This window comes from Peromyscus eremicus, chromosome 8b (genome assembly GCF_949786415.1).
Source record: "Peromyscus eremicus chromosome 8b, PerEre_H2_v1, whole genome shotgun sequence".
In the NCBI taxonomy this organism is placed as follows: Eukaryota; Metazoa; Chordata; class Mammalia; order Rodentia; family Cricetidae; genus Peromyscus; species Peromyscus eremicus.
In genome coordinates this window covers 32,728,146-32,796,579 of record NC_081424.1, presented here as the reverse complement: position 1 = coordinate 32,796,579, position 68,434 = coordinate 32,728,146, and the positions used below count along the sequence as shown (strand labels likewise).

The following is a 68,434-nucleotide window of genomic DNA, read 5'->3' as shown; positions in this document are numbered from 1 at the left end:
ACAAACAGACCAAGCTACACAACTGTCACACAATGCAGAGGGCCTCGTTCAGTCCCATGCAGGCTCCCTAACTCTTGGTCCATGAGCTCCCAAGAGCTCAGGTCAGCTCTCTGTGGGTTCCCTGTCATGACCCCCACCCCGGTTCGTACAATCCCTCCTCCCTTTCTTCAGCAAGACTCTCAGAGCTCAGCCCAGTGCTTGGCTGTGGATCTCTGTACCTGCTTCCATCAGTTACTGGATAGAGTATCTCTGATGACAATTAGGGTAATCACCAATCTGATTACAGGAGAAGGCCAGTTCTTCAGGTACCCTCTCCACTGCTAGAAGTCTTGGCTGGGGTCATCCTTGTGGACTACTGGGAAGTAAAGTTTAAGTAATTCCCTTAATATAAAGTTATTAAACGTTAATGTGTCAAACCAGATGTATGGTGCAGGCCTTTAATCTTAGCACTTGAGGACAGAGGCAGGTGAGTACCTGTGAGTTCCAGGTCAGCCAGGACTAAATAGTGAGACCATGTCTAAAAGAAAAATGTGAGTATGTTAAGTATATTAGATTTCTTTTCCCAGAAAAAAAAGTTTCACAGAAGAAACTAGTTGGTCAAGATGGGAAATGTAAATGGAGAAAATAATAAATGAGGCATGTGTTTATACTAAGAAAAAATAGTTAAGTGCTTTTAGCTTAGTGCCGAAATTTTAGTGCTGTTCCCCGCACAGTACAAACCAGTTCAGACTTGATTTCTCTCCAGACCTTTGATGATGGTGGCTCTCTGTCCTAATAGTCCACCCTAATAAATGCCTTTCAGTCAGCAGGAAGCCTTTAGCAACTGAAACTCCCCCTTTTAAATCCTAGTTAGATAGGCATTCTATATAATTAATGGGCACACTTGTGATGAAGATTTTTGTTTTAAATATAGATTCTCCTACTTCATACTTTTTAAAGTTAGACTCTCCATTTTAGATATTGGCAAAGGTGGCAGAAAATTATATTGAGGTTAGTGTCTCTTACCCAGCACATTCTAGCATTTACATAAATATATGCAAAACCGGGCAGTGGTGGCCCACACCTTTAATTCCAGCATTTGTGAGGCAGAGGCAGGCAGATCTCTGTGAGTTTGAGTGAACTCCAGGTCAGCCAGGACTGTTTTACAAAGAAACCCTGTCTTGAAAAACAAAACATAACAAATATATTTATTTTTATAATTACTTTTTAAATACTTATATAATATTTATAATTAATTAGTTAATTAATCTTGTTTTTTTTTTAATGCAAGGTTTCTCTGTGTAATAGGCCTGGTTGTCCTGGAACTTGCTTTGTAGACCAGGCTGGCCTAGAACTCACAGAGATCCGCCTCTGTCTCTCCTCCTGGGCACTGGGATTAAAGGCATGCACATCTACACCCTCTTGAATGGAGCTTTTGCTAAGCATACAAAAGGAGCCTGCACATCAACAGTGCCACAAGAATAAACCTCTTACTATTGATGAAGAAAGATGGTTGAAATACAATGACGATACATCACATTCTCCCAAAGTATCAATAAAGCAAACGTTTTATTTAAAAAAAAAAAAATAGCTGGGCGGTGGTGGCACACGCCTTTAATCCCAGCACTTGGGAGGCAGAGCCAGGCGGATCTCTGTGAGTTCGAGGCCAGCCTGGGCTACCAAGCGAGTTCCAGGAAAGGCACAAAGCTACACAGGGAAACCCTGTCTCGAAAAAAACCAAAAAAAAAAAAAAAAATTCCCAGCACTTGAGAGGCAAGGCAGGCAGATTTCTGTGAGTTCATGGCCAGCCTGATCTACAAACTGAGTTCCAAGACATCTCGGGCTATTATATAGAGAAATCTTATATTTAAAAAAAAACCACCAAGACTGATTAATTAATTTAAAATAATTTTTAAAAGTAAGTGAGGCTGGGTCTATAATATAACACAGCAGTAGAGTATGTGCCTGGTCTGGTTCAGACCTTAGTAACATATTCACATCATACTATAATAAGAATAAGAATGACAAATGATATGAAATTTTGTCTAGCATTTCATAAATACCACCTAATATGATAGCTTCTTTATTTCATCCTTTGTCATAGAGACCTATGCTGTATAGTTTTGAGTGCTAAGGTCCCACAACTTAGAATCACATGAGAAGAAAGCCTCAATTGAGAAATTGCTTAGATGAAGTTGGCCTCAGGGAGATTGTATTGATTGTTAATTGATGTGGGAAGACCAGGCCCACTGTGGGTGGTACAGTTCCCTGAGCAGGGTTTCTGAACTGTGCATTCCATGCTTTCTGTTCTTTTCTATGAACTACTATGCTTGAGTTCCTCCTTGACTCCCTTCAGCGATGCAATGAAACCTGGAATTGTAAGCCAAGTAAGGGCCTTCTCTCCCCTCAGTTGCTTTGGTCACGGTATGTATCACAGGAACAGAAATGAAATTTGAACAAGACCCTGAGTGATAGTGTCAGTATTAGTATTATTAAGTAAGGTGAGAGCATCATGGTGCAGGCCTAAAATTGTAGAATGCCAAAGGTTGTGACATGAGAATCAAGAGTTTCAGCCACACAAAATTTGAGGCCAGTTTGGGCTGTCTAATGAGACCCTGTCTCAAAAACTAAAAATAATGATACAATGATGATGATGAACTTTTTAAAAATGAAACCAAGACAGAGAAAGTTTCTCTGTTCCCTAGGTCAGGGACAGACTGACAGGAAGCTGGCTTTTCATGACAGTGGACTCCAAGACATTTGCACTGAATGCCTTAGCTATTTAAATGATACCTAAATGTGAGGGGGGATCATTGATAGTTCAAGGATTCCTCTTCAGATCACAATTTGACAGTAATAGAGCTGCTCCTGTCTCACTGTGCTAAAAATTTACATAGATGGGAAAATATTGCAAGTTGTTGTAGACTATTATTTTAAGATATGTTACATTTGTTTGTGCTATGGAACATTTGTTTAATGATGCAAAGATGAGTTGCATTCTTTTAGGTTGCATTTGTTTAACTCTGTGAAGCTGTGTTATTTTGTCTGTCTAAAACACCTGATGGTCTAATAAAGAGCTAAATGGCCAATAGTGAGGCAAGAGAGGGAAATAGACAGGGCTGGCAGGCAGAGAGAATAAATAGAAGGAGAAATCTGGGAGGAAAGAAGAAAGAACAAGAGAACAAGGAGAGGAGAATGCTAGGGGCCAGCCACCCAGCCACACAGCCACACAGCCACACAGCCATCCAGCCACAAAGTAAGAGTGAAAGTAAGATACAGAAGTAAAAAAAGGAAAAAGCCCAGGGATAAAAGGTAACAGGATAATTTAAAGTTAAGAAAAGCTGGCAAGAAACAAGCCAAGCTAAGGCCAGACATTTGTAAAAAATAATAACCCCCCTGTGTGACTTATTTGAGAACTGGGTAGCGAGCCCCCCAAAAGAGTACAGAGCAAAACAACAGCAATTAGACAGGAAAAGAACAGCAGGAATCTAGATTTCAGAATCATCTAAATATAGCTGTGGTTTGCTAGAGCACACATAACAAAAGAAACCATATACTTAATGTTTGAAAGCACGCAAATATCTTACCTCATAACTCTAGGTCGATTCAAAGACTGTGAGAGTCAGCTGCATGTCTCCTTCCTGGCTCCTGGACATTGTTAGTCTGGTTCCTTGACTATCTTAGCAAAGACCCAACCCTACTCATGTCACATTCTTCCTGTGTGTGTGTTTGTCTATCTTTGTGTCTGAAGCTTTTCTTTTTGTAAGAATACTAGTCAGATTAGGAGGTCCACCTTGCTCCGGGTGACCTCATCTTAATTAATTATAAATCCTATTAAAAAATCAGGGTTTATCTGAGGTGCTAAGGGTTAAAACTTTCAATGTGAATTTTTAGGGAACACAGCTCAACTTTTACTAGTGTCAAAGAAGGGATGTAAAGTAGATTAAGCAGGAGGAAAGATCTTTGATTTGGACTGGAAAAAAATATTAGAAAATAAAGAGGTCTTGGAAGATGGCCCTATGAATAAAAGTGTTTGCTGTGCAAGTGTGAGAAACTGAATTCAAATCTTCAGGACTCTGGTAAAAGCCAGACACATAGCATAGATGTATGTAATCCTAACCTCTTATGGGGAGGTAGGGAATAAATGGTAGAATTGGAGGGCGCCCCCCCAGAAGAACAAGGGCCACCTAGCCTGGCATATGCAGTGGGAAAACAAGAACATGGCCCTGTCTCAAACAAGACCAAAGATTGAGGACCAACTGCCGACTTACACATCCCCTGACATCTGTGCCATAGTACATGCATGAACATGCACACACATAGATCACTTAATTTTTGAAGTAAAAAATAAGTTAAAAAAAAAAAAAAGCAAGATGTAGTGGTGCACATCTTTAATCCCAGAACTTGAGAAACTGAGACAGGTGGATCACTGATTGACAGGACAGGCAGGACCACATAGAGAGACCCTGCCTCAAAAACACCAAAAAAAAAAAAAAAAAAAGAGTAAAATTATGATGATTTGGACAAGAAAATAGAGCATGATAGAGAAGCTGGCTAACGTACCTCAACTATGTTATATCATGGGCCCAGCTCAGATGAGTTAAAATTCCAGCTCACTTTGTAGCTAGCCTCTGGCTGGTTATTCATAGGCCAGCAAAAATTCTGCTAATGTAAGAACTAACTGAGATTGTGGCATTCGCCTTGTACAGAACTTTATATGAAAATGTATGGGAAGGAAGTGGTTTGGGCGGTAGAATGCTGGTATAGATAGCATGCATGAGGTCCTGCTCTCTATTGCTTAGCACTGAGTAAAACTGGGACTGGTGGCCCACTGTAGCAATCTCAGCATTCAGAATGTAGAGGCAGGGCCTTCAGGAGTTCAAGGTCATCCTCAACTACATAGCAAGTTTGAGGCCAGCTTGGACTACATGAGACCGTGTGTCAAAAACAACAAAATGATTTTAATGATCTAAAATGTTTGATAAGTTTACTTATTATTGAATCAGTGGAAAGCTGGTTGTGCCCCCACTAGCCTTAGACTGAAACTGGGCTTCATTCTGAGCCAGGTGTGTTAATACAGCCCTGTTCCTCAGGACCTGGGAAGTAAAGGCAAGAGGACCAACAGTGCAAGGCCAACCCTCAGCTACATAGGAAGTTTGAATCCAGCATAGGCTCCATAAGACCCTGTCTCAAACAAACAGAATTCTGGCCCCCAGTTATTTCAACAGAGTGAAGTAAGACATTTATTGTTTTCATTTTTGTTTTTGTTTTTCAAGACACGGTTTCTCTGTGTAGTTTTGATGCCTGTCCTGGATCTCACTCTGTAGACCAGGCTGGCCTTGAACTCACAGAGATCTGCTTGGCTCTACCTCCCAAGTGCTGGGATCAAAGTTGTGTGTCTGCTGCCAGGCATGAAGTAAGGAATTGAATGACACACCCTTAGGGATTCTTTTGTTTGTGTCAGTTTTAACTTAGTAAGTGCTGCACACAAAAAGAAAGAGAGAGAGAGAGAGAGAGAGAGAGAGAGAGAGAGAGAGAGAGAGAAGAAGGGTGGGACAGAGTGAGGGAGGGAAGAAAGGAAGGGCAAAAAATACTATATTGGTTATAATTCTTTTCACATATGAGACTAGTCTATGACCAACAGGAGAAAAAGTAAATAAATACATAAGTAAATAAACAAATAGATGAATAAGTGATGTATTAGAAAGCTACTGGATGTCTCAGAAATTCTTGATGACCAGTCAGATCTGAGGGTCACTAGCATACAATCATCCTGGGAATTTTAGGAAGTCTTCAAAAAAAAATCTTAAAATAATTATCTAGGTGGGAACTTATCACCCTATCCCTCATAAATGCTTAGATTATTAAAACACAGTAAATTGTTATTAGTAGGAAGTTCTGTGGACCTACCTGTCCTGCAGATGACAAATGTAACCCTGAAAATATTCAAACAAAACAATTGCCTGATTATACTGAGGAACATGACCAGAAGCTGATAGAATTTGGGGGAAAAAAATGAAGATGCAAGCAAAAAATAAAATAAAATAAAACAAAAATAAGAATGAGTATGCAGACTGGGAAAGAAGATTGGTTCTGACTACTTTTATCTGTATGCATAAAGGTAGAGGTTTAATGTATGGTCTATGTAGTTAATGAGCCAGGAGCCAAAAAATGAGGTAGTGGTATTTGAATGAATATTGTATAAAAGGATACCAACTTGGATGAGAATTTAAGTTTACAGATTAGAGAAGTACAAATTCCCTCAGAATGATAGAAACACACACCCTGTTCTTATGTCCCCTAGGCACATAAGTAAGCTATTGAAACCCAAAGATAAAGAGAATATTTTAAGAACAGGTAAACCAAGGTGGGAAGGGTGTATTACATACTAGAGACCAATAATACAAACACACAATTCCATTAATTTCTTTGAAAAAATGAAAGGGACCAAATGACAATAGATTCACATTTTGCAAGGGCCAAGAGACAGCTTTCTATGTATGTCTTATGTATTATACTCAACAAAGACCCTTCAGAAATGAAGTCATCCAGAAAGAAATGAAAAAAAAAAAAAAAGAATTCACCACCAGATGACTCATACTTGAAATGCTATAGGAAAAAAAATTCATGTTGAAGGGAAGTGACATGGGATAGAAAGTTCCAGAATGACAAGCATTGGAAATGGTAAACAGGAGGGTACATGTAAAAAGTTCTTTTTCCTCACAGTTAAGAAAATGGGGGCAGGAGAGGGGCTGGAGAAATAGCTCATTCATTAAAAGCACTGGCTATTCTTCCAGAAGACCTGGGTTCAATTCCCAGGACCCACATTTCAGCTCACAACTGCCTATAACTCCAGTTCCAGAGGACCCAACACCCTCACATAGATATATATGCAGGCAAAACACCAGTGAACATAAAAAAGATTTTATCTTTTTGTTTTAAAAAAGAAAATGTGATCTTTTAAGACAAATACTGTAGTATCACATAACAGACTTTATGTCTTGGTAGGTATGATACACAGGACAACTGGAGCCCAAAGGATGGAGGAAGAGAGGTGGGTCCTGGGTAAAATGACTCATAAAATTTCAAGGTTCATAATGAGAGCCATCTGTAAAATGACAGAGTTGTTCAAAAGTGATGTAATATTACCACTAAGTAGACCAAAAACGTTAAACCTGGGTATTGTGATGCCCAGGCAATTCCCTACTCCTACCAAACAATGCTTTGGGAGACTGTGGGGATATTTTGTTGTACTCTAATAAAACTTGCCTGAAGGTCAGAGGACAGAGCCAGCCACAGAGTTAGCCACAGAGGTCAGGCTGTAGTGGCACACACCTTCAATCCTAGCACTCGGGAGGCAGAGATCCGTCTGGATCCCTGTGAGTTCAAAGCCACCCTGGACTACACGAGATTAATCCCATTTAAAAGAGAAACAGCCAGGCAGTGGTGGCACACACCTTTAATCCCAGAACTAGAAAGGTTGAGACAGGAAGTGATATGACTGGGCAGAGAGAGGAATACAAGGGGGAGGAGACAGGAATTAGGCCTTCCAGCTGAGGACTCAGGTACATTCAGACAGAGGATTTGTGTAGTTGGCAAGGTGAGAAGTGGTTGCACCTTGTTTGTTTGTCTCTCTGATCTTTCAGCATATGCGTCAATATCTGGCTCTGGGTTTTTATTTTAAGACCATTTAGGATTTGTGCAACAGGAGACAGCTTACACAGTGAAGGCCTGTCACACAAGAATGAGGACCTGAGTTCAGTTGCACATAGAAGAGACCAGTTGGGATGGAACACACTTGTAATCCCAGTGCTGGGAGGCAGAGACAACACACAAGATATGGTGAAATGATGAACTTAAGCTCTGTCATGTCAGTGCTAACTTTAAATATAAATAGATTACCTGATCTCATTAAAAGTCAAGATAATCAGGATAATTCATTTTCTTTAATTCCCCCCCCCCCCCCCCCCCGAGATAGGGTTTCTCTGTGTAGCTTTGGAGCCTATCTTGGAACTCGCTCTGTAGACCAGGCTGGCCTAGAAGTCACAGAGATCCTCCAGGCTCTGCCTCCTGAGTGCTGGGATTAAAGGTGTGCACCACCACTGCCCAGCTAGAAATGTTTTATTACATTTATTTATTGTGTGTGTTTATGTATGTGGGCACAGGCTCTTTGGGTTTTGAGTACAGGTCAGAGGATAGCCTAAGGGAGTGAATTGTCTCCTTGCACTGTGTGGTTCCTGGGGATTGAACTCCTGTCAATCAGGCTTAACATCAAGCACCTTCATCCACTGTGCCGTCTTGCCAGCCCCTGTTCACTTTAAACATAAAGAGGTACCCTAAAAGTGAAAGGACAGAAAAGGACTACCATATACCTAACAATTTCAGGAAGCTTTCATGACTGCTATTACTAGATAAATATAGCTCAGGAATAGTACTAATGATATGGTGCATAGGCAAAAGTAACTAACTTTGTAGGGAAGCCAGAAGAATCACTCGTGTGTGTGTGTGTGTGTGTGTGTGTGTGTGTGTGTGTGTGTGTGTGTGTGGTGTGTATGTATACACCAGAACTAGAAACTCTGATAGAATTAGATGGTATAATAAACAAGTATACAAAGGAGAAAGCATCCTGACCAAATTAGATTTATCCCAAGCATGCAACATCATATTAACATTAGATAATTGACCACTGTCATTTATGATTTTAATGAAATGAAAACACTTTCTAAAAAATTCAGAAATACCATCTAATAAAATTCAGTTTTCCACACATGGAACTAGAAGGATGCACTAATTCTGCCTCGCTGAACCCCAGGTTAGACCTCTGCCCTACAGGAAGTGAGGTTTATTTGTTTTGTATTTTGTTTCGGTTTTTAAAATTTTTTTTCTTTTTTCTTTTTCTTCTTTTTCCACCTTTTAAAATTTATTTTTCTATTATCAGCTTGATACAGTATAAATTCTTATCCTATTGTGAAATGTTTCATTGAGGTTTGCCCAGTAATTGAGTAAAACCAAAACTTATTATAAGCCACAGTCATCCTAGGGTCCACCCTGCTATATAGCCTCCCTGGTTCTGTGGGTTGCAGTCTGATTGTTCTTTGCTTTATATCTAGAATCCACTTATGAGTGAGTACACACCATGTTTTCCTGCTGGGTTTGGGTTACCTCACTCAGGATGATTTTTTTCTAGTTCCATCCATTTGCCTGCAAATTCATGTTGTCATTGTTTTTCTCTGCTCAGTACTCCTCCATTGTATATATGAACCACATTTTATTTATCCATTCTTCGGTTGACGGGCATCTAGGTTGTTTCCAGGTTCTGGCTATTACAAATAGTGCTGCTATGAACATAGCTGAGCATGTATCTGCTGTGGGATGTATGGCAAATGTGTTGCTAATTAATCAATAAAACACTGATTGGCCGTTGGCTAGGCAGGAAGTATAGGCGGGGCAAGGAGGAGAATAAAGCTGGGAAGTGGAAGGCTGAGTCAGAGAGACACTGCCAGCCGCCACGATGAGAAACAGCTTGTGAAGATGCCGGTAAGCCATGAGCCATGTGGCAAGGCATAGATTAATGGAAATGGATTAATTTAAGCTATAGGAACAGTTAGCAAGAAGCCTGCCACGGCCATACAGTTTGAAAGCAACATAAGTCTCTGTGTTTACTTGGTCGGGTCTGAGAGGCTGTGGGACTGGCAGGTGAGAGAGATTAGTCCTGACTGTGGACCAGGCAGGAAAACTCCAGCTACAAATGGCGTCCAACGTGGTGGCAAGAGTTTCCACCTAAAACCTGAAAAAAGATTCTAAAACGGAGCTAAAAACAGTTCCTAATTGTCTCTCTCAAATGAGCGGCAGCTGCCAGTTTGAGCTACTTGTGGGTTCCTATCGTGTGCGCTCGACCTGCCGTATAGCGGGAATGAGGCCTCTGCAAGTGGCACATTAAGCTGCATGGTGGATTTAGACTTTGACAGTACAAAACAAAAAAAGAGGTTTCTGGACTACATGCTGCTTGGATAAAAGCATAGACCCACGATAGCTCCCAGAGCTGGTGGTAAATGTAACCATGTTGGGAAGCTGAGGTGGGCAGAGCCAGCAGCCACAGCTGCTGCAGTTTAAGGCAATAGATTCACAATAAGACAGATTCAGGTGTAATAGTTTACAATGTTTGTAAAAGATACGTAGGCTTGAAAGAGACAAAAAAGGTGATATATAGAGTTATAGAAACAAATACATAGTTTTAAAAAAAATAAAGTCATTAAAGAGACAGTAAAATTAATATAAAAAATAAGCCACGTGAAGATGAATATTACACAAAGAATCTGGATTGTGTTGTCTTTGGGATTCTTAACTGCAGAGAGATATTTGATTATAAAGGAAGCTGAGTTAAACCAATATGCATATTTTAAAGATATCTTGACTTCAAAATTTGGATGTAAGGATATGTTACTTTGGAAAAGAGTCTCTGCTTTTGTTCCCACAGAAAGCCAGAGGCTATGGATTTGTTCAAGATTAAGATACATCAGGTTTGACCAGCCAAGACCCCCTGAAGGTCTCCAATGACACCATGGCCCAGATGATCCAACATCCAGAATGGTTTGAAGGCATCTGGCTCAGACGATACAGCCTCATGGACTATTCCATAATTCTAAAATTTTCTTTGTTTCCCCATAAGATACAGCGCCCCCTTCCAGCAGGAAGTAGTAAGAGAAGCTACGCCCAAATTCCCAAATTATATGTAATTTTACTTTGTTAAGGTTAAAACCTTCCTTTTTGAAAAAAAAAAGGGGGAAGTGCTGTGGGATGTATGGCAAATGTGTTGCTAATTAATCAATAAAACACTGATTGGCCGTTGGCTAGGCAGGAAGTATAGGCGGGGCAAGGAGGAGAATAAAGCTGGGAAGTGGAAGGCTGAGTCAGAGAGACACTGCCAGCCGCCACGATGAGAAACAGCTTGTGAAGATGCCGGTAAGCCACGAGCCATGTGGCAAGGCATAGATTAATGGAAATGGATTAATTTAAGCTATAGGAACAGTTAGCAAGAAGCCTGCCACGGCCATACAGTTTGAAAGCAACATAAGTCTCTGTGTTTACTTGGTCGGGTCTGAGAGGCTGTGGGACTGGCAGGTGAGAGAGATTAGTCCTGACTGTGGACCAGGCAGGAAAACTCCAGCTACATGTATCTTTGTGGTATGGTTGAGTATTCCTTGGGTATATGCCCAAGAGTGGTATGGCTGGGTCTTGAGGTAGATTGATTCCCAATTTTCTGAGAAACCGCAGTACTGATTACCACAGTGTCTTTTTCTTTTTTAAAGATTTATTTATTTATTTATTTTGTTTATTGTGTTCTGCCTGCATGTGTCCCTGCATGCCAGAAGAGAGCACCATATCTCATTACAGATGGATGTGAGCCACCATGTGGTTGCTGGGAAGTGAACTTGGGACCTCTGGAAGAACAGCCAGTGCTCTTAACCTGTGAGCCATCTCTCTAGCCCTAGTTGTTTTTTTTTTGTTTGTTTGTTTGTTTTTTTGTTTTTTTGTTTTTTGCTTTTTTTTTGAGACAAGGTTTCTCTGTATAACTTTTCGCCCTTCCTGGAACTTACTCTGTAGTCCAGGCTGGAACTCAACTCACAGAGATCCACCTGCCTCTGCCTCTCTGAGTGCTGATATTAAAGGCATGCGCTACCACTGGCCAGACCTAGTTTTCTTTTTATTGAAAAGTTTGTAGCAATTTGTTATAGCCACCAGAGAAAATTTAATAAAATAGAGATGGATCATAACTTAATTATTTTAGCTTTAGGATGGTATGAAAAGGTTGACAAGATGGCTCTGGAGACAAAGGCACTTGGAAGCCAAGGCTGATGACATACATCGTAAAAGGAAGGACCTCTAAAAGTTGTCCCCTGACCCTAACATGCACACCACGGTACATGCATGCATGCCCTCCCAATCAATATTTCCTCTTTCAAAGATGGTATGGCAGCAGTATTCACTCAACAGAAGTTGAACTTGGAATTTGAATTTTTTTTTTTCTGACCAGCAATTTACCTTCTTGAGGTTCTAGGCAACAGCATAGAGCTGAAATTTCTGGTAACAACCCCAGGGGAGACTGTGGCCACTACAGTGTGCAGTGCTGGTAAGCTGTGGTGTTCAGCATGCTTCGTACTGATGTTCAGGGGCCAAGGCTGGATATTCCCAGATTCTTGGTCTCTTATTCAAGAATGAATCAAAAGCCCACACAGATTACAAGCAGTGAGGAAATTTTCTTTAAAGCAAAGTTGATAGAACAAGAGAAGCAGGTTACATGAGCCAAGATACCCAAGGGTCCTGATTATTGTTTGGGGTTTCTTTTTATGGAATTAAAGAAGAGATTCTGGGCTGGTACAGATTACAGTGAGGGTGGAGTCCCTATTTTGAGATAGATTAGTCATAAAATAAATTTTCTACTTCATATAACCCTCCCCGTAATGAATCTAATTTTATTTATGTTTATTTTATATGTATAAGTGTTGCCAGTGTTTATGTCTGTGCACCATGTCCATGCAGTGCCTGCAAGGACCAGAAGAGGGGTCAGATCCCCTGGAACTGGAGTTACAGACAGCTGTGAGCCACCATGTGGGTGCTAGGAATGGAGCCCAGGTCCTCTAGAAGAATAGCCAGTGCTCTTAACTGCTAAGCCATCTCTCCAGCCCAGTGCATATATTTCAATCAGGTACACCCAATTATGCAAAGGCATGAAGTGGCAAGTAGGAGATTTCCACCTGAAAGTTCTCTTGAGAGCACAAGTTTGCCTCATGTACGTATCCAAAACTAGTGCACCCTGGATCAGTCCCCTATATAAACTGAATACAGAAGAGTAGAATATGTCTAACTCCGATGGTTGGGAAAGCAAGAAGAGACTTATCCCATTGTTGAGAGAGGAGGACATGTGCAGCTTAATGCACAGGGAGGTCCCAGATTCCCAAACAATGCCAGGTGCATTACTCAAAGAGAAGTATGTGTAAAATCCAAGTCAACTCAGGTTGCTAAGCTAGGTATGCTTTTATTTAACTCTTAAATAAAAGATCAAGAACTTGGAATCACTTGGTCCAGACACTAAGAACCAGTAATAGGTAGACACAAAACAGGAATACAACTCTGAAAATTTTTACTACATGTATTTGTTCATTTGAGGGGGACACAAGTGCCACCGTATTCATGTGCACGTTGGGGGATTTGGTTCTCTCCTACCATGTGGATCCTTGGGGTTGAACTTGGGTCTTAGTGCTAGACAGTAAATACACTTACCTTCTCAGCCGTCTTGCAGGCCCAGGGATATAATTTAAGAAGTACACACACACACACACACACACACACACACACACACACACACAATGTATGTAAGAATGGCTGCTGATGTGAGAGGGAGAGAGAGAGAGAGAGAGAGAGAGAGAGAGAGAGAGAGAGAGAGAGAGAGAGAGAGAGAAAACAAAAGAAAGAAAGAAAAATAAATAACAGGACCAGTTTGGGTGACTCAACTTCTGCAATTAATATCCGTACAGAAAGTGAGCTTTTAAAAAGAAAGAAGAAAGATCATAAAAGAAATAATTGGAGGAAAATCTTCTGTGGGTTAGGTCGGAATGAGAACACACTTCAATGGCGTTGGCGGGACTAGAGAAATGGCTCTGTGGTTAAGAGCACGTATTGTCCTTCCAAAGGACTCAAGTTCAATTCCTAGAACCTATGTGGAGGTGGCTCATGACCATCTTTTTTTTTTTTTTTTTTTCCCCCCGCCGCCATCCAGCCCATCTTTAACTCCATCTCCAGAGGACCCAACAGCCTCCTTTAGAACATACACACAGACCCACACAATAACCCTCTCTCGCTAGGTCAAAGTACAGTCCTTTCCCAACGACCTTATTGTAGAACTGGTAGCACTGTAGTAACACGTTAATCATGTCTATCATATCTGCTGGTAGGTAGGCGTGCTGTGTAAGAGGTTCATTCATATTAAAATCCCATCGACTGCAGGAGTGTGACTCTTCGCCTTGGCCCAGATTTCCAAACTTATGCTCTTCCCAAATAATAAACAAGGAAAAGACAAAGAGGAAGCTAGATTTGTGCTGGGATACTTTGAGTGGAGAGAAAGGGAACACATGCTTGCACCTCTTATCTCTAAGACGCACAAGCAGGCAACTAGTTCATACAAGCCTTATGACCCGAGTTGTGGAGATGGGAAAAAAAGGGACCTTGTCATCGAAAGAAAGACACAGCAAGGGAGCAAACAGTTCTTAAAAGCGGACGCCTGCATCCAAGGAAAGTTCCCACAGCCAGGCTTCCTGGCTCTCCTTCTTGCAAGCCTTTTTCTGCAGGTGTTACAGTTTTGTTCATTTGTTTCTTTAGTGTCTGTCCTTCAGCGATCACACACACTGCCATTTCCACCCTTTAGGCACGAGCCCAGTTTTCTCTAAAGAGCATAAGATCTGATTTTTCTCCTTTATATTCGGAACCCAGCAGCTCAGTCAGCGATAGGCATGGGCGGAGACCCCAGCCCCGCCTCTGCCCGCCCTCGCGCCCTCGGGTCCCCGGCTCCCGGGATCTGGAAGGGTTCATACAGCCGGCGTGGATCTCCTCCTCTGGACCGGGAATGTGGAGTCCAGACCCCGTAGAGCGTCCGCTGTCTGCGCATCCAGTCCCCGGCGGTTGAACCCCGAGTCGCCGGCGAACCGAAGCAGCGGCTCATGGACACAGCGGAGTCCCCGGCTCCTGCGGGCACAGGAGGTGACTGATCCGTGGAGTCGCGCGCTGCCGCTCCCTTCGGGCCTGTCTCTTTAACTAGGATCCAGTAGGCTTACTTTTGCTTTTTTTGTTTATTTATTTTCCTGAGCCCCTCAACCAGGGTGGTGCCTGACCTGACTATGGGGTCCAGGCCAGTGTTTCTTTTCTCAGGTTTGAGGACTGGGTATAGGTACTTCCCAAAGCTGTGCTTTTTAAGTAGGGGGTTTCAGAATCCCTTCAAATTAACACCACATCATCAGTCCTAAACTGTTTTCTTTGGTCTCCGGGTATTTGCTGGTGTTCTCCTTACTTTTAACCTTTTCTCATTTTCCTTCTTCAACTCGGGCATATTTTAAAGGATTCTTAAGACTTCCTCATCTTGCACAGGATTTTTCCTCCTGGCTTACAGTAGCTACCTCTGGAAAATCAGCAGATCAAATGCATTTTCTTCTCTTTTGTTCCCCCTCAGAATCATTCAATTTAAAAATGGATAGGAAGATGCTAGAGAGATGGCTCAGTGGTTAAGAGCACTGACTTGTCTTCCAGAGGACCCAGGTTCAATCCCTAGCACCCACATGGCAGCTCACAACTGTCTGTCGCTCCAAGATCTGACACTCTCACACAGGCAAAATATCAATGTACATAAAATAAGAATCGGACATTTGAAACTGAGTCAATTGATTGGTTCTTTGACAGTTTAAATATGGAAACAAATACTTAATGAGCAATTGATTCAAAAGACTAGTAATTAGTATTGACGATGACTTGATTATGAATTGATTTACATATGTGAGTCTTGTGTTTCAAGAATGTTAAGTTCACCAATTGAATGACTGGTAATAAGCCAGCCTGACTCTGGTAAAGACCTAGCATTACCCGTTTAAACATTTAAGCCCCTGACTGAATCTATGTGGCATGTGAAACCAGGAGCTTGAGAAAATGAGATGTCTTTCTTTAGAGCCTGATTGATGCCCTTGACAAAGCACCCTGGAGCTCACCGTTGTAGGGATTTCTGAAAGAGTGGGCACGTTGGTCCATCTCATTGTAAATCAAGGTAGATCAGAAGGCTTAGTATTTTCTGTACTGAAATTCTGATAGAAGAGTCTATGCATGAAAACAATGTTTCAAATTTGCAGTGATATTCCAGGATTGTTTAGTGTTGGGTCACAGTGGCTATAAACAGCTATATTTAGAAAAGCCTTTTTGCTCATCAAGTGTTTTTAGAGTCTTCTAACTCCACAGTAAAATGTCACTTGTGTGTTTTACCCAGAATCTCACTTACACCCCTGTAATGGCAATATGTTTGCCTTTAAGATGATGGCTCTGGAGGAAGTCCAGGAGAGACATCGAGGAGACTTTCAAGAGAACAGCTTTGTGTACTGGTGTCGGCAGCTTCCTTAAACTTGGGTTGCATGATGGCCTATTCCATCCTTGGACCGTTTTTCCCCAAGGAGGTAAAACATTTTGTATCTGCATAGACTAATCTTTAGTAAGCCCTTCAGTTATATAATTTTAGAGGATATAAAATGTAAGATTATGGGAGCAGTTGAGGGCAGGGGCTGGGCAGTCAAGAGTGTGTCCTGCTCTTCCAGATGATCTGAGTTAAGTTCCCAGCCCCCACATCAAGAAGTGCATAACTATCCAACTCTAGCTCCAGAGGACTCGGGTGCCTCTGGCCTCTGTGGACATCGGTTTTCACATGTAAATGTCTCCATACAGACACATATGCATATACACATAATTAAAAATTTCAAAATTGGTAAAATATAAAAACGTGCCTAAAGTATAGACAATATTTGTATGTTTTGTATAATGGTGTGTATACTGTGTATGTGTGTGTGCTTGTGTGTGTGTATGTGTATTAGCCCATGTGTGCACAGAGGTCAGAGGTCAATATCGGGCATCTTCATCAAGACATTATCTCTCACTGTCCTTGGCATGTACCAGTTTAGCTAGACTGACTAGCCAGCAAGACCCTGGGATCCTCCTGCCTCCACCTCGCAGGGCTAGTATTATAGATGTGTGCCCACAAGCTCAGCTTTGTATGTGGGTTCTGGGGATCCAGCTCAGGTCTTCTTGGTCAGACAATAGGCACATTACCTAGACTCATTTCCCCAGCCCTCCTCGCCCACCAAGAGAATATTTCTTAGTGTTTAATATCAGAAAAAAAAGAACATCCTCTTACTGGGTAATTCTCCCCAAATATACTTCCTAAGTATTATTTATTTTACCATGTAGTTGGATTAATCTTTACTTGGCGTCTATAGCTGAAAAAGGAGATTCACTAAATGACCAAGATGTGACCAAAAGGCTAGAACTCTGTCTTCTGGTGTTGGAAATATATATATGAATTAAATTGTTTATAGCCAAGTGTGGTGGCTCATGCCTTTAACCCGAGTACTCAGAAAGCACAGGCAAGCAGCAGATTCTAGGAGTTTTGAGGCCAGCCTGGTCTAAAAGTGAGTTCCAGGCAGACATGGTCATATAGTGAGACTCTGTCTCCAAAGGTGGGGTAGTCCAGCATATTCATTCTGAATTTATTATGCACTCCAGCAGTAATATTTACACGAAGGAAGGATTCTGATTAACGTTGCCAGGCTCCCTCTAAGCTTTGCCATTTACATGGTGTTAGGAACTGTAGCTGGTGGTGCAGATGTTCATCTGGAGTACAGAGTCCATGAATATAATATGGATTGAAGGGAACTAGATTGGGAAAGTTCAGACAATAAGTTCAAATGTTCATTTTGTGCATCTTGCCAAAGTTTTAGGTTCACAGCGCACTGACAACTTCTCAGTTCTCAAACTGCCTCGACAACATGTAGTCCTTCAGAGGGTATGCAACCAGAAAGGCTTTTCTGCTAAAAGCACGATGTGGCTCCGTACCTAAACAACACTCACTGGTCTCCAACACATATTGCCACCTATTCATCCACTTGGTGCCTACAACAATCCCATAAGAGGAGAGAATAGCGAGGGTCCCATCGTGTTACTTTAAGATAGCAGTCTCAGACATGAAGGCCTTTCCTAGTTAGTCCAATTTCACCGGAGGGTCAAGTTCCTCCTCTGGGTTCATCAAGTTGAACATTTGCCCAGGCAAAGAAAAGTCAGGAAGTGCCCCTGTCTTGCTTGTTCATTACGAACCAAAAATATGAGAAAAGGATGGAGAGGAGGAGGAGAATTGATACAGGCTTTGGGTATCCTTTAAAGTAAAGATGGGCAAGAGTGATGATACTGAGGAGGGAAGAATGCTTCACTATCGTTGGGCAGAATCAAGCCAAGGAGAAAGGTGCGGTCCTGAGACTTTTTCAGGTTCAGGAAGGTGTGGTGTGAGAAATGGAAGCTTCTACAGTAAATGACAGAGAAGTGATGATACTGAAGGGGGAAGAATGCTTCACTATCCTTGGGCAGAATCAAGCCAAGGAGAAAGGTGCGGTCCTGAGACTTTTTCAGGTTAAGGGAGGTGTGGTGTGAGAAATGGTAGCTTCTATGGTAATAGAGAGATCGTTGCAGATGTGGTCAGGGGAAGAGCAGAGTGAATGGCATATTCTTACAGAATAGGAGAATGGCATTTTCTTATAAAACAGGACACAGCTCACTGGGGCTTATATTTAGGGCACAGTGAGACCTTGATAGAAGGCTGAGGCTCTGAGGAGCAAGTTGCGGCTGGTATTCAAGAACTCTGGCATGTATACCCAGGACCTGGTCGCTGGGAGAGCATCAGTGTTTGGTCAGATTTGGGTTTTGGGAGAACACGGTGATGGGAGCCTCTAGAGCAGTGGTTCTCAACCTCCCTAATGCTATAACCCTTTAATATAGTTCCTCATGTTATGGTGACTCCCAACCATAAAATTGTTTTCATTGCTACTTTGTAACTGTTATCATGAATCAGAATGTAAATATCTGATGTGCAAGATATCTGGTGTGCCACTCCTGCCAAAGCGGTCGTGACCCACAGGTTGAGAACTGCTGCTCTAAGGTTATAGAAGGTATCTTAATTAGGGTTTCTATTGCTGTGATGAAACACCTTGACCAAAAAGCAAGTTGGGGAGGAAAAGGTTTATTTGGCTTATACTTCCATATCACTGTTTATCACTGAAGGAAGTCAGGAGAGGAACTTAAACAGGACAGAAACCTGGAGGCAGGAGTGGATGCAGGGGCCATGGAGGGGTACTGCGTACTGGCTTGCTCCTTATGGCTTACTTGGCCTGCTTTCTTGTAGAACTTGCTGGGGTGGCCTCACCTACCATGGACTGGGCCCTGCCCCATCAATCACTAATGAAGAAAATGCCCCACAGGTCTTTCTGCCTATAACCTTATCTTATTGAGGAATTTTCAATTGAGGCTCCCTCTTCTCCAGTTGACTCTAGCTTGTGTTGAGTTGGTGTAAAAATAGCCTGGGGCCTATGCTGGGACACTTTGCTTAGCCTTGGTGTAGGGAGGAGGGGACTAGACCTGCCTTGGCTGAGTCTACCAGGCTGGACTGACTCCCCAGGGGAGACCTTGCCTTGGAGGAGGTGGGAATGGGGGGTGGGTTGTGGGGGAGAAGGCTGGGGGGTGGGAGGAGGAAGGACAGTGGAATCCGAGGCTGATATGTAAAATTAAATTAATTATAAAATAAAAATATTAAAAAAAAAAGAAAGAAAAAAGCAGATCCAGATCAGGCAGTTGTAGGTTCTATGTATAGGTTTCTGACAACGCTCAGCCCCGGACGCCGAGTGAATGACATTTCCTATCCGAGTCCACCACACCAATGAAAGGGTGATAAACGGCACGGGGGGTTACTGGCAGAAAAGTCACGAGCCCCCGCCATGACTACCTAGTTACAAAGACCTTTATTTGGGAGAAGAGGGGACCAGGCCTGGGGAGGAGAGAGAGAGAAAGATGGTGGGGGAGGGGGATGGAGAGAGAGCAGAGTGGAGAGAGCAGAGAGAGAGAGGAGGGGGTCTGCGTCTGGCTTTTTAAGTGAGTATGTAGTTGCCAACACACACTGATGATGGAAGATGCAAGAATACACCCCCCACCCCTCAACTCCTGAGCTGTGGGTGTACGGCCATGCAGCTGGAGAAAGGGCAGAAACCCAACACAATGCCTATGCTTAAATCTATTTAAAATATAATAAACTCCATCTGTACCTCCTAAGAGGCTTCAATGTTGGTCCATATTGACTTGTCTTGAAATTCTTTCTCTGTAGTGAAGTAAAGAGTATTGGCCACAGGCTGGGGACACAGCTCAGTTGGTAGAGTGTTTGTCTAGCACACAGAAAGCCCTGTCTTTGATCCCTGGAATCACATATACAAGTGTGATTGTACATGCCTGTAATCTCACAACTCAGGAGATAGAGGCAGGAGGATCAGGAGGAATTCAAAGCTAGCTTCAGCTATATAACAAGTCTTAGGCCACCTGGGGCTACCTTAAACCTGCCTCAAAGAGTCTTAAAAAAATAATAAAATAAAAAGAATTTCAGGTTCAGCTGAGTAGCTGTCTCTGGAAAGAACTTCTCAGGATGCTAGAGGGGGCAGCATAGAGCTCTGTCTCTGGCCACCACCTCACTGGGGCTCACAGGGCAGCCATACTTGCACAGTTTGAAAAGGGGTTTTAGAGTCTGGAGAGATGTCTCAGTGGTTCAGAACACTCACTGCTCTTGCGAAGGACATGAGTTCAGTTCCCAACAGTGGTTCACAACTACCTGAAACTCCAGTCCCAGGGGATCCGTGCCTCCACAAACTCCTGCACGAATGTGGGTGCACATACTTACACTCAGGTACACACACAAAAGTAGATTCAGAATAAGTGCTGTATCATCTGTAGCAAAGTTCAGAGGTCCCTGGTGGGACAGGCTATAAATGTTAATAATTCCAGCATGTGGAGAGTAAAATACCCTCGGGTGTCAGAACAGTGTGGATGGTGGGGAGCATCCTTTGTCTGTGTTGCTCATTAGAAGGAAGAAAAGCTCTTCCCAGATTGAGCATGGCAGGAGCCATGGAGAAGACCGGTTGGGCCTTCATATGATCTACTTGCCAGATCATGGCATTTCCTCTCCTTGAGGTTTTTTTTTTTTTGTTTGTTTGTTTTTGTTTTTGTATATTTTCTTCTAGAACTGACAATTGGCCCGTGATTTGTTTTGTTTCTGTTTTTGGTAGAGGGCAATTCTGTAACTAGAAGTGCTGCTAAAAAGGAAGTCTGTCTACATCAACTGTTTCCTGAGCCCCGTGACAGAGACAGAGTCCAGATTTCCTCTTCTGAAGTATTTTGTATTTTGTTTCTTTATTTTCTGTAATACTGACTTTTATCCAGTTAAAGGGAATTCTTTATAGGTATACTAAGTGAATTATTTCACATCAGTGTCTAGATTTTAGCATCTACTTTCCAGTCTTTCCTTACCCTATTTATTTTTAAATAAAAATTTTAAATATCAGAAATGGGAAGGTTTGAGCAGGGAGGCAGGGTAAGGGCAGGGCAATCAAAATTAGGTACGTATAAAAATGTTACAAGAAATCTGCTACTTGGTAAGTTCGTTTTAGAAAAAGAATGTTTATTATATGGAAGTTGTAGCGCCTCCCCAAATCTTGGAAATTACTATACATACATGGAAGTCACAAGGTGATGCTCCAACCTCCTCTTGTCTTCCCACCAATGCTGTTTAGTTGTTCTAATTTTGTTCCCATTTCTTCTAAGGCAGAAAAAAAGGGGGCCAGCAACACCATGATTGGGATGATCTTCGGATGCTATACTTTATTTGAGTTGGTGGCATCTTTAGTGTTTGGAAAATATGTAAGTATTAGAGCTCACATACATGTTTTAATTTTCAAAAATCATGTGGTGCATTACTATAACTTACTAATCTAGAATGTCTATGGATATGGAAATGATACCATTCCATTTTTATAAGTTAGGCCACAGCTCCACCATTGTGGTTGATTAGTTAGTCCCTTCCATGCTTATAAACTGTTTGTATTACAGTTCTTTTAAATGATTATTTTAATATGATGTTAACTACACATGCTTTCCTGCAATTTTGTATGCTCTGCTATAGTGGATTTGTTTATGTAAATGTAGACATGTTGAAGCAATCCATTTATCTGTCTTCTTTGACTTTATTATAGCTTGTACAAATTGGAGCCAAATTTATGTTTATAGCAGGAATGTTTATCTCAGGAGGAGTTACAATTCTCTTTGGGTAAGTAACTTTCAAATATGTTTGGAAACATGGACAGATTTCATAGTCTATTGGCTAAAATGTTAATGGCTTTGAAGTATTTCTTAAAATTTTATTGTTATTAAATGTGTATGATGGTGGTGCTGTACATGTGAATAGAGGATAACACTGTGACATCGTTTCTTTTGCTTCACCTTTACATGGATTCCAGGTACTGAACTCAGGTTGCCAAGTGTATGCTGTGAGTACCTTATCCACTGAGACATGTCACTAACCCATTAATGGCTCTTCTTTATTTGTTTTTGTTTTTAGAGAGAGTGTTTCCTCTGTGTAGATTTGGCTGTCTGTAGACCAGGCCAACTGGCCTTGAACTCACAGAAATCCACCTGCCTCTGCCTCCTGAGTGCTGGGATTAATGGCATGTACCACCACCGTCTGCAATTGATGGCGCTTTAACCAATCAGTACCAGTCACTCCTATATTGTCAGATGAATGGCATGTGACTAATGGTGGAGGGAGATGGTGAACAGCAAAGAGAAACATCATTGGTCTTAAGAAGAGTTCTCCAAGACTACCTACTAAACAGCCTGCTTTACCAGACATGGTGCTCCCCATCTGTAATCACAGCATTTGGGAGGCAATGCAGGAGGACCTCAAGTTCCAGGCCAGCCAATGCTGTCTCAAAACTGCAATAGAGACCCAGACAGTGGTGTCACATGCCTTTAATCCCAGCACTCAGGAGGCAGAGGCAGAAATCTGTGAGTTTGAGGCCAGCCTTTAATCCCAGCACTCAGGAGGCAGAGGCAGAAATCTGTGAGTTTGAGGCCAGCCTGGTCTACAGAGTGAGTTCCAGGACAGCCAGGACTGTTACACAGAGAAATCCTGTCTCAAAAACAAAAAGAAGAAAAGGAAGAAGAGGAAAAGGAGAAGGAGGAGGAGGAGGAGGAGGAGGAGGAAGAAGAAGAAGAAGAAGAAGAAGAAGAAGAAGAAGAAGAAGAAGAAGAAGAAGAAAAGGCGATAGAGAAAACAGAACCATGGCTCCTGAGTGCATCCACTGGCACTCCTGTGGATGCTCATGATGGGAACATGATAGTCTTCTGAGTCATAGAAACTCTTTGCTTAAACAGGAAAGACAATCTATTTCTTACAGGATCAACTCAAAGACACCTGGCTACAGGTGCTGAAATAGCATTATCAGAAATCATTCTTAGCTTCCTAATTTTCTCTCCTCTTCTGGTGCAATGTTCCTACACAAGCTCCTAGAACCTTCCTTTTCTTTTGCTGTTTTTGAGACAGGGTATAACTACGGTGCTGTGGGATGGTCTGTATGTCAATTGTGTTGCTGATTGGTCAGTAAATAAATCACTGATTGGCCATTGGCTAGGCAGGAAGTATAGGCGGGACAAGGAAAAGAATTCTGGGAAGTGGAAGGCTGAGAGGGAGACACTGCCAGCCGCCACCATGACAAGCCTCATGGGAAGATCCTGGTAAGCCACGAGCCATGTGGCAAGGTATAGATTAATGGAAATGGATTACTTTAAGATATAAGAACAGTTAGCAAGAAGCCTGCCACGGCCATACAGTTTGTAAGCAATATAAGCCTCTGTGTTTATTTGGTTGGGTCTGAGTGGCTGTGGGACTGGCGGGTGAGAGAGATTTGTCCTGACTGTGGGCCAGGCAGGAAAACTCTAGCTACACTACGGAGCCATGAGTGGCCTGGAACTTGCTATGTATACCTGGCTAGCACTGAACTCATAGAAATCTACCTGCCTCTGCCTCTGAATGCTGAGATTAAATGCATGGCCTTGCTCTTTCATCTCAGTATTCTCACTATTTCCTAATAACAGTGTAACAACTGTTTACATAGCATTTACATTGTACCAGGTATCAAAAGTATCCAGAAAGTAACTTAAGGGCTGTAAGCATAGCTCTGCACCAGAGAGAGTACTTGCCCACTACCATGGGTGAAGCCTTGGGTTCAACACAACACCATAATAAAGAAGCAAATAATTAAAAGTAAAGATGCATTTGGTAAGATGAGCATCAGTTATAGCAGACAACATGTTTTATGTCAGGGACTTGAGCATCTTCTGATTTTGATACCTAAGGTAGATCCTGCCATCACAGTGTTCTCTGGATTCAGGGGACCACTTTATTCCAAAGAGGCCTCCTTAGTATTATCATCTCAGAAATAAGTTATAACAACAGAAAGGGATAGCTAAGCTGTCATTATGTGTAGATGTAACCAACCGTCTTATTAAGTAAGAAACACAGAGCCGATTCAGAGAAGAAAGCCAAGAGGTCAGAGCTAAGAGCCTCACCCTTCCTGCTTCAGCAATCCTCTTCAGCCAAGCGAGCTCTCTGAAAAGGAGCTACTTCCTGTGTGTTTGTCTTTATAAAGACTTTTGGTTCTGCCTTCTTATTGGTTGTAAACCCAAACACATGACTGCTTCGTCACTGCCTGTATGTACAGCCCTCTAGGTCCTCTATGGTATTGAGATTAAAGGCGTGTGTCTCTAATGTTGGCTGTATCCTTGAACACACAGAGATCTACCTAGCTCTGTCTACCAAGTGCTGGGATTAAAGGCGTGCGCCACCACCGCCACGCTCTTGCTATGGCTCTAATAGCTCTGACCCCCGGGCAACTTTATTTATTAATATACAATTAAAATCACATTTCAGTACAAGTAAAATAGCACCATAATTATGACTTGAATTATAACAAAAATTAAAAACAGCAATTCCCTATAGAAAGTGTCACAACCCAACTCTTTAAAAGATTTCTAGAGAGACTTTATCTAATCACTTTGGATAGTATGGCTATTTTCAAGAAATAGAGTGAATTAAAAAATTAAAACCAGTTTGACACTTGACAACTGCATTTGTTTTCAGTGTCTTGGACCAACTTCCAGACGGACCCATATTTATTGTCATGTGTTTTCTGGTGAGAATAGTAGATGCCATAGGCTTTGGTGCAGCGATAACAGCATCGTCTTCTATCCTGGCAAAGGCCTTCCCAAATAATGTGGCTACTGTGTCGGTATGTAATTTGAACTTTTTCTTATTTTCCTTCTGATGTGGCCAAAGCATTTGATCTGTTCTTACATGCTTTCCCCAACTCTCTTGTGTATTGTTCCTCCTTTTATTGTGATTTCGATTTCCTGCAGTAAAGTGAGAAATAAAAGCACATCATTGCTGGGTGTGCTGACACACACCTGTAACCCACTACTTGGGAGGTGAAGGCTGGAGCATCAAAGTTTGAGGCCAGCGTGGGTGACACAGTGAGTCACTGTCTGAAAAACAAAAACAAAGAAATGACGACCGCCTGAAATGTTTAATTGTTCTTTATCAATAAAAACTCGGGAGTCAGATGTGGGGTAAGAACCTGAACGATCAGAGAAGCAGCGGCAAAGTGACCAGTGACCTCCTATCTCTTTTGTTCCTCCATCCATAAGGCCAAGACCCTCTCTAAATCCCGCCCTACTACTTCCCATCTCTCTCTCTTTCTTTCTTTTTTTTTTTTTGAGACAGGGTTTCTCTGTGTAGCTTTGCACCTTTCCTGGAACTCACTTGGTAGCCCAGGCTGGCCTCGAACTCACAGAGATCCGCCTGCCTCTGCCTTCCGAGTGCTGGGATTATAGGCATGTGCCACCACCGCCCGGCCCCATCTCTCTTTCTATCCTCAGTCCTCCAAAACCTCTATGGTTAGTTTGAGTCAGCTAGTAGCTAGCTCTACCCTCTGATTCAAAGCAAACTTTGTTGTCAGAATGTAATCAAAATATCACACAACAACTCTCTGTGACAACTCTACCACAGGAGGAGAGGGTTTAAAAAGAAGGTGAGGCTGGGCGGTGGTGGCGCACGCCTTTAATCCCAGCACTTGGGAGGCAGAGCCAGGCGGATCGCTGTGAATTCGAAATCAGCCTGGTCTACAGAGTGAGTTCCAGAACAGGCACCAAAACTACACAGAGAAACCCTGTATGGAAAAACCAAAAAAAAAAAAAAAAAAAAAAAAGAACATGAGGCCTGGAACGGTGGCTCATGGCTTTAATCCCAGTACTCAGGAGGTAGAGGCAGGTGGATCTCTGTGAGTCTGAGGTCAGACTGGTCCACACAATAATGCCAGGCTAGCCAGTGCTACACAGTGAGATCCTGTATCCAAAGAAAAAAACAAAAAGGCAGTGACCTTGAGTGTCTCTTAGGTGCTCTTCCTGGTCTCTGCATGGTCACCTTGATGAGTCAACATGATCCCAATCATTTTTTTTAAATCACCCTTAAAATAATTTTTAAAGATTTGTTTTCTTTTTTTATGTTGATTAGTGTTTTGCCTGCATCTACATGTTATTTATTAAGTGGTGCTGTTTACCTTGCAAGAAAAGCCATGAGGTACAACAAAACCCACTATAAGAGTTCATTAAGGGAAGGGAACAGAAGGGGTATGCCTAGGCCTAGGAATGACCATGGAGGAAGAGAGAGGAGGAGTAGGTGGAACCCAATTTTACAGGATCCCCCTGCACATGCGCATATGTACTTATGTAGCTGTGCCATCCATGTGCATAGATTACATGACCGTGCTGCACACATATTATGTGATCATGAAGAGCACAGATTACGTAGGACATGAGGCCCTAGGATGACTAAGCATCTTGCCTGGGCTACTGGACAGCACATGTGCAGTCATGTAACTGGGGAAGCGGCTAGGAATTCTAACATTCCAGACTCTTTGTTTTTATAAAAAATGGTGGGTGAATGGGAGTGGGGACGCTGTGTCTCCCAAAACTTCTTCCAGCTGACTCAGTGGGCATTGTTTAACTTTTGGGGGTAGGGAAGGGAGCTTTTGGGGTAGCTGGACATCCTGAGGTAACGAATTGTCCTCCATCCATCGCCTTCCGCTGCTTTGGGCTTGGTGACTATTTGGGTCTGACAAGGTGCTGGCGAGGCAGAAGAGGAAGTTTAGAAAAAATTTTACCTGGGGGGGGGGTCCCCAAGGGGTCCCAGGGTGAGGGAGGGGGGGTCCTGGGACCAGTAAAGTTTGAATTATACTTATCTGAAGTGGTTCTGACCTGTCCAGGTAGATTCAAGCTGGCTCTGGAGCTAAGAAGAGTTTTTAAACATATTAAGAAGCAGCCACAGGGAGTTTAAAATCTTGAGCCGGTTGCCGTATTATAATGTTTAATACTCTGCTATCAGAATTTTATTGGTTAGTGTTAGAGAGAGAGAGAGAGAGAGAGAGAGAGAGAGAGAGAGAGAGAGAGAGAGAGAGACATAGAGACATAGAGACAGAGAGAGAGACAGAGAGAGAGAGACAGAGAGAAACCTGGAACATGCTTTTAATTTTCATCTGAGATAAGCCTTATCTGATACAAACCTCAAGGCACCTGTATTTTTTTTTATTAGTTTAACATCCAGAAGACACAGGTGATCAGTTGCTGAGGGCATTTAACAGTAATAGATTGTTATATTAAAGTCTATTTTTTGCAGAGTCCAGACCCTTTTGAGTCTGGGGGTGTAAATACCTCTGGACTGTTACTGTCCCGTACCACCTGGGTATACATGATGGTCCTTGGCCTCCATCTCTATGATGGTCCTGTAACAATGATCTGAGTTGTTAATTGGAAGTTTGAATATGTTATTAGAGACACAGAGAGAAACTGATGAAGCAGAATATGGTCAGTAGAGACAGGAGAGGGAATCAGGAAGGAAAAACTTGTGGGGTGAAACCTCATTCTTCTGGAATTGGTGATGAGGCAGTGGATCCTGGTGTTCTCTGGAACTTGAGAGAACAGGGCCCTGTCTGTGTTACTGTATATTAGGTTTACAGTGCCAGGCATTTTGAGACAAGATGTCACTCTGGCTGGCCTAGAACTCATAGAGATATACCTGCCTCTTCTTCCCAAGTGCTGAAATTAAAGATGTGTGCTGTTATGCCTGATACTCATAATTCTTCAACTATAATACATTGAATTTTCTTTTGTTTTTTTACTTTTAGGGAGGCCTTGAGGTTTTTTCTGGACTGGGGCTGATAGTAGGTCCCCCTTTAGGTGGCTTTTTGTATCAGTCCTTTGGCTATGAGGTGCCTTTTATTCTTCTGGGGTGCATAGTTCTACTGATGATACCACTGAACCTATGTGTTTTGCCCAGTTATGGTAAGTTCAAACTTAATACTCATTCTAGAATTTTAACTTTACTTTTATATATGTCTTTATAAATGATACATTTACCATGTATATTTTGTAACACCTCTTTGTAGTACCCTCAAAAGCTGGTTCTTTTTCCTAAAATGTGGGTAATTAGTTTATGATGATTTTTGCTTACAAAGGTCTAGGAATATAGCTCAATTAGTAGAGTGCTTTTGTAGCATTCATGAAGCCCTAGGTTTGACCTCCAACTTCACATAAGCAGATTATGATGGTGCATGCCTTTAAAGAATCCTCAGCTACATAGTGAGTTTGAGGCTAGCCTGGCATGCATAAGGCCCTTTCTTAAATACATAAAATAAAAAAGCACACCACAAAAATTTCTAGGTTTAGGAGAAACAAATACTTTATTTTGGCTCACGAGCCATTATCATTGGGCTGAACTAAATTTTCACTAGAAATTCTGTGGGCAACACAGTTTGTCTGCAAGGCTGTAAGAACAAGGGAAGATTCCCACAAGTTCTAGATCACCTTCTTTCTTTCTTTCTTTCTTTCTTTCTTTCTTTCTTTCTTTCTTTCTTTCTTTCTTTCTTTCTTTCTCTCTCTGTCTCTCTGTTTCTCTCTCCCTCCCTCCCTCCCTCCCTTCCTTCTTCCTTCCTTCCTTTTTTTTTTCTTTTTAATAAGGTCTCTCTACATAGCTGTGTGTAGATGGACTTTCTTTTGGGTCTCCAGCTCACAAAACACAAAACACAAAACCAAAACCAAAAACAAAAAACCGACATGGAGATGTATTAATTATGAAAGCTCAGCTGATAGCTTAGGCTTGTTTCTAACTAGCTCTTATAACTTAAACTAACCCATTTCTATTCACTTTTTGTCTTATGGCTTTATTACCCCACCTCCATATTGCCCATCCTGTTTGCTCTGAGTCTCTGCCCTTCTTTTTCCCAGTGTCTTCTGTGCCTGGAAATCCTGCCTAGCTGTTCAGCTTTTTATTAAACCAACCACAGAGTGGTGGGGCAAGCGTTGTTCATGCTGTGAGCTTCGTTGTATGACACTGCAGGGAGTCCCTAAGTGCATGTCTTCTGCCAGTGCGGACAGAGGTCAGAAAAGGGGCATCATATCCCCCCAAACTGGAGTTAGAGATGGATGTGAGCTGCCATGTGACTGCTGGGAACTGAACTTGTGTCTTCTGAAAGAGCAGCCAGTATTCTTAACCACTGAGCCTTATACTGTTGACAGATAACGCTTTTTGTATGCACAGGAAATGTAATAGCCTAAAACTAAAATCTTTTATAATTAAAAATTATTTTAATTTTTATTATTATTTGTTGTTGCTTTTTCAATTTTTTTGGTTTTCAAGACAGGTTTTTTGTTTGTTTGTGTGTGTGTGTGTGTGTATCCCTGGATATCCTGAACTCTCTCTTTGTAGACCAAGCTTGCCTCAAACTCAGAGATCTGACTGCCTCTACCTTTATAGTGCTGGAGTTAAAGGCGTGCAGTACCACCACCCTGTTATTGTTCCCATTTTAAATTATGTGGATGGGTGTTAGTATGTGTGTGTAAGTACAGATGCCCACAGAGACCAGAGGCATGGGATCTCCTGGAGCCAGAGCTACAGGTGATTGTGAGACACCATATGTGAGTACTAGAAACTGAAGAGAACTATTCTTTGTTATCGAGTCATCTCTCCAGCCCATCTTTGTAATTTTCAATTCAAATTCAATACAATTCAAAATTCACACCTGGTTGACTCCCGGCTGGCAATATCTCTTTGTGCCACAAGGTGGCACTTGTTTCCTCTCTAAGTTGAGATATTGTTGTCCTTTTATTAAATGGTTGCTGCTTTTTAAGCCACAGCTGTCTGAATTAGCAACTGCAATTCCTCAGCTCCCAGCAGTGGTTAGGCCACAAGGGCTGTAGCCAGAGGGAAATCTGTTCTTCTGGCTCGGCTCCAACTCTCTCAAAGCTATGAAGGGAACTTAACTAAACCTCTCTCCCTCTAAAGAACTCAAGATTCAAAGGTTAAGGTGGAATTCTGCATTTCAGCAGTTGAATAGCAAGTAGTTCACCTCCTCTCCTTGCTCTCATCCTCCAAAAAGCCCTTAACTCCCCCCACCCCTCCTTATAAACCCTTTCTCACCTGGCTCCTCCCTACCACTTCCTGTCAGCTAGTTAATGACACAGCCTCCTGACAGCAGGTGAATTTTATTTAATCAAACACATCTTTGCATTATTAAACAAACATTCCAGAGCATAAACAAAGGTAAGACACCTTGAAGTAATATTCTACAACAACATACTGCAGTTTGGGAGTTGAATTTAGGGTTGTGCTTTTGAGTAACAGACTGATAGTCTTGACTTAATCTCTGTATTCTGAAAACTTCCTGAGAATATTACTGAAAATAGCAGAAGCTTGTACACTTTTTGAATTTTGGGACTTTGCATATGCATGGGTGTTGTGAATAATGATGAATGCCTGCTGTGGGCAAAATGAGGGTCTGTGAGGGCTGATCCCGACCCTCATTGAAGTTCTGTGTTCACATCCAGTGTTGTCTCTGTACAGGATCACAGTAACCAATTCTAACTAAGCTCCTGAAACGCAGGTGACAGGACTCGGCGCCAAGTGCCTGAGCTGTTCTCTTTGTGGAATCCCCAGTGATTTCTCAGACTCCTAAGCATCTTTTAAGAGCCACACAGTCACTACATACTTTTCTACAATGACCTTTTCTTAAATAATATGCCTGAGGTGCCGGAGAAATGACTGCATGGTTTAGAGCAGTTCCTGGTCTTCCTAGGACCCGAGATCAATGTTGAAAACTTCCTAAAGAAGGAATAAAGCAGTCACTATGACCAGAGGCTTGCAGGTAGCCATGCCATGAGAGTACTAATCTTAAATGATAAAAGTAGTTCACACAAGATTCAGTCTCTCAATGTAGTGTTTATTTTGCCCTCAGAAAAATAACCAGGTCTTGTTTTACAAAACAAAGGTGAGTCCCTCCTTAAGAACACACACAGAGCCTTGGTGAAGCTGGGATGGCTCTTTTTCTGCAGCTCTCCATTCCACTGTCCCATCCGGATGGCCTTACTTCCAGATTGTAACTGAAAACCTCACCACACACCCTGACTCCAGTTGCTTCCCTTTGTATTTGAAAACTTAAGGATTTTTAATTGGGTTTTGCTGCTGGGTTTTTTGTTTTTTGTTGTTTGTTTTTTGTTTTTTGTTTTTTTCGAGACAGGGTTTCTCTGTGTAGCTTTGCGCCTTTCCTGGGACTCACTTGGTAGCCCAGGCTGGCCTCGAACTCACAGAGATCCACCTGGCTCTGCCTCCCGAGTGCTGGGATTAAAGGCGTGCGCCACCACCGCCCGGCCCTGCTGCTGGTTTTTTGAGACGAGTCTTATGTAGCCCAGGCTGACTTCACACTCACTGTGTAGTGAAGGATGACCTTGAACTCCTGCTCCTCCTACTTCTACCTCCCAAGTGCTGAGATGCCAGGCATACACTTCCATGCCAGGGTAAAAGTCAGTGTTTTACATAAAATCAGTTGTGGCTCCTAAAGTTGAAGAACTTACAAGCTAATGTGGACATTTAATTCCAGGCAATTCAGAGGTGCAGTTATTTCTATGGCCAGATGGTCTTATCAGATAGCTTTGCCTCTCCAAGTAGGTTAAAGACAAAGGTAAGAGACGTTAATTGGTATGATGTATTTCTGTTCTTTGTCTTTAACCCACAGAGTCGGAGCCAGGTGAACACTCCTTCTGGAGACTTGTCTCATTACCCAAGGTCGGTCTCATATCCTTCGTCATCATCTCCTTCAGCTCCGGCTTCGGTTTCCTTGATCCCATCCTCTCTCTCTTCGTCTTGAAGAAGGTAAGCAGCCTGCTGGAGCACGGCTTTGTACTGGCGGCCATGATTACATATACTTGGGCTCTTGCTTTAGGGAAGACCTTCAGCTGTGAGAAGAAGGTAGCCAGGCAGCTGTGTTCTCTGGTGACCGTGTCCTCCCTCACTGCTGCTCCTTTCAACTAGGGGTGTGACTCTGTGATCTGGGGGTCTGACCCACTAGGAAGAAAGAGAGAACCGTCCTCTAGTGTCTCCTTTTACCCAAGACCTTGCTTATGCCATTCCAGGTCTATGAGGCCATCTCCCATGTTGCTTAACTATGACACATTTTCTCTTCTTCTGTGAGTTGTAATGAGGCATTAGGAGTACTCATTAGGTCTGTTGATGTGAGATATCCTTCTCTCCCCAGTCCCCTCTGGGTCCACTTACCTTTTAGCTATTTGTTATAATAAGAGGACTATGTTCTATACTACAGAATAGGAGAAAGGAACCAAGAGTCTCCATTGCTGAAACATAAATGTTGAGTTCATATTAGCTAATTTGCTTTTCCCTGTGACACACCATCCTCCTGCATGCCTCACCCCCACCAAGACCAAACCTGGGGCTAAGATCCAAGAGCATCACTTAAGCTCTGTGTATGAATCGTTGTATACATAAAATTTGTGCAACACTATGTATGAAAATGCAGTTTGTAGAAATCAAATTATATATTTAATATCAAATGCTACCATATCAAACTTCTAGGATGTCTAATAAGTGGTTGGAAATTTTTTTCCCTCTTAGAAAAAAAAATTTACCCATTCCTGGTACAAAGTAAGACAAAGTTAAGAGGAATGCAATGAAAGCTAATCTTGATGGTTAACTTGATTGGATGGGAAAGTGCCTAGGAAATTAGTAAAGTGTATCTCTGGGTAAGACTTGAGGTTATTTCCAGACAGAACTGACTAAGCATGGAATGTCCTGACTGTGGGCAGTACCATCCCAGAGGCTGGGGCTGGGATGAAAAAAGGGAAGAATGGAGAAAGCCAGTTAACACAGGCATCCTCTCTCTGCTTCCTGGCTGCTTTCATGTGAGCTCTCTGCTCTCCACACCTTCCCCACCAGGATGCTCTGAAGCCAGGAGCCAGAATAAATAACCACCCCCTCCCTTTACGTTGTTCTCTCGGTTGTCTTAGTCACAGCTACAGACAGCCAAACAATACAAATGTGGGTGTAGCTGATAGACTTCTGTTAATAGAGCTGGGGAAGAGAAGGAGGGAAAGGGGCGTGTTTATTTTAAAGAGAGACTTCACATGCTGCTCTAACATGGGATCTCTTTTCCAGTTCAATTTGCCAGCTGGATACGTGGGACTAGTCTTCCTGGGTCTAGATCTGTCCTACACCATTTCGTCACCGCTGCTTGGTCTCCTCTGTGATAGGATGCCTGTATGTATCCTGACTTATATTTGAGTTGCTTTTGCATGTTTAGATCTGTAGCCACTTCTCCAGAATTTTTAAGGTCCCTTGCTTAAAGCAAACACCTTCAGTTGGCCTGGTAGAGAGAGTCCAGTGTCTCCCAGCCTCAGCCATTCCTATCAGCAGACTCAAGTTTAGTATTTCATATAAAGAAGAGTCTGATGCTAAATCTGCTGGAAACTGCTGGACCACTGGATTATTATTTTTATTTTTTAAGACAGACCTCACTATACAGCCCAAGCTGATGTGGACTCATTCCCCTTGCTCAATCTTCCCAGAGTCAGGATCACGGTCTGTTGTTGATATGACAAGCCTGGTTAGTATTATACCGTCTAAAAGTTTCCTTAATGACCCAGACAAAAAATAAAACAGAAACCATGATCTTAATAACAAGGGCAGAGTCTTGGGCTCTTAAGAGTTATTGGACTTGATCAGATTATAAACTGATGGAGGGAAATTGACTTAGAAAGTGGGTATGAAAGAATAGCCCTGCAAGTGTGCATCAACCATTCCGTACCCATCTTGAAATGAATCTCCTCTGTTCTCTTTCAGTTGGGCCTAACCCGTTCAGTCTGCATGACTGATCAGCAGAAATATCACCATTAACTAGACCTCACATTTCCATGGCGGCTTCTGCAGCTTTAGTGCTTAGATTTTTCATTTTTCTCTCATTAGCTTTGCTTATATGTTTATAAGATGTATATATTATGGAGGGTTACTTAGTAACCCAAGTGACAAAGAGCTAACGTTTCCTGTTTTTTAAAGATTTATCTTCATTTTTGTTTGTGTCTGTGTATGTGTATACCACATGTATATGGGTGACCTCAGAGACCAGAGGAGGGCAGTGGATCTCCTGGACCTGGACTTCTAGCGTTTGTGAGCCACCTGACACAGGTGCTGGGAACCAAACTTGGGTTCTTAGAAGAGGACTAGTATGGCCTTAGTATTAGTTAATATTTAAAACAGTGATTTTGACTTAGGAAAATATTGAGAGAACTCTTAACCACCGAGCCATCTCTCCAGACCCCAAATAGCTAACATCTTAAACAATGTTTGGAGCTAAGTGTTAAGACATAATTTTAAGCCAGGTATGGTGGCAAATGTTAGTTACCCTAGCACCTGCAAGGCTATAGGACTAAGAGATCATTAGTTCAGTACCAGCCAGGGCTATATAGCAAGACCTTGCTCCTTGCTTTAAAAAGAAAGACATAGGCTGAGTTAAGCAGTTTAGAAGGGATAATTTTTATTAGATACCATCTTAGACTGGTTAGACTGCCATAACAAAATATCAAAGACCTGGAGCACACATAAACAAGGGATACTTAGTTCTCACAGTTTTGCAAGATCCAGGCTCTTGCTTGGTGTTGAGGGCCACTTCTGACTCACAGCAACCCCACGTGGAAGAGTGGGAAATGCTCTCAGAGACTTCTCCTGGGAGGGTGTGGATCCCAGTCATGAGGGTTCCTCCTTCACTACCACATCACCTCTCCAAAGCTGACCTCCACGCACCATCGGATCAGGCACTAGAATAGCATATGAACCTGGGACTTGGTGGGGAGGGATAGTCCGTTCATTCACTCTGCCATAGGTACTTTTAAATAATGTGTTTTGCCTGGGTATTATGACAGATTAGCAAGTTGCTTGGGGTGACTCCTTTTTAAATTCTTACATGTTTGGAATAGTTCATGATGTACAAAGATTCTGTAACGTACCCCCTTCCCGGGGAAACTCTCTGCTCATCCCACCATCTTGCAAAATATCCTCCTTGCCTTTACATTTTTCATCTGCCCATTTTCTCTTAAACGTAAAGTTTCATTTGCTTCAGTGTGTTTGGGTTTTTGGATGTCATTACTCTAATGATTTTTTTAATTATTGTTTGATTACAGAAGGTCCTTTTGTTTAAGCTTTGAACGCTTTCTCTTTACCAGAATCTCAGGAAATGGTTTCTGATTTTTGGAAACTTAATCACAGCTGGGTGCTACATGCTCTTAGGACCTGTCCCCATTTTGCACATTAAAAGGTAACTTGTCTTGTTCCATATTTTTTGGAGAAATAGTAATTATTTAATTCTTTTAAATGACTTAGTACTTCAATCATTGCTATTTAAACATTGACTTTGACTTAGGATTGTATTGAACTGTTTGTGTGACTGACAATGCTTTATTTACTAGAAGCTCACAGTAGTTTACAAATCTTAACACATTAAATCTTTATCAAATGAGAAAAACATTGATTCTTATCTATAAGGTTCTTTTTTGTTTTATTTTATAAATATTTTTATTTTATAATTAATTTAATTTCACATATAAGCCACAGATTCTCCTATCCTCCCTCCTCCCACCTCCTAGCCTTCCCCCACTCCCTATCAACCCCCATTCCCACCCCCTCCAAGGCACAGTCTCCCCTGGGGATTTAGCCCACCTGGTATATTCAGATGAGGCAGGTCCAGTCCCCTCCTCCCTACACCAAGTCTGAGCAAAGTGTCTCAGCATAGGACCTCAGTTCCAAAAAGCCAGCTCATGCACCAAGGACAGGTCCTGGCTCCACTGCCTGGGGGCCTCCTAAATAGTTCAAGCTGATCAACTGTCTCACTTATCCAGAGGGCCTGGTCCAGTTCCATGAGGGCTCCTCAGCTATTGGTTCACAGTTCATGTGTTTCCACTGGTTTGACTATTTGTCCCTGTGCTTTTTCCATCACGGTCTCGATATCTCTTGCTCATATAATCCCTCCTCTCTCTTGCTGGTTGGACTCCTGGAGTTTTTTGTTTTGTTCTGTTACCTGAGGCTGGCTTTGAACTCATGATCCTCCTGACTCCACCTCTCAAGTGCTAAGATTGCACCACATTACCAGGTCTTCTCCTGTGTTTCAACTGCACAGTTATTTGGAATTATTTTCAAAATAACATTTATTACTAACAACCTTTGCTTGATACTTAAGAGAATACAATTGTGTTTTTCTGAGTCTTCCTTCTCATACACTGAGAGGGTAACCAAGTCTTTTATTGTTTCTGGGTCATCTATAGCATGTTGGCTCATTAAAGCTTATTTGCTATAATTTATTTACTGAAACAAAGTGAGCTTCTTGACTGCTTCACATGTTTCTGGGATAAAATAGCATCATGGGCCGAGGGCGATTCGGAGTCTTTTGGTTCTGGGTTTGGATTTTGGCTCTGTCACTAGCAGTGGAACTTAGATGAATCACTTAACTTGCAAGAGCCTAAGCTTTCTTGTCTATAAAAAGAAGCTAGGGCCAGCCACATGGTCAGCACACTATGATACTTGCTGCCAAGCCTGGAAACTTGAGTTAAAACTCCAGGATTTAACTCCTCGAGCTACATGGTGGAAGGAGAGAACTGATTTATTCGTGCTGTTCACTCATCTCCCCCCACCCATACGACAGTGGCAAACCTCCCCTCCAAAATAAATAAATGTGATTTTAAAAGGAACTAAAGCTAATATATATATATTATATTATATTAGCTAATATATATTATATAAAGCATATATATATATATATATATATATATATATATATATATATATATATATATGACAAGCCAGGCCCTTAATCCCAGCACTCCAGAGACAGAGGCAGATGGAGCTCTGTGAGCTCGAGGCCACGCTGGTACAAAACAAAACAAAACAAAACAAAATAAAACAAACAACAAAAAAGAATTACACGCATAATGTCTGACAGGTATTTAATTGGAGTCCAACATAGAATATCTGTTGGTTTCTAGTCTCTTCTTTTGCCCCCTCCCCTCTTTGTCATTGTTTAATTGAATTTCAAGATGAAATGATTACATGAACAACAGCATTGATGTTGAGAGGGTTTTGTTACGGTGGGAGGGCCGGCTGGTTGCAGGTGTGTAATATGTATGAGTAAACACGTGCGTGTGAAACGTGGGGGCAAAAGTGGTTCCAGATGACACAGGAGATGCTTTTGCTGCAGAGGTGGAAGGTGCTAACACGAACTCTCGCCGAATGGAATGGGACAAGATGGAAATGGGAGCGGAACAAGTGAACTATCTGTGAAGATAACTTCTCTGCCACCCTGCCCTTGGTTTTAAGTTTGTGTCTCTTAAAATACTAACTAATGCTTTCATTTCCTCCCAATTCTTCTACAGTCAGCTCTGGCTCATGGTGCTGGTGTTAGTCGTACATGGCGTCTTTGCTGGAATGAGTATCATCCCAACTTTCCCAGAGTTACTCAGTTGTGCCCAGTAAGTTTCTGCGTGGTTTGAGGAGCTCTATAGTGATGGGTGTGGTGGTGAGGGTAGGGGGGTGGGCTAAGGGGATGAGGGGTGAGGGTGGAGGGATAGGCAATCAGTCTCACCTCACTTGCTCAGTCCCATAGTTGTTGGATATTTGCCCAATAATATATCTTCTTGATTTCATGGCATATAAATATTGCAATATAAATCATATAAGTAGTAATGGAACCATACTGAAAATAACATGGTGCATGGTGACATTATATGCTAAAAGGTAGAAAAGGTATAGTTGGTTAAAATCGGTTAAAGGGAGATATTTGGCTTGTTGTATGTCTCAGGTGGTGTGTGTGTGTGTGTGTGTATGTGTGTGTGTGTGTGTGTGTGTGTGTGTGTGTGTGTGTGTGTGTGAATAGTTTTAGAAGTCCAGAACCAAATGGAGAAGTTTCAGAGGTGCCCCTGTGCATGGAGGAGATTCATACAAGAGCATAACATGACCAGCCATCTGTCACTTGACCATTGTCCCTTTGCGTATGGCATGTTCATGAACACTAAGGTCTTGACTGTGCTGGGGTTTCTCATTGACACTCAGAGGACAAAGAGCTGGATCTGTTTTCTTAGAGCAGCCTTTCTTCTCTTCATCCTATTTTAAGAATTTCTTTGTTAATTATGTACTTAATTAGCATTTAATGCAAATGAGCTATGATTCTTGCTATTATACAGACAGATGTAGTAAAATTAGGTTATTTTATGAAAATGCCTTCAAATTTGATTTACATATTTTATTTATTTGTTTTTAATTTTTGAGATTATAATTACATTTTACCCTTCCTTTACTCTCTCCAAACCTTTCCATATACCCCTCTACACTCTCCAAATTCATGCTCTCTTTCTTCATTGTTGTTGCATGCATATATGCATTTGTATAAATATATATAATCCTAAATATACCCAGTTCAGTCAGTATAATGTTTCATGTCTGTATGTTTTCAGGGCTGACCATTTGGCACTGGACAAACAATTGGTGTACTCTTCCCTGGGGAAGAGCACCTCTCCCATTCCCAGCCTTCTTCAATTGCCTATAATCTTTGTGTAGGGTTGATATTTGTTTTGTGCTGGTGTTCGAGCCCAAGACCTTGGGCATGACAGGCTCACACTCTACCACTGAGCTACATCTCCAGCTCACAGATTAGTTTCTATTTTAAAAATGGAATGCTCTTATATTTAGTTTCTTCAGATTATATGTGGTTTATCTTAATGTATCTGTCACACACTTTTCCCACACAAGTTCTCCTTTTCATGATGGATCTGTCCATGTTTCTCTGCAGTGAAAATGGGTTTGAAGAGGGAATAAGTATGCTGGGACTCGTATCTGGTCTTTCTGGCGCCGTGTGGTCAGTTGGGTAAGTGAATTCATTTGTACCTGAGAGATGGAAAGTGCTCTCTCCATGTTACAGATGGAAAATTGGAACATCAAAAAGGTCCATGAGATTATCTAAGGCAAAAGCTCATCTAGGGCAGAGCAAGATTTCTAATTCACAACCTGTGGCTCCAAAATTTAGTATGTCAGCAGACGTCATACCCAACTAAGATACCTTCATGGACCTTGCTTTGAGCAATACTTAAAAATTCCTTTAACTGAAGCATATCTCAGACTTTTAAAATGCATTCCTTTATTGATTCACTTGCTCGCTTGTTTATACTTCCTAATAGATCAGACAATGCACTGTATAGCAGCGATATAATGCATACAAAGTCAATAACTATGCACTGAACTGATTCAGTTAATAAGAATAGAAAGAATAGTGGGCCAGTGAGATGGCTGAGCAGGTAAAGTACTTGCCACACAAGCCTGGAGACCTGAGTTCAAACCTATGTAAAGATGGAAAGAAAAAGGGAACCTGTTCCACAGGCTTGTCCTCTGACTTTCTTATGGTATTGTTGCGTGCACCACTAACCACAAAATAGAAAGATTCTTTTAAACACGTGCTACTGTTTTTATTGTTATGTAGGTCACCAACTTCACAGCTGTAATTCCACGTTTACAACTCTCTAATAATCATAATTCTTTCTTTCTCTTCTTCTCTCTCCCATCTCAGCACTGGCTCTGGGGATCAAACTCCACCCTCCACACGGTGGGCAAGTGCTCTACCAATGAGCCACACCCAGGCCTAGAACTCTTACTTATGCCTGAGAATCTCCCTTTATTGCTTTAGTTTAAGGAAGACCAGTGACTGGGGTGTCACGCATCTTTATAAAGTAGTTCTTACACTATTAGATACTTACCCATTCTTCTTTCCATGGTCAGTGCTTTCATGGGACCAGTGCTGGGCGGATTTCTGTATGAGAAAATTGGTTTCGAGTGGGCAGCAGCTATACAAGGCCTATGGGCTCTGATAAGTGTGAGTAATCTTGGATTTGTGTGGGGTTTCTTCCATTTCTTTACACTTTGGAGACACTTGTCTTGGAGGATTTGCTTTAACAGTGCATGCATTTTGTTGTGTTAAAGGGACTTGCGATGGGCTTATTTTATCTCTGGGAGCACTCAAAGGCGAGAAGAAGGTATGATCAGCTTTCCAGACTCCTTTCCCCTTAAAAGAAGCTAGCTCATGAGGGTAGAAAAGAAATATTATTTCCCATCCTTTCTTGCTCTTAGATTTCTGCGATCCTAAGACTCCTTGCTTGATAGGCATGTCCAAAGAGGTGCTTGGGTGGAGATGTAGATACTTAATGTTTAGGTTTCTTTTTCCAGGGGTGGGATAGGGTTCAAGATGGTTTCTTGTGTAGTCCTGGCTGTCCTAGAACTTACTCTGTAGACCAGGTTGGGCAAACTCAAAGATCTGCCTACCACTGCCCGCTGAGTGCTGGTATCAAAGGCATGAACCACCATGCCTAGCTATGTTCAATTTTCTTAAGACAATCAGTACTGTTTTCTTTCTTTTCTTTTTTTTCCCCTCCACACTGTAGATCTAAAGCTCAGAGCATCACCGGCACAGAGGAGGAACAAGCTGCTCTCTTGTCCTATGAAACCTAGGCTCGCAAGCTCAGGATTGGTGCAGATAGGTGCCTCAAGCTGTGACAGCAGCAGAGGTCCATGCTGCCTGGACTCGAACCCTGGAAGTGTCAAGCTGCTTTTAGACGATCCTGCACCGGGCTGCACTTACTGTAGTTCGGAACATCTATGAGAAAGGGAAAACCAGCAGAAGCTGGTGTTTCTAAATGACCCGCCTTGCCCCTGAGGGTTCTGTTACTGACTCTCTTTGTCTTTCTTATTCCTGTGTTCGCTTTTCATTCTAAGTTCATCAATTCTCTGAATGTACCTCTTAAAATTAATATGTGAAGAAATGAAACTACTTCATACACATTGAACATACTGAGATTTTTATACCCATTAAAAAGGCAAAATTCCTGCCTGCCACATAAAAACTCCAGAGTGTTCCTTGGCTTTCAGGTTTTCTAAAAAATGTTTCTGTGGAAGATGCAAAAGAAAAATTAATAATGATACATATAATTTTCATTTTGTGACATTTTCAGTTATGATTTGTATTTATCATTATTTGGCATAACATTATTCATTTCCAATCTCAGTATTTCTTTGTTTCAGTCCCACAATTTATGTTTGTTTATTGTGTTTAGTACTTTTCATACTCTTGGAAGATGGGTTCCATTGGGGATACTCCTCTATGTAAAATCCTTACTGCGGCCTGAAGTGAGAACGTCAACTTTGTACCTCCTGATTCATTTTCTTATTGTAGTAGTTACATTTCTTTTCTAATAGAATAAACGATTTTGTCTAGCTACCCATTGTATTCATTCAAAACACTCTTTTAAAACAAGGTCTCAAATATCCCAGGCTGGCCTGGAAGCCACTGTATAGCTGAGGACAACTTTGAACTCCTGATCTGCCTGACTCTTTTGTCCCAGGTGCTGGGATTAATATGCATGCATCACCACACAGAGTACTGAGTGTTGAATTCAGGTCCTTGAGCATGCTGAACTATGTCACTAATCCTCAAAATGCCCTTTGAATTCTTTTCAGGATCAACCCTGCATAGATAGGTACCAGGGACATAATCTATGCCTTTATGCAACATACACCAGTAGAAAGGGAAAACAGTACATAAATACCAGGATTTATTTCTTGTAATAATGCTCAGTAAAAAACAAATCATGGTATAAGAGAGCAACTGCCTGGTATTGATTATGTGTGGGGACTAATTTGCACAAGCCCTCTCCATGGAAGTGATACCTCTGAGCAGAGATCTGAAGGGAGAATGAGACGCTCATGGCAACAGCCCGTTGACAATATAGACGATGAGAACATGGCCCACTGACTGGAGTCTGGTATGCAGGAGGTGGGGCCAGATGAGATAGCCAGGTTCGCAAAGAGGGCTTCTAGAATGGATGCCCTGTTTGTTGAGTTGTCTTGAGTCTGTGTGCATAGTGGGTGAGGATGCTGGCAAACAAGGATGGAGATAGAAGGAAAACTCTGAGTGGAAATAATGGTTTAGACCATGGAGGTAGCCTTAGAGATCAAGTGAAAAGAAGATATTCAGAAATAGAAATGACAGGATTGCTGCTGTGGGGGAGGGGAGCAGATTCAAGGATGACTCCTAGGTTTGGTCTTATAGTGGGATGGATGGCTGCATCTCTTAGTGAGATGGGGAAGGAATGGAGCAAAGCATCCTAGGAGGTCCAATTAAAACCACGATGAGCAGCTGGTGGTGGCGGATGTCTTTAGTCCCAACACTAAGGAGGCTGTGGTAGGTTTATCTCTGAGCTCCAGACCAGCCTGGTCTACAGAGTGAGTTCCAGGACAACCAGGGCTGCACAGAGAAACCATCTCAAAAACAAAACAAAAACCAAAAACAAAACAAATCAAGGAGCATGTTCCAAAATAACCAAGTTTTACTAAATACAATCAGCTAAGAAGAGGGAGGTACCTTCATTTACCTACAAAGGGAATGATCCAAAGGCTAGTCCCATAAAAATCATCTTGACTGAGAATGTTGCCATGTGTCCTAATTTATGAAATAAAAGCATAGTCCAGAAGCAATAGATTTTGAGAGAAAATAAAATGTCTGCATTATTAACCAAGAACATCAAAGCCCCATCTTTTGGGCTGCTTGAAATGAGCTTACTGGAAATCACTTGTAACTTTAAAAAAAGATTTATTTTTACTTATGTATATGCATGTGTGTGTGAATGTGGGTGTCATCTGTGGGGGTGCCCAGGGAGGCTAGAAGAGGTAGTTGCATCTCTTGGAGTTGGTGTTACAGGTAGTTTAGAGCCTCCCAATGTGGGTGCAGGGAACAAAAGCCAGGTCCTTTGCCAGAGTAGCAAGAGCCATTCTGTCCTACTGTTTAACAGGGGACAGTCCATCCCAGGAGGGGAAGCACAGCAGAGTGTCTTAGTCATGGGTTTTGCTGCTGAGATGAAACGCCAAGACCAAAAGCAACTTGGGGAGGAAAGAGTTTATTTTGCTTACTATTCTATATCACAGTACATCATCAATGGCAATAAGGGTAGGAACTCCGACAATGCAGGAACCTGGAGACAGGAGCTGATGGAGGACCTTGGAGGAGTGTTGCTTACTGGCTTGCTCTTTGTGGCTTGCCTACCCTGCTTTCTTATAGAACCTGGGACCACCAGCCCAGTCACTACACAATCCACAATGGGCTTGAGTTTCTCTCCATTTAATTTTGTGTTGGCTGTTGGCTTACTGTATGTTGCTTTTATTATGTTTAGGTATGTTCCTTGTATCCCTGATCTCTCCAAGACCTTTATCGTGAAGAGGTGTTGGATTTTGTCAAAGGCTTTTTCAGCATCTAATGAGATGATCATATTTTTTTTCAGTTTGTTTATGTGGTGTATTGCAGCAGTCCGCTGGCTCAAACGCCATTACAAGATGGCGCTGGTTTCCTGTTTATCCCGAATACTAACGTGTCGCTCTCCCGCCCGATAGTACTGACCAATCAGCTTACCGCCCAAGCTCCGCCCCCAGAACCTGCATATAAGCCAGCTTGCCCCGGCGCCCGGGGCCCTCCTCCCGTACCAGCTCTCCCGAGAAGCCATAACCGAGCAGCGTTCAATAAAACCGTGATAGAGGAAGAATCTTGGAGTCGTGTCTTGCTTCCCCGCTGGTCGGGGCGCGCCGCAACTGGTGCCGAAACCCGGGAAACTTCGGACCTTGCGAACGACTCGGAGGAGGGCCGAAGATTCAGAACCTCACACGGGAACGGTGAGTACTCATAAGGTATGACTGACGCCTATGACACCAATCTTGCCTTTTTGCTGGACTTTTTCCCGTTGATATTTTTTGTGTGGGTTATCTTGGTGATTGGGTGCTGCTTTTGGCTGCGCTGCCACCGCGCGGAGGAAACTTGTTTGTGTTGCTGCGAGCGAAACGAAAGTAAAGCTCCTTAGTGGGGACAGTCTTTCGTTAGCTCGTTGTTTTCTTTGAGTAAACCTGGTGTAGAGAAATCAGTTTCGAAGATGGGGAACTTTGACTCACATATTGAGTTTTTTGTCAAACCTGTGAAGGAATTACTGGGTGCAAGGGATATTAATGTTTCCTCCGGTTCTATAAAAAGGGCGCTTAAAGAGATAGATCAACATGCGCCATGGTTCGCGGTATCCGGTGATCTCACGATGAGTTCCTGGGAAAAGCTAGGAAAAGATTTAGAAAAACACAAACAAGATCTAGGAAAAGCCACCTTGCCTTTTTGGAGATTGGTGAAATCTTGTCTGGATGAGGAAAAGGCACAGGAAGCAGTAGCAAAGGGGAGAAAGGCTATGGCAGAATGGCAGGATAGTCAGTCCGAAACCGGTAAGGAAACAGAAGCTAGCAAAGAAAATTCTAAACATAAAGAAAATAAAAGAGAAAAGAAAAAACAAAAATTACAACATACAGAAAGGGAACCTTCAGCACCAGCGTACCTATGGTCGGAGCTGGCCGCTATTAATTTGTCTGATTCTGACTCAGAGTTAGATACTGAGGATGAGATAGACCTAGAAAGGGAGGCTGCGGGGTATGAGCGTGAGAGCTATGGCCCAGGGCCCGGAGCCGAGCTATCACGACCACCGCCCTTCGCTCCTAACTCACAAGTGAGTACAGGAAGCTGCGCAGGAAGTCATCGCATTCCTCCCAAAACCTGGACTAAACTAGCAAATGCTTTCCCGGTGTTCGAGGACCCAAACACACAGGTCAGGTCTCATGAGCCTGTATCTTACAAGATGTTAAAAGATCTAGTACAAGCAGTTCAGACCTATGGCCCAACTGCCCATTATCCTCTGTCTATTTTAGACAGAATAGCTAAGGATGTTTTGACTCCGGCAGACTATCAGGAAGTTGGAAGGGCAGCTTTACCCCCTGGTACTTATCTAGAATGGAGGTCTCTGGTCACAGACCATGCCCAAATTCAGGCCCGGCGTAATGCACAAAATGGCCAGCCAGCCTGGACGGCGGATATGTTGTTGGGTCAAGGACAATGGGTAAATAACCAGATAAACTTCCCCATTGAAATTTACAATCAAGTGAAAGAGATACACGTATCCGCCTGGAAAAAACTGGTCAGAAAAGGAGAAGTGAGTGGAAACCTTACTAAGATCATTCAAGGACCAAATGAGCCTTTTGCTGATTTCGTAGCCCGGATGCTTGATGCTGCGGGAAAAATTTTTGGGGATATGGAAACAGCTCTCCCCTTAACGCAGCAACTTATTTATGAACAATGTACAAAGGAGTGCAGACGGGCTATCACGCCCTGGAAACAGAAGGGGCTTGAGGCTTGGTTGAAAGCATGTAGGGAGATAGGGGGCCCTCTCACCAATGCTGGCCTCGCTGCAGCAGTTATGACAGCTGTCAACCGAGGAAGTGGCTCTAAAGGAAAATGTTATAATTGCGGAAAGCCAGGACATCTAAAGAAAGAGTGTCGGTCTCCTTCAGGAGGAAACCAACAGAGGATGCCAGGCACCTGTCCCCGATGCAAAAAGGGAAAACATTGGGCAAATGAATGTAGATCAGTGAAAGATGTTAATGGGCAGCCCCTCCAGCCGATGTTCCCTGCGGTCTCAAAAAACGGATCACGGGGCCCGCGACCCCGGGGCCCGAAAGTGTTCGGGGCTATTCAGAACGAGGCATCGGGGGAATTCCCCCCGCCTCCCTCCAATCAGGGCAAAGAGCCACGTCAGCAGCCGCAGGGTTGGACTTGTGTGCCGCCTCCTCAATGGTACTGACTCCTTCTATGGGGGTGCAGGCCATTGATACTGATCTTATGAATCCATTAAATAAAAATGAGGTGGGCCTTATAATTGGGAGATCAGGTAGTTCCATTAGAGGATTGATGGTTTTGCCAGGTGTTATTGACCCTGATTACCAGGGGAAAATCAAGATTATGTGCTGGTCTCCCAAGGGATTGTTTTCAATTGCTCCAGGAGACCGCATAGCTCAGATGTTAGTTCTCCCCTCTCATCATTCTAGATTTCCAGCTTCTGATAGGGAACGAGGCCTTAATGGGTTTGGATCTACAGGGAAAAATGCCTTCATGCTTGCCATGGGTTTGGATCAGAGACCTATGTTAGAATTGATAATAGAGGGAAGGCGATTCCTTGGATTATTGGATACAGGAGCTGACCGGAGTGTCATAAGACAGGAAGAGTGGCCCTCAAAGTGGCCACTTACTATCGCCTCCCAATCCCTTCAAGGCTTAGGGTACCAAGAAACACCTAGCATGAGTGCTAAAGAACTTACTTGGCGCTCAGAAGAACAAGACGGAAAATTTCAACCTTTTGTCGTATCCCTCCCCATTAATCTATGGGGGAGGGATGTGCAGCAACAGATGCATTTGCAGCTTACCAATGAGTATTCCCCTGCATCACAAGCTATCATGAGGAAACAGGGATATTTTCCAGGAAAGGGGTTGGGAAGGAACCTTCAGGGAAGAAGTAGTCCAGTTCAGCCGTCATCCCATAGGTATAGAGAAGGGTTGGGTTTTTCATAGGGGCCTCTGAGGATAAGCAACCATTAAAGATACCCTGGCAAGTTGATACACCCGTTTGGACACCTCAGTGGCCCTTGTCAAAAGAGAAGCTCCAAGCGGCAAAACAATTAGTTGCAGAGCAGCTTCAGTTACATCATATTGAGCCTTCCACGTCACCGTGGAATTCTCCCATCTTTATTATTAAAAAGAAATCAGGAAAATGGAGATTGTTACATGATCTACGCTCCATAAATGCACAGATGGTTATTATGGGACCCGTACAACGAGGTCTCCCTATGCTTACAGCATTACCAAAAGGATGGCCTGTGATAACAATAGACATAAAGGATTGCTTTTTTTCTATTCCCATTCATGAAGAGGATAGACCTAGATTTGCTTTTACAGTTCCAGCCGTTAATCATGAAGCTCCTGATGAACGCTTTCAATGGCGAGTTTTACCACAAGGCATGGCTAATAGCCCGACTATGTGCCAACTTTATGTTGGCCGCGCCATTGACCCTATTCGAAGTCAGTTTCCCAATTTGAAAATTATACACTATATGGATGATCTTCTTATAACTGGAGAAAAGGTTGAGCAAGTCGAAGAATGCTTGCAAAGCCTTTTGAAAGCTTTAGCAAATGCAGAGCTTTATATTAGCCCTGAGAAGTTACAAAAGGGCATACTTGTTGATTTTCTTGGTACCCGTATTTCCCCAGATGAGATTATGCCCCAGAATATTACCTTACAAACTTCATGCCTTCATACATTGAATGATTTTCAAAAATTTTTAGGAAATGTTAATTGGCTAATGGGATATTTGAAAATTCCAAAAGGAGACCTTATGCCCCTATATAAGATATTGGAAGGTAATCCTGATTTGACCTCTCCCCGACAATTGACATTGGAAGCTCAAAATTCTATCCAAAAGATACAAGAAGCGTTAAAAACAGCTCAATTAAAGAGATTAGACTATACACAGTCATTCCAGTTAGTAATCCTCCCCACAAAGGTTGTCCCTCTAGGAGTGGTTTGGCAGAATGGACCTCTTTGGTGGCTGCATGGACAAGGATTGGGATCTAAAAATGTCCACTATTATCCCGATTTAGTGGCAAGGCAGGCGTTAAATGGTCTAAAGTGGTGCCTTGAGTTTTTCGGCGAGCCACCAGCAACATTGATAGTGCCCTACACCAAAGAACAAATTGAGATTTTAACAGGTGCGACCTCATGGTGGGCTATTCTTGTGGTTAGTTTTGCAGGATATATTGATAACCATTACCCTAAACATCCTCTGTTAACATTTGCCTCGGAGGATACTGTTTATTTTCCTCGAATCACATCTCAAAATCCCATCATGAATGCCCCTGTAATTTATACTGATGGCTCAAAGACCGGCAAGGGTGCCATGTCCATCGATGGTCAGACCTACAGTTTCCAGTTTCCTACCACCTCCCCTCAGGTAGCAGAATGTCTTATTATACAAAAGGTTTTTGAGAAATATCCTAATATTTCTTTTAATTTGGTCTCTGATTCCCTATATGTTGTCAATTTACTTAAAAATTTGGAAATTGCTGCCTATATACAACCTTCTAGTATGGTGGCGCCGCTATTAAGACAGATTCAAGCCTTGATGTTACTTCGCTCTCAACCTTTTTATGTGACTCATATTCGAGCACATAGCGGGCTTCCAGGGCCAATGTCAGCCGGGAATACGTTGGCAGATGAGGCCACCCGCATAGCCATAGCTGCTTGGATTATGAGTACACCTTGTGAACAGGCACAAAAGTTCCATGATAATTTTCATGTATCTGCTAACACCTTGCGCCTGAAGTTCAATATCTCCAGGGAACAAGCTCGTAATATTGTCAAAAAATGCCAACAATGTGTTGCCTTTCACCATCCACCGCATATAGGAGTTCTCCCCAAAGGGCTGAAACCCCTAGCCTCGTGGCAAATGGATGTTACCCACATCTCAGAGTTTGGGAAACAAAAATATGTTCACGTTTCAGTGGATACCTTTTCTGGCATTATTTTTGCCACTGCCATGACTGGTGAAACGACACGCCATGTCATTGCCCATTGTCTAGCTGCATGGGCCAGCTGGGGTAAGCCTTTGTTCTTGAGAACGGATAATGGTCCGGCTTACACTTCTTCCTCATTCCATTCCTTTTGTGCAACAATGGATGTTCAACACTCCACTGGCCTCCCTTATAATCCACAGGGACAAGGCATAGTGGAACGTGCAAATCGTACTATTAAAGAACTGCTTCAAAAACAAAAAGGGGGAATAGGGCGCACCCCTGGCGAGTGCCTCTCCTTGGCTCTTTTCACTCTTAATTTTTTAACTTTGGATGAAGCATCTAAGACCTCTGCTGATCGCCATGTGGGCGCAACACCAGTCCTTCGGGAGATGGTGTTATGGAAGGATGTGCTAACAAATAAATGGATGGGCCCTGACCCCGTATTACGTAGGTCAAGGGGATCTCTTTGTGTTTTCCCACAGAATGCAAGAGACCCGATTTGGGTGCCGACAAGACTAACACGAGGGGTACAACAACATGAGGAAGATGGAGAAGATGATGCTGACCTTCCTGACGATCAGCCTCTCCCTGAATCTGGCCTGGACTCAGGATGACATATTCTGGGCTTTCCTTCGAGCCTGGCCTGTGCCCGCTCCTGTGTTTTTAACGGATACTCTCTTTCCACAATTTCATTCCACCATCTGCAGGCTGGAGGATGAAGTTTGTTATCCTACCACCTATCAAACTTCAAGCTATAATAGCACTGATTTTATTTTCCAGTTCAAAAACAGTGCTTAAACAGTAAACCTTTTAAACCAGCCAAGAATAAGTTAGGATCCCTGTTTCAGGCATATAACAACAAAAGTCTGGCAGGGTACCCCTGGGATATGAGAGAGAATTTGAAATGTTACAATTGAATTTCACCGCCTCTATTGCTGCCCTAAATCAGACGCGTGCTCATTTGACCACCTTGGGAGAATTTACTGATTTTTTGGTCACAGCTGCATCTTATGTGAAGGAATGGGCTGGGGTGTGGGCGATGGGAACAGTGGGCTTGATTGGTCTAGTCATACTGGGTTGGATCCTCTGTAGGTTGATAAAGCGCAATCGTACAGAGCGTACACTTATGCTATGGCCGCCCTGGATGCTGGCGGTTCCCCAAGTATCTGGTTGGCCCAGCTGAGGGAACTGTAGGCTGTCCTTGCACTCGGAGGGCTCTGCCCATTGCACCCGATTAGGAAGCCTATGATACTGCTCCTGCACACGGAGAGCTCTGCTCATTGCACCCGTTTAGAGAGTATCATTGTTCCTCCTACTCAGCACTCGCCCATCGAGCAGGAAGCTCATCATGAGGAGACTCCTAGCTCTGGGTTGCCAAAAACAAAAAGGGGGAACTGCAGCAGTCCGCTGGCTCAAACGCCATTACAAGATGGCGCTGGTTTCCTGTTTATCCCGAATACTAACGTGTCGCTCTCCCGCCCGATAGTACTGACCAATCAGCTTACCGCCCAAGCTCCGCCCCCAGAACCTGCATATAAGCCAGCTTGCCCCGGCGCCCGGGGCCCTCCTCCCGTACCAGCTCTCCCGAGAAGCCATAACCGAGCAGCGTTCAATAAAACCGTGATAGAGGAAGAATCTTGGAGTCGTGTCTTGCTTCCCCGCTGGTCGGGGCGCGCCGCAGTGTATTAAATTGACAGATTTTCATATGTTGAACCATCCCTGCATCTCTGGGATGAAGCCTACTTAATCATGGTGGATGATTTTTTTGATGTGTTCTTGGATTTGGTTTGCTAGTATTTTATTGAGTATTTTTGTCCCTGTGCTTTTTCTAATCATGGTCTCAATATCTCTTGCTCATACAATCCTTCCTTTCTCTCAAAGATTGGGATCCCAGAGCTCCACCTGGGGCTTGGCTGTGGATCTCTGCATCCGCTTCCATCAGACACTGGATGAGAGTTCTATCATGACAGCCAGGGTGTTTGGCCATCGGATCACCAGAGCAGGTCAGCTCAGGCACTCTCTCGACCATTGCCAGTAGTCTATAGTGGAGGTATCTTTGTGGATTTCTGGGGACCTCTCTAGCACTCTGCTTCTTCCTATTCCCCTGGGGTCTTCATTCATCATGGTATCTTCCTCCCCATTCTCCCACTCTGCTCCTGATCCAGCTGGGACCTCCTGCTCTCCTAAGCTCTCTTTCCCCTGACCCTTACCCTCCATTATCCCCCACGCCCACCCCACCCCCAGTTTGCTCATGTAGATCTCATCCATTTCTCTGTCATTGAGCTATCCCTGTGTCTTTCTTAGGGTCCTCTTTACTAGGTAGCCTCCCTGGAATTGTGAGTTGCAGTCTGGTTATTTTTTGCTTTACATCTAGTATCCACTTATGAGTGAGTAAATACCATGTTTGTCTTTCTGAGTCTGGGCTACCTCACTCAGGATGATTTTTTCTAGTTCCACCCATTTGCCTGCAAATTTCATGATGTCATTATTTTTCTCTACTGAGTAGTACTCCATTGTGTATATGCACCACATTTTATTTATCTATTCTTCAGTTGAAGGATATCTAGATTGTTTCCAGGTTCTGGCTATTACAAATAATGCTGCTATGAACATAGTTAAGCGTGTGTCCTTGTGGTATGATTGAGCATTTCTTGGGTATATGCCCAAGAGTGGTATAGCTGGGTCTTGAGGGAGGTTGATTCCCAATTTTCTAAGAAAGTGCCATATTGATTTCCAAAGTGGCTGTACAAGTTTGCATTCCCACCAACAAGGGAGGAGTGTTCCTCTTGCTCCACATCCTCTCCAACATAAGCTGTCTTCAGTGTTTTTGATCTTAGCCATTCTGACAGGTGTAAGATGATATCTCATAGTTATTTTGATTTGCATTTCCCTAATGACTAAGGATGTTGAGCAATTCCTTAAATGTCTTTCAGCTATTTGAGTTTCTTCTGTTGAGAATTCTCTGTTTAGCTCTATAGTCCATTTTTAAATTGGACTCTTGGGTATTTTGATGTCTAATTTCTTGAGTTCTTTATATGTTTTGGATATTAGCCCTCTGTCAGATGTGGGGTTGGTGAAGATCTTTTCCCATTTTGTAGGCTATCATTTTGTCTTGTTGACCATGTCCTTTGCCCTACAAAAGAGAAGCTTCTTCTTGTAACAGATGTAGAACGTCACAAATACCCACAAATGGTCAAGATGCAGAGAACAATTGGCCCTTGAGTGGCTGCCCCAACTGATGCGTCTACATCACAACTCCCATGCTGGAGCCTCAGGGAGAGTCACAGAAAAGGGGGCGGAAAGAGGACAAGAACCAGAGGACCAGGATGTCTGCTGTGAGAGGCTATCTTTTATATATGACAAGGAAGTTGTAACCATAAAGTCTCAACACCGTGGTCACCTAAATTAGACCAGCAAAATGATAACACCAGTTGACATGCCAGTGTGTACGAGATAACAAAGACATCTAGACAACAAAGCCTAGATGAAAAGCTGCAGGTAATGAATGACTGCTAAGAGGAGAATCAGTCTTCCCTAGGGATGAAGCCCTTAGTTGGTTATTAATACCAGGTGGTTAGGCCAAACACACATACATATGACAACACTAAATGGACTCAGTATTGTACATACATGTGTGTGTGTGTGTGTGTGAGTGTGTGTGTGTGTGTGTGTGTGTGTGTGCACATATATGTAACAATAATGATTGAAGAAGAAGAGGCTATGAATATGAAAGGGAATCTGAGGGAGACATGGAAGGAGTAAGAGAAAGAAGAATGAGGGATGGAAATGGTGCAAATAATGAAAGCGTAAAGGAAAGAAATAAGGAAGGAAAGGAAGAAGAGCTGAAGAGATCGCTCAGAGGTTAAGAAAGTTGACGGCTCTTCCTGAGGACCTGGGTTCAATTCCCATACCCCATATGGTGGCTCATAACTGTCTGTAATTCCAGTTCTAAGGTATCTAACAACCTTTTCTGGCTTCTATGGGCACTGCCACACACATGGTACAAAGACAAACATGCAGGCAAAACACCTATACACATCAAATAAAAATAAATAAACCTCATTTTAAAAAAAGAAATAAAGAAAGAGAGCATAGAGAAATTTATTAGGTGGGAGATATGTTAGAACAAAGATGTTTATAATTTTATTTTGAGGTCTGGGGATGTAGATCAGTTGATCGTCTCCTTGCCTATAATACCTGATGCCCTGGGTTTGATTCCCAGCATTTCATAAAACCATATGCAGTGGCACACACCTGTAATCCTATTATTTGGGAGGTGGATCAGGAATTCAAGTTCATTCTTGGCTACATGGAGAATTTGAGTTGAGGCCAGCCGGGCTATATGAGACTGATTTGTGTGTGTGTGTGTGTGTGTGTGTGTGTGTGTGTGTGTGTGTGTGTATGTGTGTATTACTTGCATATGGAATACAATGTAATGGTTAAACATTTCTCTATTTCTTCTGAAAGTTTATCCAGGGGTTACCAACCTATCTTTTTGCTCCTGGGAGAGTTCCCACCCTTGGATTAGAGATTATGTCAAAGGACAACATCACAGTTTAATTAATTGGTCACCTTGATTAGCAACTCCAGAATGGAATTTGATTAGTTTCATTAAGCAACTCTAGAATGGAGCACCACTCCACCAATACAATGGTTGTTCTGAGAATCACAAAGATAGGAGCTGGTCTCTGAGTTAGAAAGAGCCTTTAATGGCAGTTCTCAGAAGGCAGAGACAATTATCTCTGTGACCTCAACTAGGATGTACCATGGGCACATGAACATTGTTCTCAGCTCATGCTACAATCCAAACACTTGGGAGGCTAAGGCAGAAGAATTGCCATGCATTTAAAGCCAGCTTGGTCTGTAGTGCGAGATGCTGTGTTAACACTTTCCCCTACCCCTGAAAGTCTTAACCAGTTTCCAGTGTAACAGCCTTGTTTTCTCTAACCCTGTGTCTTCAGGTGGCTGTGTCATCAGATGGAGTCAGAATCTTGACATAGTTTCCTCAGCATTGTGACTGATCAGTGTGTAAGATGCGTAACCTTGATGATCAAGACATCTCCCCAAAATACTTTAGAGATTAGATGTCGGAGTGAGTAGAATAAGAGCTGAAAACCACCACCCTGGTGGCTATGGATCACGAGCCAGGAATTCAGAGAAGGGAACAGTGACCAGAACTGGAGAGGTCAGAGCGTTGAGTCAGGAGGGCAAGACTTAATGAAGACTCCTAGTTCAAAGCCATACTGATAATGCTAAAATACAGCAAGAAGAATGGTTTTACTAAAGTACAGGAAGGGTAAAAATGGGACCTCTGATTTCATTGGCTGGATAAACACGTGGAAAGAATCTTAAATAATGAAAGCGGGGCTCAAAGGGACTTGAATGGTTTACAGTACTGTATGAGGTCAGGGAAGGAGGAAAGCAATCAGAGAGGTTGATGGAGAGACCCTGTAAGAATAAAGGAAATGTGCTGATGCACTAGTGGCAAACCTGTTAGGGGATCCACCAAGGCTTTCTTCCTGGAATTGGGGTCTACTCCACAGGCGACAATTCCTGTCTGGTACCATAAACCTGTTCAGAAGCCGATGCCTGGGGCTGGAGAGATGGCTCAGAGGTTAAGAGCACTGACTGCTCTTCCAGAGGGCCTGAGTTCAATTCCCAGCAACCACATGGTGGCTCACAACCATCTGTAATGAGATCTGGTGCCCTCTTCTGGCCTGCCGTCATACATGCTGTATACGTAATACATAAATAAATCTTTAAGAAAAAGAAAAAGAAGCCCATGCCTGGAGAAGTAATAGTTCCTAGTGAGAAAAGAACAGCTGTTGCTAAGTGGAAATGATGTACTGATTAAATTGGCTCTAAATAACTGTTTATCCCCATAGATTGGTGCTACTGCCAGCTTTGGTTGGAGAAACTTCTTTTTAGAGTAAGCAGCAGTAACAGTAGAGACTTATGATTGATTAAAATGCTAATAATAAGTGACTGTTGAATTTTTAGCCAGAAGTGGGGCATCTGTACAACTCCACCCACAGCTCAGAGAAGGTGAAGAGGATGTAAACGTAGGAGCATGCAGTGAACCATTGTGGAACACTGTCTCCAGTTGAGACATGACTGCTGTACTCTTTTGTTAGTTTGGTTTTGGGACGGGGTTTCTCTGTGTAGCCCTGGCTGTCCTGGAACTCACTCTGTAGACCAGGCTGGCCTCAAACTCACAGAGATCCTTCTGCCCCTGCCTCTCAAGTACTGGGATTAAAGGTGCACCCCTATGCCCGGCTTGAACTCTTAAAGTCACAGGAGATATGATTGGGCCCATCGAGGCTGTCATGGAAGAAACTGAGACTCACAAGAGTCCCTTTTTCCCCAGGATCTATAGGCAGCTAATAGTTACAGGGGAGAAAGACACACCCCCCCCAATGGTGTAGGTAAGGTACCCATGCTCCTGAAAAACAAAAAAGAAAACAAAACAACCAAAAACAATGAAATTCACTGGATCAAATAACAAAAGAGTCTGGTAAGTTGGGTCGGTGGGTAAAAGAGCCTGTGCCAAGCTTGGCAACCTGAGTTTGATCCCTGGGAGCCACACGGTAGAAGGACAGCGAAGACTCCAAAAGTTGACCTCTGACCTTCGTGTAAGCACTGCGGCATACACTTACACACACATAAAAAAGAAATCAGCTGAACAAGTGCTCTTGTGGTGTGGTTGAGCATTCCTTGGGTATAAGCCCAAGAGTGGTATAGCTGGATCTTGGGGGAGATGGATTCCCAATTTTCTAAGAAAGCGCCATATTGATTTCCAAAGTGGTTGTACAAGCTTGCATTCCCACCAGCAGTGGAGGAGAGTTCCCCTAGCTTCACATCCTCTCCAGCATAAGGTGTCTTCAGTGTTTTTTATCTCAGCCATTCTGACAGGCGTAAGGTGGTATCTCAGAGTTGTTTTGATTTGCATTTCCCTGATGATTAGGGATGTTGAGCAATTCCTTAAATGTCTTTCAGCCATTTGAGTTTCCTCTGTTGAGAATTCTCTGTTTAGTTCTATAGCCCATTTCTTAATTGGACTGTTGGGCATTTTGATGTCTAATTTCTTGAGTTCCTTATATATTCTGGAGAACAGCATTGTTTGTAATAGCCAGAACATGGAAACAACCTAGATGCCCTTCAACTGAAGAATGGATAAACAAAATGTGGTACATATACACAATGGAATACTACTCAGCAGAGAAAAACAATGACATCATGAGGTTTGCAGGCAAATGGATGGATCTAGAAAAAATCATCCTGAGTGAGGTAACCCAGACTCAGAAAGACAAACATGGTATGTACTCACTCATAGCAGGATACTAGATGTGGAACAAGGATGACTGGACTGCTACTCACATCACCATGGAGGCTACCTGAAAAACAGGACCCCAAGAAAGACACGGGGATCGCCCAATGACAGAGAAATGGAATGAGATCTACATGAATAGCCTGGACATGAGTGGGGGTAGTGAAGGGCGAGGGTCGAGGGAAAGAGAGCTTGGGGGAGTGGGAGATCCCAGCTGGATCAACAACAGAGAGGGAGAACAAGGAATAGGAGACCATGGTAAATGAAGACCACATGAGAATAGGAAGAAGCAAAGTGCTAGAGAGGCCCATAGAAATCCACAAAGATACCCCCACAACAGACTGCTGGCAATGGTTGAGAGACAGCCGGAACTGACCTACTCTGGTGATGGGATGGCCAAACACCCTAATTGTCGTGCTAGAAACCTCATCCAACTACTGAGGGATCTGGATGCAGAGATCCATGACTAGGCCCCGGGTGGATCTCTGGGAGTCCAATTAGCGAGAATGAGGAGGGTTTATATGAGCGAGAATTGTTGAGACCAAGGTTGGATAAAGCACAGGGACAAATAGCCAAACGAACCGAAACACATGAAATATGAACCAATGGCTGAGGGGTCACCAACTGGATCAGGCCCTCTGAGTGGGTGAGACAGTTGATTGGCCTGATCTGTTTGGGAGGCATCCAGGCAGTGGGACCGGGTCCTGTGCTCATTGCATGAGTCGGCTGTTTGAAACCTGGGGCCTATGCAGGATCGCTTGGCTTTGCCTGGGAGGAGGGGACTGGACCTACCTGGACTGAGTCCACCAGGTTGATCTCAGTCTGTGGGGAAGGCTTTGCCCTGGAGGAGATTGGAATGGGGGGCGGGCTGGGGGGAAGGTGCAGGGGGCGGGAGGGGGAAGAACAAGGGAATCTGTGGCTGATATGTAGAACTGAATTGTATTGCAAAATAAAAATTAAAAAAAAAAGAAATCAGGAAAGAATGAAAACAGAAGATGTGAAAGGAAATGATGAGCTGAAGGTAATTAGATGAGAAAATGAAAGGGATCAGTGGAAGTGGGAGGGAGACAGGAGGGGGTAACGGGGAGGGTGATCATATGATCTAAATACATGCATGTATGTGTTAGCATGTCACAGTAGCGGGTAACACAGAAGGAGGTAACACAGGGAGGGTGATCACATGATCTAAATATATGCATGTATGTGTTAGCATGTCACAGTGAGGCTCAATATATGTAATTAATATATGCCAATAGAAGCATGAAATATACAAAAAAAGATTAGCAAAAAGAATCATGGGAGTGAATAAGAGATCTCATAATGAATCTGAGAAAGGAAGGCTTGGAGAGTGCCAACAATGATTTTATTCTGAAGTTTCTCCTCCCTTCTTAAAATTTCTCTTAGACACACATACACACATTCACAGAGACATACTCATCTTACACTCACATATACATGGAGAGGGAGACTTGTAAACACACACACACACACACACACACACACACACACACACACACATTTTGATGATGTTGGGAATCAAACCAAATGGCCTCCTGCATACTAAACAGTTCTCCACCACTGAGCAATATCTCTAGCTCTTCATTTAAAAGAACATCTACATTTATTTTAGCACAAAACTTAAAACCTTAAATTTCCCAACATTATGATAATCCAAACTGTCCTTGAGATTATGTGTAAAATGTTATTTCAAGTAATCTCTGTGGACAGTCCTGGCTCCTAATACAGGAAGTAAAGGGATTATTTACTTGCTGGGTAACAAAATATTTATTTTGAGTGTCTATTGGTTTCAACATGATAGATAGTGAAACATTTCTTGGAATGAGAGGGGGAAAATGCAGGGAAATTCCCATACCTTTTCCTCTGATTTTATTAGAAGGTCAGGTGAGGCAAAACAAGTTAGAATTTCAACATGAAATTTATATTTTTGGTTGTGAGCCTAGCCTTTAATGGCTGAGCTATCCCTCCAGCCCTCAACATGAAATTTAAAATGCAGGGTTTTTTTTTTTTAATTTGGAAGCGATCCTTAGATATTACTTCTGGAGTGGATTTATGGATATCATTTCAGGGTATAAAGACAGAAGGCCCTGAGAGAAGATATACCCAGTGGAAAAGTTTGAAAGACGCAGGAGGGCTTTGAAACATAGAATCAAGCCAAAGGGCAAAGAGACACACATTTCCAAAATTTGTAAGTTTCCCTAAATCAGATGAACATCTGAAAGAACCCTTGAAGGAAAAACCAGTATTAGTAATTCTGTAATCAGATTTAAATCTTAAAAGAAAATCTTTCTACCTTAAATCAACTCTTATGCAAATGAAAGAATTCAATTTAAAACCAGGTCAAAAATAAGCAGTTAGCAAAATAGGAATCAGGGCTCTTGTGTAGTGCACAATTCCACATGAGCAGCTGAACTGAAAGCTGGCCTCTGTCCTTAGGGAACTTATAAAGATGTTATGGCTACAAATAACAAAAACTTGGCTGGAAGTGGTGACATACACCTGTAATCCCAGTACTCAGGGAATGGAGGCAGGAGACTCAGGAGTTCAAGGTCATCCTTGGCTATATAGTGAGCTAAACTGTGGAAAATGAGACCCAGTCTCAACCAACTAACCAAACCAAAACAAAAAGACTATATAATTTTTGAATTATCTAATAATCTGTAAGATGGAAACAAGATTGAAGTTTCTTTGGTTTTGTTTTTAATTTTAAAAAGGAGGGAGGACAGGGGAATCTGTGGTTGATATGTAGAATGAATAGAAAATCTCTTAATAATAAAAAAAAAGAAGGAAAGGAAGAGAGACTAAGAAGGAGAGGGACATGTGGGATCAACAGACTGTTGACCTCCATGTAGAAGTCCTGGCTTCTTCTCCAATAATAGGAGCACATATATTCCCTCCCTTGGTGGATACACATGTAGAAGATTTCAGGAGCACACAGGCCCTCTTGGGATTTCCCTAAAACCATTTGCAAGAATGTAAGTTTGTTAATTCAAAACAAATGTCATATAAGCAAATGAGTTATTTGCATAAATATTTCTATGTGACCTGCAAAAAAAACCCCAACTTATTAGTGTGTGTGTGTGTGTGTGTGTGTGTGTGTGTGTGTGTGTGAGAGAGAGAGAGAGAGAGAGAGAGAGAGAGAGAGAGAGAGAGAGAGAGAGAGAGAGAGAGAGACAGAGAGAGAGAGAGAGAGAGAGAGAGAGAGAGAGAAAGAGAGAGAGAGAGAACGAATGTGTGTGTGTTCTGTGTATGTAAGTGCTACTATGCTCAAGACATGGCCCATGTAGGCCAAAGGACAACTTCATGGAGTTAGCTGTCTCCTACTTTTTTCTGGGCCCTGGAGATGACATTCAGGCTCTCAGACTTCCTGAGCAAGCAAGCACTTTTACTATTGAATTATCACCTGACCCTGTTTGTTTTTAAGATACGATTTTATGTAACCCAGAACGGCTTGAACAGCTGATTCACCTTCCTCTACTCAAGTGCTGTGATTGCAGGTGAGCACCACCACACCTGGCTGAAGTTGGTGTTTTAAACTGCAGAATGCTCACGAAGAGACTTATAACCCATCTGAATATGAGGAAGAATGTTCTAAATATGCATATTCAAATATCACTGGTGTGCTAGGCGGTTGAGCAGGATGCCTATAACATAGGAAACATCAAATCTAGTTTGGTTATTTTGCACATTGTCATGAGCTGTTGCTGGCCATGACACAAATACAGCTTATAGCAACTGATAATTCAGATGTCAACCCACCAGAAGATTCAATGATTCTCTGATGGAGGAGAATCCCATTCATGCAAGGCTTGCAGGACCACCAACTCTGGAAACTGTTGCTCCTATTTGTAATTTCACATGTGCAGAAACAGCTGTGGTATCTCCCCAATACCTGCACTAATTTCATATGAAGTGTATATGTAATCTCATGATTGCTTCTCAATCTTATGGGCACATATATCTATAGATGGTCAGGAAGATGACTTCTCATTAAGCTGTATAATTTTGATCTATGGGAAATATACTAGGATATGCTTCATAACTAGACCTATTGTCCCACGAGGACTGTAAGGCATTTAAAAGCCTGCTTTGTTCCTTCAACTCAAACAAACATAGAAAACAACAATTTCTCCCCAGTCTATGACAAGATGTATATATATACATCTCCCTATTTGAAACCTCAGAGCAGTTTCAAACTAGACTGAATGTTTTGGTAAATGGATCATAAGTTAAGATATGCACACGGTTAGAACAGCAGGTGTCTAACCAAGGTTATTAATGCAAAGCAACCTAAAAAACTCTTTGCTTGCCAAGTCTGGCTGATGAAGACCTATCCCCCAGCATCTTGTCTCACCAGGCACTGTGTCCCCCAGCTTCAGCTCACAATTTGTACACAAGGGACTTTGAAGTTGGGTGTTGCCATGGTTACTCACCCCCCTCAGATACAACCCTTGTAGTTTTTATTTTATTACAAACAACTTTGCTGTTGAATGTGTATGTAAGCTATAGAGAGTTGGAGCAGAGGAGGTTAGAGGAAATTGGAACTAAAGAGAATTGGAAATAGAGAAAATTGGAACTAAAGATTTAGAACTAGAGAACTAGAGAAAATTAGAGCAAGAGATTTAAGAGAAGAATAAAGAGCATGACCCAAACAGCACGTGTGTGAACTTATTATAGATAACAACTGTGGGAGCTCCTTTTCAGGTTCCTCCTGGCTTTACCCAGCAGGTCTGCATAGAGAGGATGATTGGACCAAGGGCCTGAGTGCAGGTGTCTGAGATGGTCTGCACTTGGCTGTGCTGGGGGCAGGGGTGCGGGGGAGGTCTTTTGCTCCACCCCTTGGTGTTTCTATAAATGCCTTAGGGCAGAGACACTCAGGGCTCATTGGAATAGGTTCCAGGCCCTCTAGAGGCTATCCTTTATTTTCTATCTGTTTATCTCCATAATCTAAATCCTTCTATCTAATATTTCCTGCTGCTCGCACTCAAGAAAACTCTGGGGGAACTGTGGGGTTGGTGGCTAAACGCCCCACAAAAAAACCCTTTTTCTAACTCCTCACCCTTGAGAATCATTCCCTGAGTGACCCTGGGTAGTAGCTTGGGAGCTGAACTTCCAGGCTACCAAATCACATAGACATTCTGTTTTTCCTACCTTAATCTCTTTGAGAAGACAAGATGTGCATCAACAAATTATGCATCAGTAAACCATTTAAATTAAAGGCCACTACAACATCAAGTTATGGGAGATAGTCAACACGAAAAAAGTTGTAAGGGTTCAGAGGGGCTGTCAAGATGACTATGACAGAGGATAAAGGCACTTGAGGTACAAACCCTGGCGGCCTGAGCTCAATCCTCCAAACCTACTAAAGGTGAATGTGTAGAACCAACTCCACAAAGCTTTCCTCTCACTTCTTCGTGCATGCTCTGACATGGACACCTTAAGCATATAATTAAACATATGCATACATTACAATGAAAAGTGATGTTTTTACAGAAAATATTTCAGGCCGGGCAGTCATCACACATGCCTTTAATCCCAGTGCTTGGGAGGCAAAGGCAAGTGGATCTCTATGAGTTTGTGGCCAGCCTTATCTACAGAGTGAGTTCCAGGGCAGCCAGGGCTACACAGAGAAACCCTGCCTCAAAAAAAATATTTCAGAAAAAAAGAGTTTGAAAATACCACTTCTGACTGGGGTGGGTTTGGGATAACTGTAAAGAGAACCTGGAATGCACACAAGTCAGGCCAGGGACCTTCCATGGAGAATGGGCTTAAAATCACCCATGTAGAGCGATGTGGGTAGTGCTCCCTGGATATAGTATGCTGTGATATCACTGAAGAGAACATATGCTAAGCAAGCCATAGAAATGAATTCTGGACATTCTTGTACATAAGTCGAAAAAGTCAGCATTCCCCCAATTTTAAACGTGTTATCATCTTAAGATTTTTGTGTGTGTTAACTATGCACCACTCATTATTTTCTTTGTGAGAGTAGGTGAGTGAGTGAGTGAGTGAGTGAGTGTGTGTGTGTGTGTGTGTGTGTGTGTGTGTGTGTGTGTGTTGTATATGAGCATGGGTGTGGGTGGCTGATGTGTACACCAGACTTGCTGGCCCCAAACTTGCTGTTTCCACTTTCCGTTCTTCACAGGAGTGACAGGTTACAGGTCTGTGTTAGAGCATCTGGCTTACATGGGTTCTGGACATCCAAACTCAACTCCTCATGCTAACATGTGTGCAGCTTTACACACTGAGCCGTTCTCTGAAGTCCTTAGTATTTTCTAACAGCGGCGGCGGCGGCGGCGGCGGCGGCGGCATTTAGGTTGCCTTATCCTAAACTCCACTGTCTATAAGTTTGATAAATACATCTAAGTTTTTCTCTAATAAACACGACAATTATCTTGTAACTTAATAAATATTTAGCTGAATACCTTGAAATACCAACTTGCTTATTCCTCAGGGATCATGGAGTGCAGAATGAACTGGAAGTTTTCTGTTCCTTCCATTCTTAGGTAGACTCTTCAAGGTCAAGGTGATTGTATGCGGAGTGGGGACTTATGGTGATCATGAAGGTGGAGTCCTCATCAATGGAATTGTCACCTTTACAATAGAGACCTCAGAGGGTTCCCTTATTCCTTCCATCAAACAAGAACACAGCAAGGCAACGGTGGTTCATGAAATCAGCGAATGAAGTCTCACAAAAATCACGAACTTCTGCTACATTGGTCTCAGACTTCCCAACTTCTAGAACTATGAGAGACAAATTTCTATTGATTATTAACGCTTTAGTATTTTGTTGCGGCAGCCTAAATAAAGTAAAGTAGCACATTTGTGGAACTGATGCTTGAAATAACAGAAACTCTGGGTGTTTTGAAGTCTGGGTGACATGGGAGCTATGTTTTGGAGGGAAATTTTCTGGTGATATGTGTAGAAGGAACAATAGTCTCCAGAGGGGGAAATAGGAGATTGACAGCTAACGTAGCATGATGAATTAGGAGGAAATGTTTAAGAGAAATCTTACATATTAGATACAGGAATAGAGGGACAACAGGATGACACATGACTATTTAAGTCAGTAGCTGAAATGAGGACATTACTAATATACATATATAATACATTTAAATTATGCAGCTTGTTTAAAGACACAAAGAAATGACATCCTGAAGGTGGACTTTTGGGTCATGGAATAGAAGAGGACTTCACTAAAGTCAGCAGATTTTATAAAGATGAAGACAGTACTTGATGCTGAAGTCTTAAATCCTCTGATTTCTGCATGTAACTTCTTCCCAATTAGGCATGTACCAGAGATGCCTAGACATTCAACCCAAGGGTACTTGTCATCAATGATGGTGCCAAAATCTAAGACTTATGTGGTGTCCAGCTAAACTTTCAATGTTTCGGACTATGGTGTAGATATTTTAAGAGAGAAACATCAGCCATTATTCTGGCTAATATCTGCCAATGATGCAAAACTTGTGCCTGTTCATGCCTCAGCTTGTATGCTTCTTTCATGAATGAGTGAGCCCAACATTTTTATATACCTGTGAGCCCAAGGTAATTGCTGTTTTCTTTTGTAATTTTGTAAACTCAGTCAAAACAGGAGCTTCTAATATGTAAAAGGGGTTTAAATGGAATTACCTTCTAATGGAGAATAAAATAATGCCTTTCCCAGACGCCATAGATTATTCAATGATAGCCCAGTGACAAGTTTGGATTTCCTCTTTGTGAATTGTTGGTCAATGGGGATGGCTCTTGGTTGCCTTCCAGAATGTGATGGCAAGACCCATATTGCTGATGATACCACATACTTAAGTCATAGGACATGGAGAATTAGGGTGGGACTAACCTAGTATCTTTGTCTCTAATGGCTAGCTTATACGGTGCCAGAATATACTACAGGGAGACAAAAGTGTTTAACAATCTTATTCAGCTGTGAGACCTGTGAACTATAGTAGGACCTGGCCTGGCAAGATATGCCACCAGTAAAATAATGGCATAAATGTTATGGGAGAAACCAAACACTTCCTGGTTGGATTTAAAGCCTAGTTCATAAGACAGAACTCTTGCCTGGTACTGTTAACTGGGCCCAAATCCCATGGCTGATGTATTAGTAACTTTTCTATTGCTGGGATAAAACACCTCAACCAAGGCAATTTACAAAAATAAGGACAGGTTTATTTAGCTTGTGGTGTCAGAGAGATAAGAGTCCGTCACGCCAGAGAAACATGGCAGCAAGCAACAGGCATAGTGCCTCGAAGGGTTTGCTGAGCGCTCAATCTTGAACTTCAAGCATAAACCAGAAATGGTGTGAGTCTTTTACCCTCAAACCCCACTACTAGTTGCTGTGGGGTGTTCTGGATGGCAAATATGTTAATAAATAAAACACTGATTGGCCAGTAGCCAGACAGGAAGTATAGGCAGGACTAACAGAGAGGAGAATTAAGGGAACAGGAAGGGAAGGAACAGATTGCCTGCAGCCACTGCCAGGACAAGAAAGATATAAGGTACCAGTAAGCCATGAGCCACGTGGCAAAGTATAGATTAATAAAAATGGGCTAAATGTAAGAGTAAGAGCTAGACAATGATAGGCCTGAGCTAATGGCCAAACAGTTTAAATAATATAAGCGTCTGTATGTTTATTTTATAAGTGGGCTCCAGGACTGGCGGGGCTTTGCAGGAGCTGCAGAGAAACTCTCCAGCTACAACTAGTGACATACTTCTTCCAACAAGGTCATACCTCCAAAGCCTCACCAAACAAGCACTACTAACTAGGGACCAAGTATGACATGAGCCTCTGGGAGGGGGGCTTTCTCATTCAAGTCACCATACCTAGCTAGGTTATAGACCCTAGAAAGAGAATTCAATACTATTATTCTTCTAAATGGACATAATAATCAACTGTGCCCTAAGTTCTTACCTATAGGTTAGTACATCTCTCAACCTTCATCTGAGAAGCTTCTTCTTCATTTTCGCTTTCCTTCCTTCCTTATTCCTTCCTTTCATTTTTTTTTATAGTAGATGGTGATTAATACAGTGACCTACAACTGGTTGACACGCAGAGAATGAGAGAGAGAGAGAGAGAGAGAGAGAGAGAGAGAGAGAGAGAGAGAGAGAGAGAGAGAGAGAGAGGAGTGCTCACTTCTAAATGAGACATCTATATCACTCACCTCCCCAGAGCTATGGGATGATTGTGTAAGAGGGGATGGAAAGAGCATAAAAGCCAGAAGTAGTGAACATCACTACAGTAAGTAGTGTTGGCTGGACATGAAAAGACATGTTATAGGCTTGCATGAAATTCTCAAGTGATTAAAAAAATGTAAGCGACGGAGAAATGGCTTAATAGGAGCACTTGTTCTTTCAGAGGACGTGGGTTTAGTTTCCAGTATCCTCATGTCGGCTCATAACAACCTGAAACTTCAGTTCCAGGGGATCTATCACTTTCTTCTGAACTTCCTGGGCTCCGGTCACAGACATGGTACAATACACACATAGAGGCAAAACACCTACACAAGTAAAATAAAGTAAGTTTAGAAAAAAAGCCTGGAGCTTTTCTTATACTGTTTTTTTCACTGTTACAGCCATGAGTATAAACCCCCCAGTAATTGTTGATGTGAGAGCTGTCTTTTGAACACCCCAATATTGACTCTAATATTGGAAATGATGGTGTACTAGTAAAATATATTTTATTTAAAAATGCACCAAATAAGAATTTGACCAGTGTGTTTTGGGTGCACTCATCTGGCTGGTTCAGTAATATCTCTTTTAGAGATGAGTTGGCTTCTGAGCAATGTCAACAGTTGCTGGAAAACCACATGCATGCAATTACGTACTTCTGGCTTCCAGTCTTGCACAACTGCTTTTCTCAATGCTGTGTTGCATAATATATTCATAGGGAGACAAATGTAGCTGGGTGTAGGCAGGACTTTAGTCTGAATATTTTTCCATTGATATATGGCAGAAGAACCTTTTGTTTTTCAAAGATCACTAAATTTTAGCTATGGTTCCATTATATTTTCCTAAATGTGTTGTGAGTTTTGCCCTCTTTGCCCAGGCTGTGGGTGCACTGGATACGTTTATTGCTGCTGTATATGAGCATGCTGTTATATTGCCAAACAAAACAGAAACACCTGTTTCGGCAGAAGAGGCTTTGCTCCTGATGAACAAGAACATAGATGTTTTGGAGAAAGCAATCAAGCTGGCAGCTGAGCAGGTATTACTCTTTTGTTCATGTCTGGGATGGTATATAAATTTGTAACTAGACAAGGACATGGGTATTTAGAAATTATGAGAAACGTTTTCTTTCCATACTTACTTTGAGCAGGGTGCACATATCATCGTGACCCCAGAAGATGGAATCTATGGTTGGGTTTTCACCAGGGAGACCATTTACCCCTACCTGGAAGATATACCGAACCCTGAAGTGAACTGGATTCCCTGTAGAGACCCTAAGAGGTAAGATTATACCAAAGGGTAACGACTCTTTCAACAAAGAGGTTCTGATGAGGTAGAATAGCAAAGTCACCATGCTTGATTTGCCATTTTTTGAATGGTTAGACAGTCAGTGGCATTGGACTTTAAAGTTTCACAGTGTACTACTCAACGTGTCTTCCATCTGGTGAATGACTTCAGATAATAATGCTTGATTTGTTACTTGCTGCAGTTCTTGTTAAAATCTAGCATATGAACACACTGTTTCCAACAAGTATGTTCAACTGAGTTTCAGCCAAGCGAGAATGTTGTCTCTGGAACCTGTTCCTTCAAGTCTAAGTCAGTCAGTTGACCCAGGAGCACCTGCCTCCTTCATGAGAATAGTGAAAAGATCAATGAGCCTGTGTTTCTAAAGCTGTGCTGTCACCAGGATTTCACAGTAGTCCATGGGGCTTCAGACAGGACGCTCTCTTTCTGAGTCCCCATCTTACTACCTCCCAGCTGAGTGGTACAGGGTACATAGCACAAATGCTTGTCATTCTGTCCCTTTCTTTACCTATAAAACAAAGGCAATGAAATCGCATCTCTATTTCCCTTATGGAGGAGAGGAGAGTGCCAAATGAAATTGTGTGTGTGAAATCTTAGCCTGCAGCTTCCCCTTGAACGTCTCATGTCACGTGACATCTTGACAGGAGAAACTGGGAACTACTCTGAACTCTTGTCCTTAGAGAGATCTTTAGCACTTATTAATAGCTGTGGTTTAGGCACAACTTTCTTGAGAATATGTGTGTGTGTGTGTGTGTGTGTGTGTGTGTGTGTGTTATGTGTAATTACATACGCTTTTAAAAGAACGATGAAATAGATTATTTTAGGCATAATTATTTACCTTGTAGCATAGTTCACAGGTAGTTTCTTTAAGTGGAGAAATTTGAAAAGTGCTTTTAGTTGCTAATTTTATATCTGCACGCACCTGCTCAGACTCATATTTATTGCCTACAAGAAGGAGCTTTTTAAATAATTCTTGCCACATGACATCACCTGGAAAATAAGTACAGTGCTCCCATACTTGAGCCCTGATATGTAAATCAAGCCTCAATCAGAGACTTCCGCCTTTGGGAAAGTGTTTTTAAATGTTACCTGGCCTGTGTGTCCAGAAAGCATTGGAATAGTGACTCAGTGTCATCTTGTCAAGGGCTTTCCCTAGGTCAGGAAGCAATTGTTACTTGCTGTACTTCTAGAGGCTTATATTGAAATATGCTTCATGGGATAGTGCCACTAGAGCTTACTCTCCTGGGAGAAGATGCTCATAAATCTGGTAGTTATGCTTATGTGAATTCTGCTAAGTTGGGATAGTAAATGGCTCATTTTAACACTAATGATTTCAACGATAGATATTCAGTTTTGTGAGATAAAATGGGGAAATCAAGCTGCATCTAGCACTATATCCCAGCACTCAGGAATCTGAGGTGGGAGGAATTGCTTCATGAGGTTAAAGGCATCCTGGGCTACATTGTAAAACTCTATTGAGAACAAAGCAAAACAACAATAATAAAATGGAACTATTGAGGAGATGGCTCAGTGGATAAAGCACTTACCAATTAAATGTGAGAACTTGATCCCCAGAACCTATGTGAAATCCAGCAGACATGAGGGCCACCTGTCCACCTGTCGGCCAATACTTGGGAGGCAGAATGGGGGAATCCCAGGAAACCTTAGCTAGTTACACTAGTAGAGACTGACAAACTGTGTTTGCTGAAGATTCTGTGAGAATGATCAGGGAAGACATACAGCATCGATTTTGGACATCCACCTGGACACCCACACATACGTACATGCACCTTCCCACATGTGTGCACTTACACACAATTGAGCACACATGCACACATACACAAGCATGCGCATGTCACTGTTCTACTCGTCTCCTCACAATTACAGAAATCTATAAGAGGTGTCGGCTACGCATTGTGCTTTTACTGAATTCCGAGAGCTGTATCTGGTGTGCTATGTGTATTAAATCTCTCACTAATGACAGTAGGTGTCACTATCTGCATATTAACTATGAGAAGAAAGGGAGAGTTAAGGCTGCATAATTAGTAATTAGGTTAAGTGGAATTAAAGAAAGCCATTTGCGGGCTGG

The 68,434-nt window shown here is 42.4% G+C and overlaps 2 protein-coding genes across 2 annotated transcripts in view; both read left to right on the top strand.

Moving 5' to 3' along the window:
* The first annotated feature begins 14,553 nt into the window (after positions 1-14,553).
* Positions 14,554-40,613, top strand: LOC131918871 (MFS-type transporter SLC18B1-like). Its single transcript, XM_059273035.1, has 14 exons — positions 14,554-14,733; positions 16,045-16,184; positions 21,406-21,501; positions 21,834-21,907; positions 24,779-24,926; positions 27,876-28,032; positions 31,758-31,894; positions 33,191-33,292; positions 35,251-35,342; positions 37,450-37,545; positions 38,862-38,936; positions 39,842-39,935; positions 40,043-40,095; positions 40,501-40,613. The coding sequence occupies exons 1-14, from the start codon at positions 14,694-14,696 to the stop codon at positions 40,565-40,567; spliced, it is 1,371 nt and encodes a 456-aa protein (XP_059129018.1). The 5' UTR covers positions 14,554-14,693; the 3' UTR covers positions 40,568-40,613.
* Positions 40,614-65,842: 25,229 nt separating this feature from the next.
* Positions 65,843-68,434, top strand: part of LOC131918870 (vascular non-inflammatory molecule 3) — an 11,876-nt gene continuing 9,284 nt past the window's right edge. The window contains exons 1-2 of the mRNA XM_059273034.1: positions 65,843-66,079; positions 66,191-66,321. Coding sequence (XP_059129017.1) covers positions 65,867-66,079; positions 66,191-66,321 — 344 coding nt within the window. The 5' untranslated portion in view covers positions 65,843-65,866. The remainder of the gene's footprint in view (positions 66,080-66,190; positions 66,322-68,434) is intronic.

Bases quoted from the DNA above. Each gene is read 5' to 3' on its own strand.
- LOC131918871 (XM_059273035.1), top strand. From the start codon at position 14,694: ATGGACACAGCGGAGTCCCCGGCTCCTGCGGGCACAGGAG. The intron at 37,546-38,861 runs GTAAGTTTCTGC...GTTTCTCTGCAG, and splicing joins GAGTTACTCAGTTGTGCCCA to TGAAAATGGGTTTGAAGAGG. The intron at 38,937-39,841 runs GTAAGTGAATTC...TTCCATGGTCAG, and splicing joins GGCGCCGTGTGGTCAGTTGG to TGCTTTCATGGGACCAGTGC.